Source organism: Cyanistes caeruleus, chromosome 2, assembly GCF_971803275.1.
Source record: "Cyanistes caeruleus chromosome 2, bCyaCae1.hap1.1, whole genome shotgun sequence".
Lineage (NCBI taxonomy): Eukaryota > Metazoa > Chordata > Aves > Passeriformes > Paridae > Cyanistes > Cyanistes caeruleus.
In genome coordinates, this window is record NC_141702.1 from 19,698,683 (window position 1) to 19,770,771 (window position 72,089).

Consider the following 72,089-nt stretch of genomic DNA (forward strand, 5'->3'; position numbering starts at 1 on the left):
TTTGATGTAATGATTTAGTGTGACTTTGGAGTCATGAAAATGCTTAGATGTGTCTTAGATCCATTGATAAAATCTATAGTTGTTGAGACTGATTTTTAGCACAAGCACTGCATCCATGGAGAGATCATGGACGAGACTGTAGGACCTAACCTGTCACATTGCACAGATGAGGTCAGAATCCCACTTTGGAGCTAGGTCTCCTTTCACACAGTCTGCAGAAGAAAACAGGAAAATCCTGACATCTGCTCAGCCTTAGTCACTTCTTCCTCCCTCTAGCTGTGGATAATATTTTCTCTAAATCATTTCTATTTTATGCCTATCACCACCATGTAGCATTGCAGATCTAAGCATTCATCTTTCCTTACTTTGCTAGCCAACATTGCACTGATTAGCAGAGAAATAGAGATGCTTACAGAAGAACAGAATTCAGTTGTTTAATTTTTAATTTATTTCTAGAGTATAGAGCTGAACATTGTTTTAGCACAGCAAAAAAACCTACACACTTCTAACACTATTCCAGAACTGATTAAACCACTGGGCATCAGTGACAGCAGGATGTGGTGCCAGGAGGAAGTTTTCACTAGACCATTTCAGTAATACCTTGTTAGTCATCTCCTTTCCATCTCTCACTTAAGAGAGTCTTCTCAGGTCATTTAATACTCTAATCTGCTAACTACTGTCATTACTGTTTTTCTGACTTTCATCCTTCCTTTTTTCCCAATGTTAATCTAATTCTAGCAATACAGATATAGGAGTCCAAAGGAAAGGTTTCATTTAATATTTCAGTAAAAAATTAAACTTGTTAAATAGCTTGTATTTAAGTTAGGAGTGGAAGAAATACAGTGGTATTTATTAAACGACTGGCAGCAAACAAAGTGTGCTAAGGAATTTTCTCATCCTGCTATGGGAATAAAGAACCTCTTTTGGCACCCAGGAATATGCAAGCTTCAGTCTCTGAGTGCTAGTTCCTCCCTTTCCCACATGAACATGGAATGTAAAGGAGTGTCTATCACAAATATCCTGAGCATAAAAATGGTCATTTTGCATGATTCACATTATTAACATAATTAAAAAAGAGGTCTCTCTTCTGGATTAGAGTGTAGGACATGATAAATATAATCAAATAGCAGCTGGGCTGGAAAATCCAAACCCTAGTCAAGGTCAAGCAGAACAGGTGATGTAGAATTTCCAGCCTCCCCAACTTTTCAAGGCCTCATATGAATCACAGTGCAATGGAAAACACAGTTTAGGGAACTAGAAAATGTGAACCACAACAGAAGGCTTAATCAAAACAGAGGAAAATATAGGGGAGATAATTGCCTCTTTCACAAAGAGTAAATAAATGGAACTATCTCCAGTTACTTCCTTTTGTTACTAAAGAAACATTATTTGCATGTAGAAATTCCATGTACTTGTACTCCTGAAAGTTCTCAATTCTCCACCCATTTCCTTGGAATGCATCTTCAAAATAAGGCATTGGTCAATAATGTCTGTTACTTCTTATAAGATGTTTTGCTAGGAAGGAATGGAAATAACCAAGGTAAAAAAACAAGCTGCTGGTTTGGTTAAAAGTAAAGAGGGCATTACATTACTATCTTTGAAAATTTGCAACAAGAAAAGCACAGCATCAATTAGGAAAAGGCAAACTAGAATTTTGTACAACCTCACTTCAAAAAATCAATTTTGGTGAAGACAGGGACTTAAATCATAGCAGAACTTTGATTCTACCTTTCCATAAAGTGCATTCCCTGTAGTCCCTAAGTGACTATTTTCTTCTTAAATTTTATATCAATTAGCTCATATTCTGCTTATAGCATCAAAGTACTTTCGTGATTTGGTAAATCACAGCTGTCAGTGGTCACTGCTCCTTGAATGAACCACATAGATGTAAAAAAGGCAATTTTACAGTGGTTTAGAAATTAGGAAAAAAATTACCTCACAAGAGCTACTGAAAAAGAAGACAATATACACATGAATCATGTTTTCTTAGGGTATATCCCATTTGTCTTTTCTGTGGTTCCATCAATAGCCCAGGTCCATTCTCCATCTCTCTCAGAGCTCCCTACAGTTGCCAACTACAAATGATATTTTGGGGTTCATTCATTTTAGGGCTTCTCTTTGTCCTTAAATACAAAAAAAAATCAATTATAGAAGAACAAAACAAAATCACAAAATCATAATATCATGGAATTGTTTAGGTTGGAAAAGACCTTTAAGTTCATTGAGTACAACCATGTTCCTAAGTGCCATCTACTCCTCTTTAAAATACCTCCGGAGATGGTGACTGCACCATTTTCCTGGGCAGCCTGTTACAGTGCTTGACAACCCTTCGGGTGAAGAACTTTTCCTTAATATCCAATCTATTCCTCCCCTTGTGCAACTTGAAATGGTTTCTTCTTATTCTCCTGCTTGTAACTTGTTTCAGGTAGATATAGGGAGCAATAAAGTTTTCCATGAGCCCCTTTTTCTCCAGACTAAACAACCCCACCTCCATCATATGCTCCTCAAACAACTTGTGCTCCAGAGCCTTCATCAGTTCCATTGCCCTTCTCCAGACATTCTGCACCCCCTCCATGTCTTTCTCACAGTGATGAGCCCAGAACTGGACACAGCACTCCAGGTGTGGCCTCAGCAGTGCCCCGTACAGGGGACAATCCCTGCCCTGCTCCTGCTGGCCACACTACTGCTGACACAGGCCAGGATGTTGTGGCTGCCTTGGCCATCTGGGCACACACTGACTCATGTTCAGCTGCTTTCAACCAGCACCCCCAGGACCTTTTCCACAGGGCAGCTTTACAGCCACTCTGTCCTCAGCCTGCAGCACTGCAGGGGTTCACTGTGATCCAAGGGCAGAACCTGGCACTTGGTATTGTTGAAACTCAAACAACTGGCCTTGGCTCACTGATCCAGCCTGTCCAGATCCCTTTGCAGAGTCTTCCTATCCTGCAGGTGATCAACACTCCCACCCAACTCGATGTCATCTGCAAACTGACTGAGGCTGCACCCAGTCCTCTCATCCAGATGATTGATAAAGATGTGAAACATCTTTATCTTTGGCCCTGGCCCAAATCCTGAGTGCAGAACACTACTTGTGACTGGCTCCCAGCTGGATGTAACTCCATTCACCATCCAGCCAGCTTTCACCCAGTGATCCTTCACTTGTCCAAGCCATGAGCAGCCAGTTTCTTCAGGAGAATGCTGTGGGAAACAGTGCCAAAGGCTTTACTAAGGTTCAAGCAGACATCCACAGCCTTTCTCTCATCCACTAAGTGGGTAACCTCATCATAGAAGGTATTCAGGTTGATCAAGCAAGGTGTTTTGTGAACCCCTGCTAGCTGGGCCTGATGCCTTGGTTGTCCCAGATGTGCTGCATGATGCCCCTCAAGATGATCTGCTCCATGAAGAGTTCAGACTGACAGGCCTGTAGGTCCCTGGATCCCTATTCTAGCCTGTACCACAGAAGGTTAGTAAGGCTATTATTGCTGTATGTCAGCAGAATTAATGCTTCTGCAATATATGTTTTCTCTGAATAGGTGAGGAAGGGAAGTTTGGCAGGTAGATACAAATGGCAGATTAAATGTCTAGCTGCCCAGCATCCTTTTTGTGAATGATGGATGCTTGTGTAGTCTTTGTCTCATCAAAAGACTTTGCAAGCCAAAGGCAATCAATACTTCCTTCAGCATTTGTAAATTTTTTATAATAGGCTTCTAACATCCAGACACACTGCTTCCACTTTTTTTCTCTGGGCCCTGTTAGAGATCACATTAACATTTTAGCTAACCTGCTAATCTCTTAGCACAAACACAACGGGCCACATTAAGCAAACAACAGATGGAAATGTGGGAGATAATGCCTAAATATGTGAATTAGCCTGAAATCAGCAATGAATTGCATTGATTTTTAGTAAAATTACTTCCAGAGTCATTCAAGTTTCCTCACAGTGACACATTAAGTTCTCAAGAATGAATTTAAATCCAACTCAGTGTTTTCCACAGTGAGAATTGTGGGGGTTTGATATACAACACTGTACATTTTACTTTCAGTAAAGTTCATCCTACTGTAGACTAACTGATGAAATAATTCCCTTTATTTCAGTCTTTGTCTACTGGCTTAGGACAATATTCATATTAGGTTCTCCTCCTTCAAAAAATCCACCTTTCTTTTAATTTTGTGCCATACCAATGAAGCTAAGAAGCCATCAAGCAAAACTTACTTTTGTAATTATTTGAATAATTGGGTGTTCTGGGAGAAACTGCTACTAGCAAAGAGGAACAGATGTCTTTCCCTATCATGGACAGTTTGGTTTGTTTGTTTTTTTTTGTATCTGCCTACCTGAGCATTGTGAATTGTATGGTAACTGTAAATACCTATTATATCTGGGGAGAATTTGAATCAGTGGTTTGCACTGTCCCTGGCACAGCAACAAGGGAGACCAACTGTGTTATGACTATGAGATGTCTTGCTGCAACCCGGTGTTGAAATGTTCTCTTCTTATCTACCCTGTCCTAAGACCACAGCCAGTCACCCACTGGTTACCAACACATCCTGTGAGAATGTTTGTGCAAAGCAAAATAAAGAAGAGGACGGCAGAGATTCAGCTTGCAGGCAAGGAAACAGTCAGGTGGAGACAAGAGAAAAAGTCATCTTCTGTTTGCATATTCTTGAAAACTCCTCAGTAGGCAATTATCTGACAAATGGAGCCATCAACTGCCCTGGCTCAACTGGGTAAAGTAGTATCCGAAATGCAGGTATTACACTAGGATTATTCTTCATGCAGACAAGGTGCACAAAATCAGCCATGGTTCTGTAGACTCCTACAGCAAACACATCAAAGTTGGTTGTTAATTGTCAGTTCAGTTTGCCACTGTCCATTTGCCACAGATCCATCGTTAAAGCACACACCAGTGCAAAAATTACATTAGTAATTCATCAGGCTAGGCTTCATTTCAAAATCTTTCTCTAAAGAAAGAGAAGGTGTCAAAAGGCTAACAGAAGCTTATAACTTGTAAACACTAAATTAGCATTCAGCTAAATTCCAGGTGCTGGCCTATGTGCAGAGGAATCCTCTGGAAACTGTCCCATGTATAGAAGAATAGCAGACTTGTAAAAACTCCTAAGATTCTGAGATTCTTCTAGATGTATTCAAGGAAAAAAATATATATAAAACTGATGATTAAGCATCAATAGCAAAAGCCTCCACGTAAAAATAAAGTTATCTTCAAATTGAAAAATGTATCCGAGGGAACATTGCACAAGCACTGCCTAGGCTTTGCTGGGATGGCAACAGTCATTGGCATATCCCCCAGTTATTTTGGACATGTCAGGACATTAAAACTGGGATCTAAGTACTACTGAAATTAGTACCATGGGCACTGAAACAGATCTGCAGAATTTTCTGTCATGCCATGATGAGCCATGAAAATCACAAGCTTAATCATATGTCCACACAAATACAGTTAGTTCAAGATTTAGTGCCAGAAATCTCAGATTCAATTCCCTCTTGCTGTGACTGTGTCCCTTCCTATGACAGCTCATTACACAGATTCTTGCGACATTTTTATTGATTCAGAGACAAAGGACTAGTGACAGACTTCTACAATTTCTTCTGTCCCTGACATGCAATTATTCCTGAAACAAACTAATAGCTTTCATTTATCTAGAATAAAACTTTGAAGAAAAAGAACTCAATCACTTAAAATGTGCCTGTTACTCCATTTTCTTTTTTTCTGTTATAATTAAGAGATAATGTCAGTGGAAGAGACTTGTGGGACAAACTACAAGATATATAGGATAGTATTGATCACAAATTTCAAAACAAAGTAGTTATTTTCAACATGAGTGGACAATTTTTGACAATAGTTGGCTATTAAATCTTTAACTGTCTTCCTGCCTTTATTTCTTGTTCTTCTTATTCTTCTACAACAGACTCAAAGCTAAAATAGCTTAATAATGTGATACAATTAACTTAAGAACTAGAAAATAAATCTCAAAATAAATCAGACTCCTTTCTTCCCCTAGTAAAGGCTCCCCTCTCTTTTATAAGTTCAGGGGTTTTTCACATTGAAACTTAAGTGAGGAGATTACTCATAACACATATTTTTTAGTAGAGTTTTACTGGAGTAGTAAACTAATTTAGAATGCTTAATGAAACTAATTACACAAAACTAGATGCTTAAGTGAATATTATTTCATAAACACTCATTTTAGTTTCCCACAGAATGTATGTATCTAATATAACTTTCAGACAGAAAAGGCTACCTTTAATCTAGTACATAGAAAATAATACAAGTACACAGCAGCATTCTTCTCAGAACAAGTGATCAAAGGGAATAAATAATATGGGTAGAATAGGCTATTCAATTATCCAGATTTTAGATGAAGTGGCTCTATTTGCAAAAAATAAAAACAGGGTAAAAAGATTTTTTTTTTCCATCTTCATATTATTTTTCTCTAACACTCTGCATTTTTCAACCTGTTGTATGTTTTGATACTTGAATCTGCTTCTGATAGAATCCTGTGAAGGAACTTTCCATGTTATAATAGCACTTTATGCACTCAACTAAACAAACCAGCATAGTAGAAGAATACCAAGACATAAGCTAAATAATAGCAGAACACAGGAGAGGAAAGCTTTGTAACTTCTCCAGATGTAAGTGCAGTGTTTGTTATCCAGGCTGATAGAAAAAAACTCTAAAAAAATCTTCTCATATGTGACATTCATAGACATTGACCCTAAATATAAGGGCCAAAAAAGTGATGGTGTCTATTTCTAAACATACTTGCTGAATGTAGAATACTTTGTACTGCAACGTATTTTTTACTATAACTGTAAAAGGCACAAAAAAATAAAATTTGTTCAAAGAAGCAGAGAAGGTATCTGCAATGTGCAGTGATAGAACAAAATAAAATTGCCTCTATGGTAAAAGAATCATCAGACTGGACAAATTCAAAGTAATGTAGTAGCGTACAGGCATACCATGTAGTGAGTTAATTTTCTGTTGCTTCCCTCATAATATGTACAGAAATACAGAAAACTGGATGGTAAGCTGATACCTGGAGAAAAATCAATGTACATCTCCCATACACACAAAATGTAAAAATGGGAATTTTTCTTGGTTGATATATTTCTGCCAAATCTTGCTAAAACTCATTCTTGAAGGATTAAAAAAAAAAAAAGGAAGAAAAAAAGAAAGACATTAAAAGACATTTAAAAGGCTCCAACTTAAAGGAAAAAGAAAAGCACAGCACAAAAACAAACTTTGATAGAAAATATAAACCAAAACACTCCTACACACTTCTACATTATCATGGAAAAGGTGACTTTTCAAATACATTTTTTACATGTCTATGAGTTTGATTCATATGAAGAGCTAAGCCGTATTAGGAAAATACTGTGCAAAAGATACATGTATTTTTGAAATGTGCATCTTAAAAACATTAAAATAATTTAATGTAGAGACAGTTTTAAAATACCTTTTTCTGTACCAAAGGATGTTTCTCTAGTTCAGCTGTTTGACCTATATACCGGCTTCAAAATAGGAGAAATGCAATCTGAAAAAAAAAAAACCCAAAAAACCAAACCCAAACAAACCATTAAGAAGCATCTTTCTATGTTTAGATTAGAAGAAACTTGATGAAACTGATTACAATCTTGAATTTAATTTGGGTTTTGCTGAATAATGAATTCTACTTTTGCTTCTCTAGTTGTCATTCTCTACACTAGAGCTTGTTACAGACTATATTTGCCTTCCCAAAAGCATAGCAGGTTTTGAATAAGTAATCACACATACCTGATGTTAATTCTTTTTGGAGTTTCAGTAGGGCTGGAGATGTAGAAAATGTTTTGGGCTTGTGGAGGTTTTATCCTTCACTAGTAACATAATCAGAAATTTTCCAAACTAAGATGAGACGACTTATTCCAAGACAAGCTTGTATTTCTTACCTTATGAAAACTTAGTTGAATTTAGCAGATTCTTCTTCCATAAACAGTAATATAACCCCAGCCTAGTATCAAACCTGACTTACTTGATAGCAACAAGGCATATAGTTTAGTCTACATTTTAGTTGTGGAAATATCTTTTTGTATTAGAATATCAACAAGTATAATAATGTTCCTTACCACGTAGGCACTTAAATATTTTTCCTTAAACAAGGCAAGTTTCTGATTTTTTGTAGCCTCAAAGGATACAGGTATGAGCTATTCCTAACAGCTGAATGCAGTCACAGTCCTTGAAAGGTCCATGACATTTTAATTGTGGTAACTGTGCACTGGAATACAGTGACCATGAAATGCCACAGGGAGTATATACCTTGCACCAAGTTTCCCTGAGACCAAATTAGTGCACCACATGGCATCTTCTGGAACAAGAGATAGCCCATGTCATTGCATTGCCACACTCATCTCTTAGCATGATAAGCAAAGAGCACAGGAAGATTATGAAAGGTGACACCCTTCCCACTATCACCAAGGATCTGCAACTTTCTTTTCAGCAACAAGCTCCTGCCATTCAACACTCAGTAGATGATAGAAGTAATACTGAAACAATTGACATTATAATTTGCTATCTCAGATAATGCCAACAGGAGGCAAAAACAGCAGCACCAACAAAACAACAAATGCTCTGGATTTATTCATGGCAAATGTTAACTTTCTTTGCCATGTAACAAACACAAAGCATCTTCCGATCTGTATCAGACATCAGTTTGATACCATACTGTGATTTTCAGGAAGCTGTGATGCATAAAGGACGCTCCAGATACAACAGAAAGGCACTCTCACTCCTTGTCAGCTGTGTCTCAGATTGTGCTTTGAGGGATGCTGAGGAACATATTTGTAACACTGTATTAGAGGACATTTAATTCTTGCTTGAATATTCAGCCTGACAACTAGAGCTGACAATGAAAGAATTGGATTTGAGTGCACAATTTACCAGAAGACATAGTAAATATTTATTCTGATTTCTTCACCCACACAAGAGCAAACTTTATCTTTGATAGTCAGGGCAGATGCAAAAGAGTGAATTGCCTTAAACATACCTTTTTATAGCCATCAGCCAATTATGTAGGCTTGGACTATTATAACTTCCTACAAGTATTAACATATGCAGGTCTTGCTTCAGATTCAGATCATCTATACCTTACCAAAGTAAGGTAAAGTTAATTCTTTTCAAAGGCCCCTTTACATTCTGCATCCCTAACATTCACTCATCAAACTTTCTAATGCATGCTAAGTCAGAGAAAAAAAGCCAACACCCAAATGTAATACATTGTTCTGGAAGTCAGTGCTGGCTGAGAACTCCTTATTGAAATGGCTTATTTTTACCAGATGAGTCTTTGTCTTACTGTCTCTTCTCAACTGTGCATGATAAGCAAGTGGGTGGGCACACAGCATCCTATCATCTCATTTAAATTAAAAATAGCAACCCATATGAAAAGAAAGGTCGTCATAAAACACAGCTTGGCCAGAAAAGCATTAGAGAACCATTTCTGAATTCCTAAGTGTGACAAGGAGCATGATTTCAATACAAGGGCTCATACCACTGCATCTATCATGCCATGCTGACTGACCACCATTAATTAGCTTAATGAGCAGCAGCAAGCAGTTCAGAAAGAATGTTAAAAAAATACTGTCTTTAGCATAGTAAAAGGCAACTGCTGGCACAATACGAACTTTTTTTCTGAGTGGCAACTTCACAGTTATTTTGCTACTTAAGACCGGTATACATGTACAATATTTAACAGCCTTCTGCTGGTGTGCTGCCCTTTCTGTGTCACGGTAGCAGTGGCTAGGAAAGAGGTAGGAACAGCAGAGCTAGACAAAAAACCTCCAGTCCTGTAACCACTCAGCAGCAGGAGTCTGAACAGCTTTTTAACAATGAAGCCTCTTTTGAGATCTTGGCAATGAAAAATTCTACATGAATCTTTGTATGTTACAGACACAAAAAGGTATATGTATTGATTGTATATGATTTTATTTTTTTAACTGCCATCAATATGATGCTTTTCCATTCCTGGGGACTCTGTGCATCTATACTGAAGTCTCTAAGAACTCCCTAATATCAATGTCATTGTCTGGACGATTACAACCCATTGCCCATGGCTTGTACTGCTGTTTATTAATAGAGACAGCATTCCTTCATCTAAGATTATACATCTTTTTCTTATCACCTCCTGGCTGGCCTACTTTTTTTGTCCTCCAGAAGGCCTCTGGAGCTCCAGGTGCTGCCCAAGTTGCTTGAATTGTTCTTAATGTGCATACATTTACTTCAGGAGCGCTAAATCAGCCTACTGGGATCAGGTTTCTACTACTCCATTAATTAAGATTGTGTAAAATTAAATCCTTTACAAAAATATAGCAAGAGTATGATTTCTTTCATATCTAAGCTTATTAGTTCCAAACAGTTTCTCAACTTGACACCATGTTTAGCAGTAACTTCATTAAGTACTTTTAACATCATGCATCACTTAGGACCTCATTTACTTCTGATCAATACAAGGGCCAAAGTCCTGGGTCCTCTACTTCAACCTTTAAAAAGATATTGGCATTCCACTTTTCTTTTACATCTCTTGGATTTCCAAACAGGTCCCACATTTAACGAAAGAACCATTCAATCTCCTGTTTTAAAACTCCTGTATATAAAATACCTTGGCCAGATGATTGTAAAATATTTAATTTTAGCATAGGTTCTTTCACATATTTCTGAGTTATTATTGGAGTAGGATGTGTTATCATTATAATCTAAATAAATCAGGCCACTCTTTTTTCAACTATGAACTAGAAATATCGTTAGGCATTTCCACTTTCTTATTCATAAAACAGGCAATTTGTCCACCTCCATCTAGTAACAACTAACTGGAATTAGATAATAGATATCAATACTATTAAAATAGATTATAAATAACAGAAAATATATGACACTAGATGAGGCTTCATTTCTTGCTTTAATGTTTATCTCACATTTAAACTAAGCAGCAATGTTTATATTGCTTGACTGCTAACTTTAAAACACTTACTCTTCTTACCCATAACTCCAGAGTCATCATTTCAGATATAACCATTACAGAAAAAGCAAGGAAGAAAAATTCCATTGGTAAATTCTCAAAATTCTACAGTAAAAATTGCTATACACACATATGCATACACACTTCTATCTCTGCTGCTACACTAACCAATTACTGCTCCAATCCTCCTCATGAAGAAGAGAAGGAGAACCAGCAGAGGAGAATATTGATATTTATGGTGGGGATTCTTTTGTCCTCACTTCAGAGTGTGTAGAGTGTTTGTTATTTTTTTATGTTAATTTGTGTTACACTTTGCTATTTTTTCATAGTCCATAATTCAAGATCTTTCTAAAATATACTATACATACTGTGTTTTATATGTGTTGAGTACTTGGGTTTTATTCTGTTGTCCTTAATGGTTTTACCGAGCTCCCAAGATTGCATTACTTTAATGAGCTATAACTGACCATTGGTGATTTGTTTATAGCCTCTGGTATTTTCCTGTTCTTGTACCATCAAGGCCTCTGCTACCATCCTTTACTTGTATTCCAATTTACTACATTGTTATTCTAAGGTCACAGACAGTTCACTGTACACAGAAAAACTGCTTGGTATTCTACCTGTAATTCGCAGGACATCAAAATTACTACACAACTACCCAAGTGCATAATGCCAGCTAATGTTAAACAAGTTACATAACACTTACCTGCTTGTTAAACTACTGCTGGTTTAGCCAAAAAAGCTAAAAGAAAACTCTATGTAGGGCAGAAGAGTCCAGACAAACTAAACTTGGCAAGCCAGTTTAGTTTATTCTTTAGTCCAGAAGCTTTCCAAAGTATGTAAAAAGCCTGCAGTCTGTCACTAGTAATGGCAGCAGTGTATTTAATGGGCTCTTCAACTGCACCCCATCTCCATTTACTGAATCACATGTTGTGAATGAGTGCTTTAGATGGCTCAATCACCAGCAAATACATTGGCAAAAGCAGGTTTTTTTATTTAAGTGAAGGCATGAAAAGGTTCCTTGGAAAGGTTTGCTCTACTACTTACAAGATGGTTAAAGCACACAGAAAGATTCAACTAAAATCAATCAATCTAAACCTAAAATCAACCAAAAAAATATCTATGTGGAGAATGGGGATGGAAAAGGGTAAGGACAGAAAAAGGTAAGGATAAAAAAGATAAGGGAGACCATCTCACCATGTGACAAGGTTCAGAATGAAGCCCCTTGCCAAACCAAGCCCTAGATTTCCCATTTAGGCCTAAAGGTTTTAACACTTAAACTTAATAGCCTAATTTAAACAGTTTAAAAAAAGATTAAATAGAATTTACAATAGGCACAACAGTAAGTCACCTATAGGGAAAATCTACCTATGAATCTAAAGTACTTCAGAATCTAGAAGAGAAACATTCATAGGACATTTACTATAGGATATTCACACTTGTATGCACACAGACCTAAATGAGGTACAAGGTATACCTATGAAAAATTGCCCTTTCATTCAATGAAGTCCTCACACCAGATGCCTTTGCATCCTCCCCATCAAGGAATGGGGCTATCAGCCCAGGCTCTCTGCTAGTGGTCTTTGGAGGTAGTCCTCCAAGTATAGCAAATTTGAAATTTCACTGGCTCTGAGAGGCCCCACTCAGAGGGAGTTTTCTGGTCACAGCTCACTGCAGACTAGGAGAGCTCAAAGAGTCTCACTTAGGATTGCTGTTTATAGGGTGACAAGAGACATGACTTTGGTCTTAGTAATTTTCCATCCTGGCTGCAATTCAGGTTGGTAACTTTCAAAGAAAGCTCAATAACAAAAGTACTGTTTCACTTGGGTTGTTATTCAGGCAAGAAAAATTAGTTTCCAAGGCTGTTTGTTAAAAAAAACCCAGGAGGTCGTTAGCACAAGTTCAGGGGAGCAGACAGTGTTTCTGATCAGCTCAAGAGGAGCTGAGTCCAGGTCCTGTTCATCAATGCTGAGACCTAACAAGCATTTCTAACCAGCCTGAGTAAGTGGTGGGGAGGGGATGCACCACCACATCACAGAATCACAGGATTGGAAGGGACCACATCTGGTTCAGCCTAGAGCATTCCAGAGCACATAGCACAGGATTGTGTCCAGATGGTTCTTGACTACCTCCAGTGAGGAAGACTCCACAATCTCTCCGGGCAATCTATTCCAGTGCTGGGACACACAGTAAAGTTCTTCCTTCAAGTGGAGCTTCCTGATCACCACTTTTTGCCTATTGCCCCTTATCCCATTACTTGGCACCACCAAGAAGAGGCAGGCTCCATCCTCTTGGCACATGCCCTTCACATACTTGTAGACATTGATGAGGTCCCTTCCCTGTTGTTTTTTCTCAAGGCTGAACAGGCCCAGCTCGCTCAGCCTTTCCTTGTAAAAGGGATGTTCCAGTTCCCTCATCATCTTCATTACCCTCTGCTGGAGTCTCTTCTCCTACATTACCCTGCAGTCTCTATTTCTTTTGCATCTTCTCAGTGCTATCTCAGTTTTTAGCATCCTCATGCACCTAATTAGAAATATTCCACAGACCAGTTACAGGTGATTTTTACAAAACAAAGCCTAGGAAAAACCAACCCATTTGACTTTTAAAGGTCATACTCTAGTATGCTGCCAGGCAAGTAGAGGCATCTCAACTGCATTATCAAGATGCCAAGTGACCTCTGCCACCCACACAGTGGAAACTGTACTGCTCCTCAGTTCTGGTGAGAGAGCACATCACTGGAATGCACAATCAGTGATGAAATAACAGTGGTTGCTGTAGGTGGTAAGGAAAAAAAGATGTAAAAGGCAATTCAGTAAGGCTGAGCCTGTTGTGTATCTGGCCAATTCAGAGAATACAATTATGTCCTATATTGTGAGTTGATTGCTCCAGCCCTCTGCCACAAAGGTCAAACTACATCAGAGTGCAGAAGAAACAGCTCTCCACTGTACAGAACTGCAGATGGAATACACACAACAAAGAGGAGTGGCAGGGAAGGTTACTGATAGCAATCAGTGAGCAGTGCAGGCAGTGAGCACACTGAAAGACCCTTCACAACATTCATCCAGCATCCCCTATCTCTGCACTGCACAGACACAGGCCAGTAGCAGGGCTTAAGAAGAAAATACACTCTGAAAAGACTCTATCTGCCACCAAGAATAGCAAGAACACCTTTAAAAACTACCCAATTACAAGTCAACTTGAGGCCTATTGACTCATTTATCTGCAAGCCAACTCTGAAAACACAGAATTTTAATCACAGCCAGATACGTCTTGCTACCTCAGGGGAAGATGCCTGGCAGTGACACCTACTGCCTTTATTACTATATTGAAGAAGTTTAGTTGTTTCCCAGATGCACACAGGTGCAAGAGCATTAGGGAGAGATTTCTATACTGAAAACTGCATTTACAGAGCAAACAATGCCCATCACTTTCCTTGCTCCCCTCAGACTCCCACAAGCACACGAGTGCACACCCAGCAAGGACTCTGCAATTGGCCATGAAGCAACATAGCCCACCCTGCCAGAAATGCTCGGAAAGCATATTCTGGGCCAACTTACCTTCACAGACAAGATGGAGAGATAAACCTCTGCCAACATTCAGCCACTCCAAAGATTCACATATGGTCACTCCATTGCCAAGAGGCTTTCAGTAGCAATCCAAAACTGAGGGCAAAGGAATCACAGCCAACTCCCATAGTCTCTCTTCTAGCCAGCCTTCCCAAGGGGGAAATACAGCATGGAAAGTAAAGGTGACTGTTGGACAGGCCTTTTAACACCTTAACATGCTTTTAGAGCCTGTACAAACATGGCATGATTTAGCCATTCTCTGTTCAAGTCTCAGTATCAAGAGTCACAGATGTTAGAGAGGGATACATTGGCATAGCAACCTTACAAAGATGAGCTACCCAACTAAAAGAGTTAACACTATTTCTAGGGGCATTGTAAATGAAGAAGGAAGAGGTGCTTCAAACTATTTTTTTCATTTTCTGCACCATGTTCAGACAGACAACTCAAGATATTTAACCTAGAGGGTGACCAGGCATTATTTTCAGTATCTCAGCAATATTATTTACTTACTTTGTGCACATTGCAGCAGAAATTACAGAAAGGAAAGGATGTTCAGGTAAAGAGTAGGCTGAGGCCACTGCAATAAAAACTGTAAAAAAAGACATTATATTTGGACAATTGAAGATGTTGCTGTGAGTATGCAGACTCAGACAACACAGGATTCTTGGTTTTCTCTGCTTAAGGATTTCTTTTCAGATATTCCACAATGGGACACAGAAGCAGTTACAAGTGTCCCAATGGAAAGGAGAGCTTGATATACTCATTCCTTGCCAAATATCAGAATAGATTTCTGTCTGATGGGAAAATGATGGTTCTCTTGGCAGCCAGGAGAACGAATCAAATCTTAAAGCACATCAGTCCCAGCACTGTCAGCCAGGTAAGGCAGGGGTTTGTTCTGCTCTGATCTGCACTGGGGCAGCCTCACCTTGAATATTGTGCGTAGTTTTAGGCACTGCAATATAAGAAAGACCCTAAGATATGAGAATGTCAACAGGAGGCCATGAGGACAGTGAAGGGCCTTGAGGGGAAGCTGAATGTGGAGGAGATGAGATCACTTGGTCTGTTTAGCTTGGAGGAGATTGAGGGGAGAATTCACTGCAGTTAAAATTTCCTCACAAGTGCAAGCAGGACAGACACTAATCTCTTCACTCTCACAACCAGTGACAGGACCCAAAAGTCCAATGGCCTCAGTTGTGTCAGGGGAGGTTTAGGTTGGATATTGAAAAAAGAAATTCTTCATCCAAAGGGTGGTTGGGCACTGGAACAGGCTCCCCAGGGGAGTTGTCAAAGCACCAGGCCTGACAGAGCTCAAGAAGCACTTGGACAACACTCTCAGGCACATGGTGTGGTCCTTGAGGTATCCTGCACAGAGCCAAGAGTTGAACTCAGTGATCTTTATGGGTCCTTTCTAATGCAGCATATTCTATGATTCTATGACCTCTCAAGAGCCTGGTGGGAAAGTATGGCCACATCATGTACTATGCAATACATATGCTAAATACAAAGCATAAGAATGATGCTTACTGAAGCAGCAGCACACATGTATCTACAACCAAATTATGTAAGTATAGATTGTCAGAGACAGTAAAATACTAGTTGATATAAATAGAAAATTAAAATATTAGTTCTAAATTAAAAGTAAAATTTGTTTATTAATAAAAGTGATAACAAAGAAAAGCAATGTGAAGGAAGGAAAAAGATAGCATAGAAAAATCATTATTTGTAAAAACATACTCATTGCAATCCCTGAAAAGATACAGAACTCAAGCCCTTCTGTCCCTGGAACGGTCTAGTGTGTTTCTAAATGTCTTGATGGAATTGAAATGAAAGCATAAATTTCCAATAAAAGCACTGGATATCAGTGAACAGAGACTTTGACTTACAGCAGAGCAGTCACCACGTTACTAGGTTTTCGTGAGATTTCACTATAACAGCAGCTACTCCTTTACACTGCAGACTAATAGCTGGTATTCTGATGATTCACAATGCTGCTGAGGTGATAATGAAGCATTTGCCAGCTAGAAAGTTACAAAAGCATGAACAATTAATACTAATAAGAGTTATTACATATGCATAGTTTGTTAGAGGGGGAAAAAAGGAAGAAGGAATAAAATTCTAGGATACTGCTGGACAAAGTGGTATAACTTCTGGAATGGGGGAAACTTATTCCAAGCCACATTGTTTTTTCACCACACCATCCTGTTTGTCAGCATCTGCCTTTAAGCATGACAGCTTAAAGAAACCACATTACCAGAAATGTGACTACCCTCCTTCTAATTTGATCATTGATACTGATAATTATCTTTTCTAGAGCAAGATAGTTATCTTTTCATGGTTCAAGTATCAGATCATTCACAACTCCCTAATAAATTGGAATGTGTAATTTTTTTTTTCCCTGTGATTTTCATCTTGACTGAAGTTAAAAATCCCCTTTTTATTACTTAAAAAAAAAAGTCTTCCAACATGCAGCACTGAACCACCAAATCTGTTGGAAATAAAGCTTCTTAAGATTCAGTTAGATCTGATGAGTAAGGCAATAGCCTCAGGTGTGTTTCAAACCACAAAGTGAAAAATAGAAGTTGAGAATGAAGAAATTCCACCTGGCAGATCTATACCTGTTACTAAACAAGTTATATTTCTTTAGGAAGAAGTCTACGCAGCACTGGGTGAAGATGGAAAATTCTTTTAACTTTAGCACCATAGTGTATGATCCCTGTATTCATGGTCAATGCTTAGTTTTGTACCATAAAGTGATTAGTACGAATACCAGAGATTAATGTGGTCTTGTGTTAACTCTCTGAATCTCTGACTAATAAGACTAATAAGTCTTATGCCAGCTAATGCCTCCTTATCTATTTATATTAGTGATTAATATGTATTAGCAGATATCTTAATTTTGAGAACAAGGATTGTATGTCAGAACAAAGAATAATAAGAGAAGTACATTATGCCCCGATCACATATTTGACATACTCTCAAGGAGGTAAGATTCATCAGAAGATCCAGAACCATATCCAATAAGTCCACCAAAATAATTAGCATATATACATATACTCAGGAAATGTGATGAATATGTATTGTTTTGAGAAATATAAACTGGTCTATTAGGTTAGTAGGCATGCATGCTTTGAGGAGAATTCCCCATACATCCAGCACTGGTAATAAAGATTGATTTTCCAACCTAGAAAATTGTTTGAAGAGTTTATTTTCTGTTTTCCAACGACATGCATAGATACTGGCTCAAATGGAAACTTGGCCAAAGATTGAAACTTTTTTTTTTTTTTTGCCTTTATATTTCCTTCATTTATGAAGATTTGTATAACCATTGGCATGCCTGTGCCTTACATTCATATTAATTCCCCTGCTACTCCTTGTGTAGTACCTTCTTGTCACCAGCAAGGAGCTTCCATTCTTAAGAATTTTTCAGTCTGCTGTGGAAAGAAGAATGTTATACCAGGTTACAGCTTTTCTTTATACCCTCCATTTACCCAAACTACTTTGGTACACCTGAAGGGGCATCACACCTGAGAGAAACTGACAATACTGCTACCAGACTGACTTTAGCAGGGATTGTCTGCTTCTTTGAGTTGAGAAAGGGCTTAGGAAGCCTGAGTCCAGCTCCCAAACTGTCAGGTGTTATAGCAGATTGAAATAGCCAACAGGTGAATCCTGAACACTGTTAACTCAAAATTAATCTAAGATACTACCCTGCCACATCAATATTCTTTCTTCCTGTCTTTCTAAGGGATTTCTTCCCCTCTATAGAAATTATTCTTAGAAAGAGACAAACATACCATTCCTGCCTCTGTAAATGGACACTCTGAAAGAGCAATTTCCTGTGGGAAAAAAAAAAAATTAAAAAAAGAGAATGGGGGAGAACCCTTAAAAGCATTAGACAAATCAAACTTCTTTTATAAGCCACATAGTTCAGTGACCAAATCACCCAATAGTTTGTGCCACTAATTGGAGTTCCTTCTATCTTGTCATATCATTCTCCATTTCCTTACTCTATTTCCTGATAATTAAAGCAACTCCCAAAGGCTCTGAACCTGGAAAAAACAGCAGTAATCCACACAGAAGGTGAGAGATCATGCATATTCTTCCCGGTAGTAAGACTACAACTGAGTCTTCTCCAGTACTCTGAGTTATGTAGGTTCACAATCTGAAAGTATGTAAACATCTTCCATCTAAGTAAAATCCAGGATGTTCATTCTTAAATCTTAAAATCCAGGATGTTCTTTCATAACCTTCTCATATGTGGTCTCAAGGAGTAGCCTATAATTCACACCTGATCCAGACTGCAAAACTGCTAACACTCTCCTGTGCAGGAAGTAGCAAGTGCTTATGTAAATATGAACATAATCCTCAGGAAGCCTCAAGAATATTCATCCTTCTAAGTGATAAGTCTCCTGGATCCAGCCTGATAAGATCAATTTCTTGCTCCTGTTCTTACAAGCTTGCAAAGTGACAGATTTCTCTATAGGTGGTCCAAACCCTCAGGGTAATAGAAAGTTACAAATGTCTGGCTGCCTTTGTACTTATATACAGAAGATCTTGCCCTTGAAAAGCTGGGGTATTTTTTTACCAATTACAGTTTTCAGATTATTGAATCTATCTAAATTTGTTATCTGCAATGTGAATTCATCCCTGGCAAGATTATCTACACTTAACTCCATGCCAGGATCACATTAAGCACACATACCTACATTAAAGCAAATGGATATCCTAAAAAAAAAAGTGTTTCCCTATTACTGGAGGCCTAGCACTCGTCATTAATTCATCTGACATATGTCACCAGAAAAAGAGGAAGGAGCACGACTTGAAAGTAGGAGCACAACTTGAAAGTAGGAGCAGACACAACTGTCATGCCTGGGAGGCTGATCTTTCTTATTTCTTACTGCTCAGATGCTCTCCTACTGTCTATGATAGAAAATTGAACCCTGCAGAGAAGACAAAAACATCCCTTTGGAAGCAGTTATTACAAGTTGATTATACCAGGTCTCCAGCATTATTAATACTTGCTGCCTGTGCTTGCCATTAGCTCCCATCAAGTTTTAATAATACTTTCTGAAACACAACTGAAAACATTTCTCACATCCAAATTAACACCCTATTATTTTCATTCTGGTGAGGGTGGAATGAATACATAAAGCTTTTTTTTTTCTCTTTGCACTTTCAATTTTAGAACAAATAAATGTGGTTTTATAAGTCATGACTGAGGTTGTTATTTTTCAAGTTTTTGATATTTCCTAAAAATGCGCACATCTTTATTTTACAAGTGTTTTTCAGGAGTAATGACAAGTTGCTTACCTTAAATTCCTTTCAACCTAATCCTAAATCTAACCAGCGTTTGTCAGTGAATTAACTTCTTAACTTGCAATTAGGGAAGCTATTATGCAGTGGATTTAGGGAGAGTCCACAGCTGCTCCAAACCAACCTGGTTCAGGCCTCCAACATGGAATATTAAAAGTGTTTTTGTGCCAAACACCTGCCATTGATCATCACCAAAAATTTTTATAAAGTATCTTTCCATTTTATCCTCAGGTAGATTTATAAAAGCAAGTGAGATAAGTATCTTTTGGAGAGGAAGAGTTCTATTTACATTAAGAGTACATAAAAAAATGAAGGTTACTCACTAAGCTCAGACTACAGACTTTTAGACTTCTGCTGTTCAAATAAATGAAGGCAGTCCAGAAGAGCACTGCTGCTATACAATGTATTTGTTATCTAGCTCATCAACCTGAAGTGTCCATGTGAAGATAAAATCCCAGAAGGCCAAATAAAACAGTTGTAAATAAAGTTGTTTTATTCCCATTAGGAACACAAGAAATAGGATTATTCATTGCAGTTGCATGGGTTATATTAGGTTATCTGAAATTATTTCTTGATTAAAAAAAAAAAACCAAAAAGCATTGCATGCTGTCTCACTGCTTCTTTGAAAAGTTATTAATTTAGAATCAGAGCACATCTGCATCTCAAAAACTACCAGGATTGCAATCAAAAGCAAGTTGGCAGAAACAGTTTTTTAAACAATCTGGTTCTTTCACAGTCCTATATGGTACACTTGCTTGTTCTTTTTTATGGTAGGAATCCTTCACTTGGCCCACTGTTCTAGCAGTGCTTATAAAACCTCTCGCCTTCAGTTGGTCTGAACAAACACATGAACACATTCTTCCAGATGGAAAACTGACAAGAATTATATAAGCTCCAGTTTCAGTTCCTAGAAGTCAGTTGCACATACTAGGATTCATCAAAGTCTTGCCTGGGTAGCAGTAGAATGAAAGAAGTGAAGTACTTGAAGGGCAGAGAGAAAATAAGGAAAGTATTTACAAGTATTGGAAAAGCAACCCAAACTACTCTCCCATTAATGAACAGTTTACCTGGTTGCACCCATATTCCAACTCTGTTATCCACTGTTTCTCACTAACTGCTGCCTTAAGCACTGGCAAGGAATTAAAGGCTTATACTCACACTTTAATAGCAAGGCTCGCTCCCGACATCCAGCCTCTGCCCAGTATGGTCAGCCCAGCCAGACTGGTGACACCCTGGCCTGACCAGTATCAGAGACACTGAGATGGCCAACACCCTGCCCTGGCTGACATGGGCAACACAGGCAGAATACCACGCACATTATTCTTCTAAGGTAGGAGTCTTTCACATCACAGTGCCACTAGAGAAGCCAAGGGGCAACAGGATTCCTACTCACCTCAGAAGTCATTTGCACGACTGGCAGCTGTGGCCAGATGACTCCAACACCAAGTGTCCCTGGAAGTCCAAAGCCATGGCATTACTAAGGATGCTGTGTTTGCTCTTGGGGATTGGGTGAGTTTCCATATAGCTACACCACTGCTCATCTTTCCCACTGCCTCAATAAAACTCCAGTTTGTCAAGCTCCATTATTGTTCAATTCAAAAATGTACACAAAACCTAGTTCCTGAAAAGATGTATAAAAGCTCACAGAGATCACTGTATATGTAAAAGAGAAGATCATATTTTCCAGAAAAAAACACAAAAAAACCCTCAAAAAACCCACCTTGTTTATAAACCATTTGAATTCATCAGCCACATTGATATTATAGCACTGACATCTCAATGCTAATATCATCAGCTTGGATCACTGAAAGTAAAAGATTTCAAAATTTTTACTTTTTTTACTTAATACATATATGCTGCAGATCTTTGAAGAACAAGTCTTTGAAAACTTGTGGACCATTGAGGCCCATGTCAGTTGTCCACCTCACCAGAAGCAATGGTTGCATCCTATTCAGTTTTTGGAATAGTGCACGGGAGCTGATGCACTATAAAAGGCACTTTGTAAAACAAAATACTCAGAGATTCTGTACTTTCAAGTTATCACCAATAACTGCAGTTCAGCAGCTGTGATATATATTGCTTAGTTGCAGGTTCTTTTACTCCAGTGAAAGATGGAAAGAGTATCACATTTTTAGTTTGCAATACCATGAGTCACATTAACAGTGCGGCACACAACTAGTGCACATCTAGCTTTTTCTGCTGGGGCAGATTACGCACAAAATGGCCATGAAAGAAACAGGAAAACATTTATGTATGGCTTTATAAAATCGCAGCAACAGGGAAAAGCTAGACTTTCTTCTTGCAGGGATTAAAAAGAACTCAAGGAACAAAGAACAGTTTGTAACACTTCAGAAACAACTTGTTTTATCACCACTTATCCATCCATGTTGTGCTGTTGTACTTATTGTCATTATAGAGTAGTGCCCTCGTGGACAGATCACATGGCCAAAATGTCTTTCAGTATTCTTCCAAATTATATATGTTCTTCAGAATTATATATGTGCTTCTGATAGCTCGTTCTCCCTCTTGGAATAGTATGCTCAGCCTTCTTCTGGTCAGTTGAGGCAGGCAGCACAAAAACAGTCAGCCACCTTTTTCAAGCTGCGACTGAAGATAAGTCCTCGAGCCTAGATTTCAAACTTTTGTCTGCCTAAATAGTCAAGTACAGTATTCTATGACTCTTTCCATAGCCATTCCCTGCAGGTTTGGAAATACCAGACAATCCCCTGATCCTTCTTCACCTCACCTCCTTCCTCCACTCTTCTGAGAAAAAAGAGTGCCTGTGGCTTATAATGCTAAAAAAGCCCAAGACATTCATTCTGCATGCCAGGACAACACCCAAAGACACAGTAACGGGAAAATCTCTTGGGAACCAGAATAAATTGCATTGGGCATGACTTTGCAGTTGAAAAAAGGAGTTAAGTGCCATCTGAAGCACTCCAACAGTGTCCACATCAGCAGCACTTTTAAATCTATGAGATGCTAAGTTACCCAAAAATGTTCCATGTAAAGAGAATGAAAAGAGGCAGAAAGACAGAAAAGGGACAGAAAAACACACATACAATAACCACCAAATCCTAGGTTCCCACGTGGATCCAGCAAGCAAGCAGGATGTAGACAAACGCCCACGTCACGGTCAGCCCCTTTTAAAGACTTGTGCTCCATGATCCTCCCCTCAGGTGGGACTTCTGGCTGCTCGGCCAATCAGAGGCTGGACTGGCACAACCAGTGTGTGAGTGATGGAAATCTCTGCCAATCAGAGTCTGGGTTTGCACTGTTGCAGCGTGTGATTGGTTGGCAGCTCCACCCAGCTGGGGTCTGGGGGGCGGGACAGGGCATTGCCTCACCCACAGAAAGCCCGGCCTGCCCTCCCTACCAGACACAGGCATGGCACTCTGAGGTATGTTGAGGCACTGATCTAATCCAATGTCTGACAGTCGGTTCACGTAAGAAAATTTGCTCTTCCTGTTGGAAGAAAGCTGCACACTGAAGCCTGCGTGCAGTGCCCCTTCTGTAGTGTGGACAAAGGACGCTGCACTTCAGGGGTAGGGGACCAGCTTGCATCCTCCTAGCAATGACTCAGAAATACAACATTGGAAATACCTAGAGATCATATACCTCCCTCTCATAATGTATAAAAACCTTAAAAAGGTGATGAAAGGCGCTTTTTCCTAAGCTTTTCATGGAGACATCTTAGCAGATTTGGGGTTACATAACAAACATCCAAGACACTGATCTGTAGGCTTTTCCATCAATCTCACAGCTCAATTCTAAATTGATTTTTTTATCTGACCACCAGCAATTTTAAATAACCCACAGGCCAAGCAGATTACCTTGCATTGGACTGCTGTAGACTGCTTGCAGCATAAGGTGATCGGATTCACCTGGTTTAACCTGGATAACAAATATTCTCATTTTTCTGAAACACACCAGGGCAGAACCTGACAAGTTAGATAAACCACAATTGGTAGCAACCTCTACCTGGTTGGTCTCAGTGATGGAGGAAATTCAAGAGCTGGTCTGAGGCTAAAAGATTAGCAAAGCCATTAGAAAGCAATAAATAATGATGGCACTATCTGCTTGAAAGGAAATCATAATATGCAAATGCCTAACATCTATAGAAGCAAAAGTTCAAGGACAGGAACCACCATGTGAAGGAGCTGAGATGTCCTCTGTGGCTGCAGCACAGAACCAGTCAGAGCAAGTACCTTGCTCTCTCACTGGTACTTAGCTGGTCTATACCAGGCTGGTGGGGCTGAAGCTCTGACTCCCATGTATGTGTATTGGTGGGAAGAAGGTGGTCTGCTACACACCTGCTACACCTGTCGTATCAAGAAATTAAATTTATATATCACTAAATTATATCGTTCTCTTTAGCAGCCATTACCCTGTATATCCAAATGAGCTTATAAAGGTGTTTGGACCATCTGTACTGAAAAAGCATCTCATATTTAATCTTCAGCAGTAGACTCCAGTTTACTTCAAGTCATGTGCTAATGCCAAGAGTTCATATTGTTTAGAACACGAGCACTGTACTAGGATGTTCCTGTTCAAGAGAAGGAAATTGCCCTCCATCACCCTCCCTGCTAGGACAGGAGAGTTATTTACATAGTGAATTGCTGCTGCAGCTAGACAATTCCTATATTTATACTTTATCTTTGGCCAGCAAAGGAAAAAGAATATTCTGGTCCAGATAGCTTTCTCCTCTAAGAATAGATAAATGCACACATCATTGATATGAAGAGCCAAGTGCAGGTGAGAATACTCAAAAGTGCTGTCACAGGCATTTTTCCTGAAATAAAGAGGCTGAGAAAATCGCCTTTAGGAGACATTTGGTTATTCAAGCAGCTGAGAATTATGTTTTGCTCCTGTTTCATTAAAATTATTTCCCTTTTTCCCTGCTGCTAAAATTTGGACTGCTGGAAGAAAAAAGCTAAAAAGGAAAAGGCAGATATAAACACTTTATCTCAGCAGCTACATGTAAGATCTCCTCCTGAAAACAGCTTCCAGCTTTCTAAAAGCAGAGCAGTAGTTCACCTTCACCTCACCACTCACTGTCCAAGCTTTCTGAAAAGTCAGTCACCACTCAAAGAAATCCTCTCACCTCCCTTGCTCTCTTCCCTCACATATTTTACAATACTGCCTATCTTAACTGGAAGCAGCTTCTTTCAGCAGCACCTACTCTTCTTCATTAAGATTTTTTATGTTTACAATGATGATTTTGGGGTGTTCGGGTGGTGCCAATATGTGTTTTCATGAAAGCTCGTTTAACTGTAATTTTCTAATTATGCAGCTCGTTTTTGGCTGGCAATCATCTAAAGTGCTGCATGGCTTTTCCTCCTTCTCTAGAGCAAGATGGAGAAAATTCCAGCATTGCACTAGCTGCCAACTGCTGTGTTATATTTGCCCAGTTTTTTCACCCTTTCTATTTTTTCAGCTGTGTACCAGAATGTTCTCTCTGATGATCTGTTCCACACTCCTCTTTCTGCTCCTGTTTCTGTTCCTATTTTAACCTTGAAATGCAAACTTTGTCTGCCAATGTCACTTCTGCTTTTAAAAGGAGACCTGTCTTCCCCTAATACCCATGGTGGGTATGTTATCCTCTCTGCCACCCTCACCACTCCTCTGGAGCTCCTGTTCAAATGGCACATGTATTTCTTCCTGTATCCACACCATGTAACTTGTTTTGGACAAGTTCTCCATTCTTATCCACAGCTGCTACTGATGGACATATGGGTTCTCTAGTTTTATGTGTCTGTCCTTACAATCTGCCAAGACACACTGATGAAAAAGCATGTCGTAAGTTCACATGCACACCTAAGGCGTGGGTCTCTGTGTCAGACTGTCACTCCAGTACCTGGATGCTGATGGCATCTAAGTTGCTGTTCTCTTCTACTAACTCCAAGATCTCTCCCCACAAGCACAAATTTTCAAGCTTTTGGGTTTTTATTTGGTTTTTTGTTTGGTTGGTGGTTTTTTTTACTTTCCAAGCTTTTTTAGTTTTCAAATTGATTTCTTTTCTCAAAAGTATCTTGATAATTTCTTTGTTATAATTGAACCATAATAAAGGTCATCCAAAGAAAATTCAATCATTGTTACTTTCTTTTTAGCAGTACCATATTTTTGGGTAAACACCCCTTAGAAGAGTTTGGGGTATTCCATTCACTCAGTCCTATTCCTCTTGTATCAGCGGTTGTTACTCAGGCCATAATATCAAGAAGATGCCATACAGATTTCCACATACACTGTTTGCACTAGAAATCCTTTCCTCTCACTGTCCTACAGAGGTATATATATTATTCCCAGCAAAGGTTATGCAGTTTCAGGTGTCATATGTGTAGTTTTTTAATGAGATTACATCCATAAATTATTCTTCAGAAGAGATGACAGCAATTATGAAAAAGGTATCTATATCTTCCTAAAATAGGGAATTTCTTATTCCAGACTTACAACAGTGCCAGTTCTTGCATGGCTTCTGACTCATCAAAGGCCAGAAGAGAAGACAAAGCAATTGAATTAGAAAGCAAACATCACAATAGTGCCTGTGAAAACCAGCATGGATTTACAAGACAAGTAAATTTTTTTCCTAAAATGGCACTTCACTAACAATCATTTAATAGATTTTTTTTTTTTAAATCATGGTGAGAGTTATTACCACTGTTACCAAAATGCTGGAAATAGCATTTCAAATTCTGAGCTCCTCCTGTGCATTACATGTGCTACAAGTAGTTCTTGTAGGGTGGGAGGGCAATTGTTGCAGAAACTGTAGCCACAGTAACATCTTTCTCTAGCATCTTCACATTGGTAATGAAGAGCAAATCAGGCTCCAGTTATTCACAAATTGCTCAAAACATTGGCACTTACAAATGTCACAGCCTTCTCTGCCTGCAGAAAGACTATGAAAGGAATGCTCCATCATGCTGTGGCACAAGAAAAGTGCACGCCTGAATTGGAAATGCGATCTTTCACTGTCTGGGTATTACACAGGTTGCATTACCCAGTGAGAGAAGGGATTCGCCCTATCAGCCACATGCAGATAAGTACTACGACTCCATCAATTTTGTCCCCATTTGGAAAAAAAAAATACTGCTGTATTTTTCAGATCTAGACCATAGGGAAGACTACAGACACTGATTTTTTTCAAACAGGCATGGTCCAACATGTAATGACAACATATATACCCTCTCTGTCTTCTACATTTTTTGAAGAAAGTGGCTAGAGGTGTCATGATGTCACTGAGTTTATGTGGCAAGGTGCTGGACAGTGGGGGATGCAGAAGAATCACTGTGAGCAGAGGACAGGGCTATCCTGTGTGGGACACATCAAGTTCCAGATGGTTCCAACCAGTGCACCATAGGGTACAGCTGAGCCTCACAGCCACAAAGGCAGCACATCTGGAAGAATAAATTTAAGGAAGGGCAAAAACCACTGTGCAGTAGAATGGTAGGGAAAACATCTGAGAAACAGCCCTGCAGACACCAAGGTGAGAGAAGCAGGAAGGAATGATGCTCTGTGCACTGGAGCAGAGATCCCTCTGAAGTCCATGGAGAAGACCTTGGGGAAGCAGGTTGCCACCCTGCAGCATACAGGTGATCACGTCAGAGCAGATATCCACACTGCAGCCATGGCAGACACCGTGCCAGAGCAGATGGGTGGGCTCTGAATGAACTGCAGACTGTAGAGCCCATGCAGGAGTGGGTTTATCCCGAAGGACTACAGCCCATGAAAAAAATCCATGCTGAAGCAAGGGAGACATGGAGGAATGGGGTGCAGAGATGAAGTGCTATTAACTGACTACAGTCCTTATTCCCCACCCTTCTGTACTGTTCAGTGTGTGAAAAGAAGAACATGGAGAAGCCAGGAAAGGAGTGCGATTGAGCCTGGGAAGAAGGAGATAAGAGGGAAGTGTTTTAATTTTTGTCTTTATCTCCATCCAACTCTAATGGACAATAAATTAATTTTCCTGAAGGTGAGTCTGTTTTGCCCTAGATGGTAATTGCTAAGTAATCCATCCCCCTGTCTGTATCTTGACTCTTGAGGTTTTCTATCTTATTTTCCCCCCTTGTCCTGTTGAGGACTGGGAATGACAGTGGCTGGGTGGATGCCTGGCAGCCGGCCATAGTCAACAGTGCTTGACCATGGAAAAGTGAACGATGATGCAAAATGAAAGTTTCCAAAAGTGTCAGTTTCACACTGACAAAGGAAAAATCTTGCAACACGACACTATCTGGGTCATCGTGATTGAAGCCATAGTTCTCCCTACCCAGTTTCTTTCTGTTTAAAGCATTTCTTCTCTTTGGTACTTGGCAGCGCTGGAGGGCTGCATATATTTGAAAATATCCCATGGGATAGCTAGTTTTAATCCACTGATGCTTCAGTCTTTTTTTTATTTTGGTTTTGTTTTTGTTTCTAGCCCTTTGTCCTACTCCTTTAAGAAAGCTTTCTCTTTGCTTCCTTCTCTTCACCTCCTGTGTGCCACACTCTGGCTTTCGCTGCCACCTCTTCATCCTGCCCCAAATGTGTTAGTGCCTCTTATGTTTCTGAACTCCTTTAGCAATGAAACATTTCTATCTATTTCCAAAATGTGTAAAAACTTCAACAGCTAACATTAATCCATGTCCCCTCTGCAAGAATGAAGAGCTAGTAACACTATACTACATTTAATTTGGTAAGCTGTTACTTTAAATCACAACAGCACCCCATCCTCAGTACCCTATTAAAATTATCATAGAAAAAAATCAAATCACTTTTTAATGCTTTGCAATTTTATCTCACTCACAATGATGCAACCACTGAAATTGGGGTGCTGTGAACATCAGACACAGTAGACAATTGGGTAGTTGCCAGCTCTTTATATTGTGCTAATCTCTTCCTGTGTGTTTTTTCATAGCTTTCTGTTTTAAATTTTACAGCACTGAGCTAGCTTTAGGCAAGCTAACAGAAATAGATAACTTTTGGTGCATGCCTTCTCCCCACCAAGAAAATTCAGAACTACCCTCTCATTACAAGGAAAGAAGAGAATGTGTAGATTTATTTAGGATGAAATATTAGTAATTACAATCTGTCATTGTCTCAGTGTATGTTTGGGTTGTTGTAGCCTTTGGGTGATACAGGGTAACACTACTTTTCCTGAACTGACAGTGATACCGACTTCACCTTGAGCACAAAAAATTGCCAGAACAGCTTTTATAGAGTTAGCTTTTGAATTGTTTCTTCTGCTTTAACATTGCAACGTTTTATATAAATTATTTTCAATTCACATAACAGCCTTTAAAATGTAATTCTTAAGTGTAATCCTAAACAGCATTTGCTATTATTTTTATGAGTGGCAACATTTGACTTCAGTAAAAGTGGTGCTTAAGAGCTGCCAGAGTAATTTCCTAGTTAATGTGTTATCTATTATAAAAGCCTCCCAGTTTCTGAAATTATGCCAAGAATTCTCATCTTAGGCCCTGAAGGACTGGGAATGTCTTGACCTGGGTCTAGGCTCTATTCAAACTCCGAGTCTACCAGTGTTTTGAGGGAGTGATACACACTGGAATGTGACTGCCAACACCTCACATGTCTGATCAACTGCTGAGGTGAGCCAGTGGGTATAACTATCATGACACATTTCAACAGGATTATTGCATTCAACAGGTTTATTGCATTTTCTCAAAGCTGAGCACACACACCTGTTTAAAGGTTCTTTGGTGAACCTGATGAAGCTGTCTCATGGCTGTCACCATGCCAGCTCCTCCTCCTCTAGTATCTGATCCTGTAAAAGCTTCAAACTGCATGGTGTTCTCACCAAAGACTTTGTTCACACCTCTTCTCAGACACTAATTCCTAAATGGCATCTTTGGAAACAGCCCCTTGGTATGAAATTTTTGGTACTGCCAAATGTATCACAAAAAAAAACCAAACAAAACTGAACCCTCTCCCTGCATAAGAAAAGTGTCCTCTAATATATATCTATTAAAAAGTGGAAAATAATTAGGATATGCATGGAAAACAAATGAAATATTTCATGACTAACAAAGGCAGATTCATGGGTATTGACTTGGCTGTAAAAGTCTTTAAGAAAAATCTTATTCCAGAAACACTATTTGCAACCAAGGTAAAGGAAAATATATAACTCTGCAGGAAGGACTCTCCTCATTCAAAAAAAAATCAAGAAGAAAAATTCTTAAAGTATTTGTTCATGGAAAAAATATGCCTTATTCCAAGAGTTTATGTCAGATTACAACTGAGTTATCTTGTCCTTTATAAAAGAGGTATTTTAATAGTTGAAACTGAATCTTCACAATCATAAAAAAATTTACGAACAAAGGGACTGTGGAGGCCATCCAATCAAACCTCCTACTCAGCAGGGCTAACTTCAGGGTTAGGTCATGTTGCTCAGAGCCTTGTCCACTCAAGTTTTGAAAACATCTAGAGATGGCGATGTCACATTGATAGCTTTCAACTGAAATAAAAAAAAGTCATATGAGAGAACAGTTCCATTTTTAAAATCCTTAATTATACTCATAATTTCTCTAGACAAGTGATTTTCCAGTATTTAGAAATACATGTTGAAGATAGGTGACTAAACAAGGTACAACCAATTTTTTACTTTCAAATACATAGAAAACTATGTAAAACTGAAAACCCCCAGCTTCCTGACTGGGTAGGAGCATCAGTTGGACATGCTGCTTACACATCTGGAAAAGGTGCATTAAGTGTTTACTTAGCAAATGCTCTACACTGGAATCCCCCTCCTTAGGTTTATCCCCAAACAGATCTTAGAGAAAGCTGTTGGAGAGGAAAAGTAAAATCAGAGAGCTGAATAGGTCTTGCACACAGTTCCCATAAAGTGAATTTCCTGCAAAGCTTTCGGTAGTCCTGCCCCCTTCAGCTACAATAGTCAAACCTCTTATTAGTACAGCCTGAATTAGTAGTTCTTCTTTCCAGCAAACATTTGTGAAAAAAAACAGCTTTCTGTAATTAACACTTTTCTCTCAAACTTTCTTGTTAGCAGAGAACCAACCCCAAGTGCACCAACTTTCATGTACACACACATTTTTAAAAGAATCAATACAGTAAGTCAATAGTTCTTATTTTCTGACACTGCAATTCAAGTTCCCATGCCTAAAATTTTTCTTTGATATAGAGTTTTCCTTTAATATTACCGATCAGATATTATTTCATTTTCATTGTCATACAGGTAGCAAATAACTCTATCTGGTTTTAAAAATTTTAATTACTAAAATTGTTTCAGCCTTGCATCTCCCATTAATCATTACGCTGCAAATCCACTAATTACAAGACACAAGTCATCACTAAGATTGCTTACAGTTGATGTCAATACAATGGAACTGCAGTCTATCTTACTATTTTTCCAATATACTACGAGTTTTCTTTGTACACTGCCAAACTATTCACAGTTTCCCAAGAAAATGTGAAGACTTGAAAACCCCATTGTTTTTTTGTTACCTGGTTATTCAATCAGTAACATTCAGGTATGTTCCACAAAATGTTTTTTTATTTATCTATTTTTTCCACAGAAGCATTCATTAAAAGTCCTGAAGAAATCCATTTTTTAATGTCTATAACCAGGTACTTTCTTCATACCTTTGGTGCTTGCGACTAACACAGATTTTCACTGTTCATAACAGAAGGCTCTTCAAACCAAGAGTCATTAACAGCAGTCTCTTTTCCAGGAGAACAACACTAGGAAATCAAAAACACTTCTACAATTTACAAAACATTTAGCTATCACATCAAAAATAACCCAAAAATAACTTTATATAATAGAAGTTTCAGGTCATATTTTTCAGGTGTACTCAAGTTCTAGAATTTTTATTTTTCCATGACTGCATATTACCTGCATTCGGGCGCATACTCAGACTGAACTTTTCTTCCTACCAGAACATTCACCGAACAGGGAAATGGGCATACAGGAAGGTCAGGCTGCACTTCAGCACTAATCCCACTAACAACATATACAAGAATTCAACAAGACTGGTTTCATACAGGATTTTCCATAATCTTCAAATGCATCTCAATAAACCAGAGAGACACATGTCCGCCACAGAGTAAATCCTAACTCTTATTCCACTGTGCACAGCATGCTAACCCATTCTCTAAACTCTCCTTCTCCAAAAGACATGAATTACTCTGTTCATTTTTAGGGCAGTTTCTCCCTACACCATCATAATGAGTGTTTAGAGAATACAAGGAACTTGGTTTCTTGTGAATGCAGGCCAACAACACATCTCTGAAATAATCTGCTTTCAGCTAACAGATGGTGATGGCCAAAACCTGGTTTAGCCAAAGACTTGGGCATTATATATTCAAAATCAGGAAACTAAAGGAGGATTAACTGCTTACCTAAAAATACAACCATTCTTCTTGGGTCTTCCCTCCTTTGTGAAACTAAATTTTATGCCAGGATTCTACTGTCCATCACACCATCACATGAAGATTCTCTGTGCAGCTAGTTGAGGTTCCAGAGCCAGCCTCAACAAAGAAACCAAAAGCCACTGGGGTCTACATTTGAAGTTGCACCAGGGAGCATGGCAGAATCCACAAGCAATTAGAACTTTGATCAGAACTTCTGTGTCCCCATAAATCTCAAATTATTCCTAGGTTAATAAATGTGCTTAGAAGGCAGCAGTGATCAAATACACTACAAATTCTGAAATTCTGCTTAGTAAAAGCATGTCATGGGACACTAATAGATAAGCACAATGAGTGATTAGCTTTTTACATATGGCATGGCTAGAAAGCTCAGAGTCACTTGGCTACTGCCCTCCTATTCACCAGCCCTCCCATGTTCCAAATACAGACTTCCTTTTCCTACTGGTAGCAGGAACAGCTGTAGGACACAGCACAAATGAACCAAAGCAGATGCTGTTTATCTGCACAGCAGATTGTGCATAGAGCAGACACACTTGCAGTAGGTATTGGCTCATAGCAGACTCTCAGAAAAACAGAACAGTTTTCAGTGTTTCCACAGAGATGCCCAACACAGTTTTTAAGTCTTAGTGGTGAAATTTTTTTTGCTTTCCTAACTTTAAAGGTAAAAGACCCTCCCTGTGTTTTTCCCTAACAGGTAAGGTCCTACAGAAGTATGCAGCACGTTTGTACCCACAAAAAATATTTAGCAGTCGGGGCTAAAAGAGAAATTACGAATGCCTGCAGGAAGCATAGGCACTGTTCCATACACTTAAGAGGTGTGCTCGGCTTTCCATTATGATGACGATCTGTAGAACAAAACTTCCTTCATCTGGATGTTTTGTGAATACTCTCCAGTGCTCCTGAAACAGCGATGTCCTGAGGAAAAGCAAAGTCAGAGCGCCACCTGCCGCTGCTATTTAACAGGAAAACAGCACTGGATGCCAGTTTCTCCTTCTCATCTTCCACTGCACACTGAAGTACCCTTGGACTAACAGCCAGCTGAGCGATATCGGGTTTACTGCACGTCTATTTGGACACCAACGCTCTTTAAACCCATTTCCAGTGTTCACTGGGAATTGGTTAATGTTTTTCACTGAGCTTTTAGCAACTACAGTTCAAATCTTAATCACAGCGAATTTCTTCCAGCTCTCAATATTCCAAAGCAAAGAGCTGCAAGATGCAGAGAGTTTATTCGGCAAGTATGGCTATCTGATTGTCCTTTTCATTTATGCTTCCCTAGAAATCTGCTACTGGAAACTGAAAAACACAAATGTCGTGTCAGTTAGTCCATAAAAGTCTACTTACTATCCATAAAAGGAAGGTTTTCCTGTAACAACCTTAGCCTTGTAACAGTACTAGAAGTAAGCCTTTAAAAATGATCTTGTATCTGAAAAAAACCCCAAACAAACCAGCAGATTAGTAGTTAACAGATACAAAAACTACTACTTGTATTTTTCATTTATATGTTGAACAGATCAAATAAAATAAACTATCAAACACACAGACAAGTATTTCATTCCCTCAATTTAAACAGAAACACATTAAATGAAATAGCTCTCTGAATGTTTCCATGATAAGAAAGTCTCACAGACACTTTCAACCTTCTGCCTTAGGCCTTCTTCCTCAGACCACCTCTAAAAGTCTTTTTTTCCTCCAGTGAGGATGAACTTCTGAGTTAATTAACTAAAGATAACATACTCAATTTGAACAGTTAAGGTGAATCTACATTAACAGTTTACTGAGCAGCATCAGTTCCTAGGTACGAATGTGCTGAGTATCTGTGCCTTGAGTTACAAGGAGCACACTCTGGGCACACAGCCTGTGCACACACTATGGTTTCTCTCCTGAACTAAGCAGAAAGCTTCACACTGAGGTGCAATCCAGAGTACCAGGGTTACTGGGGACACAAAGTACAGCCTTTAAAGCAAGAATTCAGCAACTCTGAAGTCCTCCTGCTATTTGCAAGCAAGAGATCTGAAAATATTTGTATGCTTTGTCCTTCCTCTATAGTTGAAGGAAATCCAAAATGATCAAGTAATCGGAGACCAGTCACAAGCTTATGGACCTTCAAAAAAAAAATAAATAAATAAAGTATACATGGCCCTTCTACTTCCACAGAGGACGACTCTAAGACAGTATTTAACCCATCAATGTAAGTGCTCTTATACCACCATTATATCTTTATATCTTCAGTTCAGGAGAATAGAAGCAGGGCAGCTACTGGAGGGTTACCACCCTGATTCTGACGAGTTCAGTCACTGAAAGGACAAAAAATTCCATTGTAAGGTTAAATTATCTGATAGAAATCTGTGAAGGTCACAAGGCCATCCCTGCAGAGTCCCACCCTACCAAATCAATGTTGCATGAAGTTAAAATTAAAATGAAGGCAACATTTGAAAAACAGAGGTAAAATCTAAGTCTGCTAAACCCAGGAAAATCCATCTCTGATACAGGAAACTGGAGAATTTTGTCTGGGACAAGAAAAAACAAACTACTCAACACGAAGTCTCTGAAGCTTGGAAGAGACCAGAGGACTCTTGCGAGATATTCAAAAGTGTTGGAAAAGGGAGATTAACCACTCTCCCCAGTGAGAACATTCCAATGCCCTGAAGTCTCCACATGGGCATTTTTGAAATTGAAGAGATTTGATAATGCTAAAACCCTGACTTTGACTCAATATTGTACTGGTGAGAGATAGTTAAATGCTGTGGTTCATGACATCTGAAAGATTGCCTATGTATTGCTAGTGGTGAAAGCCTAGACTTAATCTTCAAGGAAAAGATCTCTGCCTGCATCTTTCTCCTAGCAACAGCTAATGACACAGTGAAACCATGCAGCAGTTTGACTCTGTCGGGGATAAGAGATAAAGAGCAAGGAAGGCAGAGCAGCTACTTCCATATGATTATACATTGATTTACTTTCATTTGGACAACAGAGAAACAGTTTCTCTCCCTGTCCCTCTGTAAATACATCTTACCTGTACTCCTGTAAATGCTTCATCTGACAACATATTAGGAGAGCCAGTTTTGAAACCATAGACACTGTTGTTAAGCAAGGTAAATTTTATTGCATTCAGACAAAACAGCAGTAACAGGGAAAGGATGCTACAATGTACACTGCAACAGGGTGAATGTTGCCAGTCCTCATACTGCTCTGTGTGGGGTCAAGCACACAGAGAAGCAAAGCAAGGTCCTTTAATTGAAAATGCAGGCTCTAGAATAGATTTTTAGTGGTGCCCCACGTGTTAGCGCATTTTGTCATTCTCTTTGCTGTGTTTTTTCTTTCTCCTTTTGTATTTTCCAGTATGCCACCAAAAGGTACTGCAGAGGATAATTTTTTTTTTTTTTTTTTTTTAAATAAGTGGCTACTACCTTTCTGGCAGTACTGCTTATGGTTCAAGCAGGGCATGGAAAGACTGGGCACAGAACATAAAAATGGGAGGATGGAACTGGAGGAGGGGACTGCCAGTTGTAGTTCCTTCCTTTTCCAGGAAGGAAATACAGGATGTAGTTACTGGACAGATACATATTTCTTGCTGAATTCCATTACTTCAACAGAATATGGGCTTTTCTAATATAAATCCGACAACTCTCAATTTGAATCTGGTTACCTTTTGCAGTGTACAGGTCTTCAACATGCCCTATGTACAACCCTCCCATGACAGAGTTTCTCAGCCAATGGCAATTTTGAAAACAGATACAGTTTTTTATGTGTTTCACTGTCCAGATAATACACAATCCTGGAACTATAAACATTAGGCCTGCAACTAAAAATTCAGAAGTTAGGTCTGTAATTCTTCTGTCTGCATCTCTAAAAATTAGTCTTCGCCCAAAATATTCTATGCGGTCTTCTTTTTGCATTCATCATTGACCTGGAATTTGTGCAACTTGACTTTTCTAACAGGCTTTTCAGATATGCTGTCTGTTAGCTTCCTAAATGTTTTTGCTGATTTATCTCTCATACATTTCCTTTTTCAGTGCCTCAAAGCTTCCATCCACAGGTTAATTCCTTGTACAAGGATGACATCACAGCTCTTAGGGGAGCTGCAAATCTCTGTCCCTACCACAGAAACCTACAAAACACAGAAATACTCATAACTCAAAATGTCTGATGATTCAGAAATTCTGAATCTCTGACACAGAGGTGTCATATAAAATCCATATACAGAATGGTATCTAAAACCTCTCTGTCATAATCTCCCAACAGTGGACTTGTCAGCACTGGTGTGCTGTTATGGGAGACAATCTTGAATTAAAATACATGTATCACACATTGAAGAGTGGTCTGTGAACAATTCAAAAGATCATTATCACAGCAACACCCCCATCCAGTCAGGAATACAGCTAGACATTTCCCACCAATTATGAGGGAATGACACTGTGGAACAAACCAATGAATCTGTAAAACCTCAAACTGCAAAAAAGCTGGGGGAGGATTAACTGACTGCTTCTCAACTCTTCTGATGCAAGATTTTGCAGTGGAGCTCCCACACCTGTGCCAGAAAATTTCCACATGCGAATATTCTCAGGTCATATGCTTTAAGCTTACAGATATTAAAGAGCTGGAAGGAGCTGTAACAATATTTTCACATGTTAAATGTACAAATGTTTACACCTTTGCAATTATTGTTTTATTTTAAAGTATATAATTATTATAATATACAATTCCTATATCCAAAAAATTAAACTTTAACTGAAGTGCTCAGATGGTCTGAGCCATTTGGACAAATTATACCAAGAGAATTATGGACTGCTGAAGAGATGGAATACACAAAACACCAAAAAGCCACGGATAGCTCCAGGATCAATAGATGGAAGTGCTGGGGCTCTTGGCTGTCTCTTGCCAAATTACTGCCATTTTTCCATTCTTCATTCTTCATTCATTAGAGAATGATGATAAGCAAGAAGCAGCAGGAGTCTCAAAGTACAAGATTTGTATCAAGTGTTCAGTCTCAGAGACAAAAAGGCTGAGATCTCTCAGAACAATGGCATGTTAAAAGAAATGTCTCTTCTGCTGATCCTGCTCCTGCTGCTCCCTGCTCCATTCAGCTTGTACTTCCCCTACATGTTAAGAATGACAGGCAGGAGAGGCTGGGACGTGCCTTAAGAGCATGCCCTGAAGAAGAAAATGCAGTGCTGTCATTAAGTTCTGCAATCAGATCTGACACAATAATGAAAATCATGAAAGTTGCCCTGCACATCCCAGATACTTCTATTTCTTCTCACCCTTTTATTATAATACCTGTATTGCAACTTAAATGCACTGCATTGTGTTGGGTGCAATGCAGTCACACATCAAAGAAATGCAGAGGTGCTTAATTTCCATACCATCCCATGGACTGACAAGAGGTGGTGTTTCTGAAATGAAAAGCAATCGATGCAGCAGTTCTGTGAGAGGAACACTTCAGAAGGAGTCAAAGAGACAAAAAAGTATGTAATTAAGAACAGGATTTGAGACTGTCACGACTGATTTTTGCTTGCAATTACACTTGGCCTCTTCTATTCTGACTGGACAAAGATTCCAACAGAAATAAAATCTGGTTGCTGTGCCAGAATACAGAAAGGCTTTGAAAGGATTCTGAGATCTTTGTTAGGATTAGTGGAATAATTTAACAGGAGGTCATGTTAGTAGGTAGAGAACAAAAAGACATTTGCATTTCAGACTGTGTGCACTGTCTGAGAATAGCAGAGGAAGAAAAATAAGGATGAAGATGCCTGAAGCTACTTTGCAATGAGAAAATAAAAGCCCTGACAGAAAGTGGATGAAAGAGAGGAAGTTAAGGTAATAAGATTCTGAAAAAATACACACAAAAACATTTCTTTCGCTTCCAGGCTAAAGTAGTATTGTTGAGTGAACACTACTAAGAAGTTGGTTTTTCTCATTTTAGGTTATGGAATCTTTGAATCAGAATAATTCAGGTTACAAGAGACCTTAAAAAGTCATTTCAACTTCCTGCTCAAAGCTAGATTCACTATGAGGCCAGACCAAGTTGCTCAAGGTTTTATCCAAGGAGGTCCTGAAAATCTCCAAAAAAGAAGCATCCCACCTCTTTGGATACCTTGTCCACTGCTTGACAGCCCTCATGAGGAAAAATCTTTTCTTTTTATCCAGCCCAAACTTCTGGCTTCACTTTAGGTGCATTGCCCCTCATTCTCACACCACACTACCAGGAAATCCTGGCTCCATTTTTCTTACAAGCTCCTCATAATCATTGTCAGGCTGCTACTAGATTTCCCCTGGAGACACCTCTTGCCAGGCCAAACAAGCCAAGCTCCCTCAGCTCCTGCCCCAAGACAAATTCCTCAGCTCCCTGAGTATTTTGACAGCTCACTGCTGAATTTTCACCATTTAGCTCTATTGTCCTTATATTTGAAGTATGCAAAGGTAGATGCAGATGTGTTCTGATGAATGCTGAGTCCCTTAATCTCCTGGGTGGGCTGTTAATACAGTCCAGGAAACTGCTGACAGTATTTGCTGCGAGGTCACACTGCTGGTTTATGTTCAGCTTTTTGCACCCTGCAGGCTTCCCAGGCTGTGCTCAGCAGTGCTGCTTCCCAGCCAGCTGGTACCAGTCCATATCCCTGGGAAATCAAAAGTATAGAGCAATGTAGGTCAGACCTCTGGAGGTCATCCAGTCAAACTCATTCTCAAAAGCAGAGGTAACCTTAAGCTTAGATGAAGTGGCATCCATTATCTAAACCTGAAACTCACAAATTACATACATAAAACAATCCAGACAGCTTTAAATTCTATTTCTAATGAAGTCCTTATAACACTATCATTACTATTCTTATTTTCCAAGCATGCCATGACCAATAAGAGCTGGTACTATAAAAAGATAAGGAGACAACAGCTGCAAAAAATAATCAAAGTACTCAAAAATAATTATTTAATAATTGCAAGGACAGGGAAAGTGAAGGATTTTAGTGAAACATGTATTAGAATGAGTACCAGACTCAGGCTCACTTCTGTTGCATTGGGAAGTAAATGCAAATTTAAGACTGCTTTTGAACACAATCATAAATATAATCTTCAGAGCATAAAAATGATGGCCTGGAAGTGACCACAGCAACAATAATCATCCAGACTCCTCTCCCAGGCTCAGCCTGTTTTATAGTGAAGCCACTCATGCCTCCCAAAGCTCTGGGAAGTCTACCCAAGTCAGTATTAACACATGACTCCACAGGAGCAGGCTGCAAGAGAGGCAGGAAATGCAGAGATGAGCAGTCCTTGTCCCCAAAGCAGAACTCCACAGTGGAATGTTGCAAAGCACAGAAATTGGGTTCTTGGTACCTTGTCACTAACCCCCACATGTGGCCACCTTCTATCTTTGCCTTGACTGAGGAGGTGAAGGGCTGCCCCATTCACTCACTCACACACCTTCTTACACCTTGTCTTGTAGAATCAGAGTTGCATTTCCCTCAGCAGGAAATATAACAGGCACTTTCAATTGGTTTCTACTACTATAAAATATGATCTGCTAGCAAACATGTGTGTAAGGGCTATGACTAGGAACATAATTTAGCATTTGAATTTGAGATTCCCTATCATACATAGGCTTTTACCAGCCAGATTGTTTTTTCAGCCATATAAACTTAAGATAAACGTCTGATTTTAGATACTTTCCTGTGTAAAGTAAAAAAAAAGTTTTTTTGTTCTTAAAAGAAAAAAAAAATCATTTTACAAATCAGGGTTTTCTTATCTTTCACTGAAACTGCCTGGCTAATACTATAGTGCAGAAGGAAATTACACAAGAATCTGAATCTTGCAACAGAAAACTAAGAGTGAGTTTTAGAAATTATGTTTCTAATAATATTTATTTACTTAAAATTTAAGTTACTTATAATAATAACAGAAATATTTCCATATTATTATTATTGGTGTTGTACACTTATGCTTAGTAGAGTATTATAAAAACTAGGATCTAATTGTAGCATACTGGCTCTGTAAAGGAGCTATATACAACAAATACACAAGTTTTTCCCTGTAAAAGAGTAAGGTATCTGTTCACTGCCTTTTAAGTGTCTTCTGTTCACATTTTGTTCTCCACTAAAAATAAACTAAAGAGAACATATACCACACAAAAGATCTGGCAATACTTATGTATCTGCTACCATCTGCTGACAAATAGCATTATTAACTTTATCTTAGTCAATCTTAAAGAAACAACTCATATTTCCCTATAGGAAGGTTTCCACTGATGCTACAGTGGCTGACAGTAAAAGCTACATGAATTTTTGGTTCAGCATGTTGCAGTAAGCCAATAATTTCTTATCCACCCATCTTGTATGCATAACAGATTTACCACTCACCAGCATATTCCACTCATATAGCAGTGACTGCATACTGCATTCATTGAAGCCCTTCAGCTATTGCATAGTTCCTGAAGTCAATTACTGAGCAATTGTCGCAGCCCATGTTTATTTTAATAGTTTTATTGTTAATAGCTCATTCCTATATTCCCCCCCCACAGTTGATTTGCCCTTAAGTTGTATTCTCCCCTATGCTGCCCATCACTGTAACCCAACCCCTTGTTCCAGTGCCTTCCCTGTCCATCATTGGAACCCTGCCCCTCGTTCTGGACCCTTCCCTGTCAATCCCCTGTTAGCCCAGCCCCTGCAATACCTCCTCTTTGGAAATCCCCTATTCCTCGAGGCCCCCATTGGCCCTAGTGACCTTTCCGGTCCTCCCCCTTATCCTCACTGGTTCCCATATTGTAAACCCCGCCTCATGCTCCTCCCCTATATGTTATTGATTGGTTAAAATTTGTACCCACTCCCTGAAACTCCCCTGTATTTAACCCTGTGCACAGCAGTATTCAGGGCTCTTTTCACTCTGCCCCCTTCAGCCTCAAAAACTCTTCCCTTTGGGAAGCTCCTACGAAGAGCCTCCTCCTTAATCCTTCACTCAATCCCTGACATCAGTTAGTGATCCCGCACTGTAGAGCAAGAGGCTCTAGAGGTTCTGCCTGTGGTATATCCCACACCAAGGCAGTTCCCACACCTGGCATAGTGCCAGTGTGTCCTTTGAGCTAGCTTGCGCTCTGGTGAGCTGCATCAAGCAATTACATGAAACTCATTCCTCATTTACAAAATAAAAAATATTTAATTTATTGCTAGCTGTAAAACTTTGTAAACAAGTCACAGAATGGGTCAGGTTGGAACAGACCACAGTAGGTTACTTGGTCCAACCACCCCACTCAAGGTGTGTCATCCTACAGTACACAGCACACTGCACAGGATTGTGTCCAGCTGGTTCTTGAATATTCCCCAGGCATGGGGACTCCACAGCCTCTCTGGGCAATCTGTTCTGGTGCTTGGCTACCCACGCAGTAAAGTTCTTCTGCATGTTAAGGTGGAACTTACGTGCATCAGTTTCTACCCATTGCCTCTTCTACTGCTGGGCACCACTGAGCAGATCCTGGCATCTGCCTTCAGATACCAACAGACATTGATGAGGTCCCCTCTCAGTCACCTCTTCTGGAGACTGAACAGGCCCAGCTCCCTCAGCCTTTCCACATAAGAGAGATATTCCAGTCCCTCAATCATTTTTGTAGCACTCCTTCGGATCAGCTCCAGGTGTTCCATATCTCTCCTGTCCTAAGGTTCCAGTCTTGTTTTCCAATCTACAGTGTGGGATAAAAATACCTTTTCTCCCCTAATCTGAATTTTAAGACAATAATGGTAGTAGAAATTTTCTCCTTTCTATCACCTTAATTTTATAAGACTTCAAATGAAAGCCTTGACTAGCCTCCAGATACTATTTTTGTTAAGAAAAAGACTAACAAAAACTTAAAGAAAAAAACCCCTAAAAGTAATAATTTAAAAAATCCTGTTTCAGGTATCTCATATTAAATTGCAAAAGTGTGACAGTGGAGAGAGACCAGGACACGCTGATGACCTATATCTGCCTATATAGTAAACTTAAATTAAAAGAGTATCTGTAATATTTACTTATACATGCACTTCAAAACATTTGGGGAAAAAAAGACCAAAGATTCACATCTGATAGGCTAAAATGTCAGGAAATAAATAAATACATTAATTAAAGCAGGAAGTAGTGGTATATACTAAAATATTGTTTGTTCAACAAATCTAATACTTTAGATTAGATTTGGCTTTGTTGTTGAGAAACTAAGTTTGAAATGCTCGTTAAGTAGTGAGTCTTAAAATTAGTCAGTTCTTTCAGACTTAGACGCATTTAGCAAATAGTTATAAACAAGGGGTTTAACCTGGATCTTGTTCCCTCTCCATTGTAATATTTTAATTATTTTTCATCTTCCAAACTTAAAAAATGTGTCCTTGAGCTCTGCTGTAGTGGCAAGGAACAGGAGGTGGCCCTGCTGCCTGCCCCTTAAGGTGGATGAGGGTCACGGTGGGCATTACTTGGAAATATAAGTTTTTCATTTCACTCAAGTTCCTGCCTAGAAAGTTCAACTCTGTTTGTTTTCAAAGAACTTCCAGCTGGGCTTGAAGTTTTTTGTCCTGCACTTCATCGCTAAAGCCAACCCTGGGTGTTGCTGAGAGGAGACCAAAAGCCAACACCAGTGCTGGGCCACCGACCCACAGCCGAGTCCAGCGGGACCGCACAGAGCAGATCGTGACACTGGCGGCCTCCCGACGTCAAACGCTGGAAACGCGACCAGAGCTCCTTCCTCGCTCCGGAGAGCCAGAGCTGCTTCTGTCGGCCACCCTCAGGAGAAGGAGTCCCCTCAGCCCGCCCTCGAAACCGCGGTCCCTTCGCCGTGGGGAATGCGGTCCCGGCTCGGGCCCCGCCGCCCCTTTCCCGCCAGGGCCCCGCAGGGGAAGCGGCGGCCACCCGAGTCTCGCGAGAACCGGCGCTGCCGCCGCCGCCGCCATGGAGCCGCCGGTGCGCGGCCCGCCGGGGCTGTCGGCCGTGCTGGCGGTGAGGGGGAGCGGGGCCGCCCGGGGGAGCGGGGCTGTCCGGCGGGGAGGGGGAGGCTCTTGCTCGGGGTGCGCTCCTTGCCGAGCTTGATGCGGGGGCGCGGTCCGTGACAGGGAGCGGCCGCGTTCGGTCGCTGTGGCCGCCTGACGACGCCCCTTCTCCCGCCGCTGCCTGACCCGCTTTCCCTCTGCCCGCAGAGCACGGACTGGTCCGAGCCCTGGCTGCTGGGGCTGGCGGCCTTCCACCTGCTCTGCTTCCTCCTGACGTGCGCGTCCCTGCAGCACCGCCGGGTGCAGGTCGGGCACTTCCTCTGCATGGGTGAGTGCGCGGGCGCGCCGTGTGGTGCCGGGCGCCAGAGCAGTGCCTGCAACTTCGTACTTCTCCGCTAGCACTGCATGTTTGTCCATGGTAGTCCGCGACAGAATCTACTATGACCTATAAACATGTGCTTATTTTATTTCCAAGAAAATGTATGAAGAAGTGATTTAAAACTCTGGCCTTAGTAAGGAAGTGGGATGAGTAAAGTTACTACATGGTCATTGCCGTGTATGTCACGGATTCCCGATGAAGTATTGCTGTGCTGGGGAAGCAGAAGAGAAATCGACTGCGAGCCAGCAGTTGCTTTGTAGTCTGCCTTGTTCTAATAGTGCAGGGCAGTCAATACAGTCAGCTTCTGTTTCTGAAGCAAGTTCACCATATGCCCTGCTGACAAACGTGATAATGGCATGAGGAAGAGCAAGACTGGCTTGTACGTTGCAGTAACAACTTGAGTTATCTCGGGGTTTATTCAGCCTGAGAGTCCCCAGTGACCTTTGCCTAGCCAAAGTACTCATGGCTGACAGGCAGAACAGAAATTAGCTTCGGTTTAAGATCATATGGATTTGGATTAGATGATGTATTACGAGCAGTTTATTTTTAAAGAAATACGGACTCTAATAATTTTTCTTTTGTTGTATAGTGGCCTTAGTGTATTGTGCTGAATATATCAATGAATTAGCAGCCATGAATTGGAGGTAAATGTTTTCACTTTCATTTCTAAAATAAAATAACCATACAATGTAGTTATAATATACTTATAAGAAATAATAATAATAGCATGCATTTATTGTACTGCTTAAAATCTGATTATATGGATGCTTGTAAACTAACTCATCAAAGAACTGAGAAGAGCAGAGTGCTGTGTTAAGGGGAAAATGTGTGAAGTTTGGTTTTGTTTTGGTTTTTGGTGAGGGTTTTTTATTTGTTTTGGGGTTTTTTTGTTTGGTTGTTTTTTTGTTTTCTTTGGTATTCATGTTTAATAGCTGAAGTTAAGAACCACTTCTCAGAAATACCTCTGCTGCTTTATATACTTATTTATTTGTGTAACAAGCATTAACATTTGCCTGTTTTACTACACGCGTATACCAGAATTAAACTGGTATAAATGGTTTATTATGATATTTTGAGCATTGAATTAATCTTTCCCTGATATGACTGAAAGTTACGTGTTTAACCCCTATTCATGTTGGCATCTGTCGTCATTACGTTTCACTTCAGGCATATATGACCTAATTGCAGCTTTGCTACATTTATTATTTTTTTTAATCTTTTCTAATATAAGTAAGGAAAAGACCTATAGTAATTTCAGATGCTTCAGAAAAAGCATGATTTGTATAATAATCATAATTGAAGAGGTATCAACTGCCTCTTTTTTCTGATTTAATACAGTAGAATGCTGGTCTATGCTTGGTGATCCCAAGATGCGGGATGTGTACAGTGTCCATGTAGAATAGTTGCTGGGAAAGTTGAATGTGTGAACTACAGTAAATAAAACTTTGTCTCTCCTTTCCTTCTTATTTCTTTCAGGCTCTTTTCTAAATACCAATACTTTGATTCAAGAGGAATGTTTATTTCACTTGTATTTTCAGCACCACTGCTGGTGAATACTACTATAATTGTGGTATGTATGTGTTCATTCATGTAGATGCTTTCATTGAATGAATAAGTGAAGGTATATGGACTAGTTGAATTTAATAATTTACTTACTTTTCAGGTCAGCTGGGTTTACCGAACTTTGAATGTAATGACTGAACTAAAGATGCTACAGCAGAGAAGGAAAGCAGAAAAAGAGAAAAAGAAGTGAAAACGCCAAATCCTACTTTTGTTTCTTCAGTTGTAATAACGCCTGTCTGGGTAATCAGTCCTTCTGTATGGGTATGCAGGAACAGAAGTATTTTTGTTTACGATGTCAAGAGGACTTTGTAATTGTGGCTGTGGACATTGAGGTGGAAGCAGGTATCTACAGTACATTTGAATTGGCTGTGAAATTATGAAACCCAGTCTTAACAAGTTTTTGTGCCCTTCAGTATAAGATAGTTTTCCTCCATGAACCAAGGCTGTTAGTATTGAAGAGATGCAATCTTCCAGTTTCCATTTGCCTGTGTATTTTTTTACTATGTCTTTATTCTGTGCTTATCAAGAATCAGTTATTCTGCTACTTAAACCAATTGGAGCTGTGTTGTGAATTACAGTAAATGAGAGATTTTTTTCAGAATAACTCAGGAATCCATGCTTCTGTGAAGCACTTCACTTCTTTATAAATCAAGTTTCATACTTCCTATGTGTACTGTGTGCCAGTGGCATTTTATAAATAAAACTATGCACTCACTGTATCTTAAATTGAGTTAATATGTATTCATTTTTAATCAGACTTTTTCCTTCTTTTTTTTTTCCTCATAAAAATTCCCAGTTTGGCAAATTTCCCAGTTTAATTTGTGTAAATAATTCAAAATTATCTCTGCATTTCTTTCAATTTGTACTTCATGTTCTTAAGGCTTCTAGATAAATACATTTTTTTTAAACTGGATGAATATTTAGTAGTTTTATGTTTCTTTGTAGAACAGAAAGGAAGAGAAGAAACTTAGTATTATTATATGAAATTTTGTCCCCTTTATAATGTTGGGTTTTTTTAATAACTGAAAATTAAAACTAGGTAAAAATGAAGAAGGCCTTAGTTTTGCTTCAAATGGCCTGTTTATATTGAATTAAAGTAGTTTGAGAGGGGGTGTGGATATAGTGGAGACTGTCTATATTTAGTAGAAGTTGTACCATTGTGTGGAGATGTACAGTTCTGTCTAAAATAGATGTCATTTAAGACATAGGAAAGATGATCTACAAAACTGATCTTATAATGTGAAAAACACTGGGGTACAACGTTGCAGAACACTAGTAAGTTTATAACCTAAGGAAATACTTGTGAAACTAATTTTAATTACTTAATAGTCTTCACAGAGTGGAGATAGACTTGAGGAAGAGAGCAGATGTCATACACAGCTTGCAAGTCTCCTGAACAGGGGGAAAGTGAAACTCTGTGGGAAGGACAGTGAAGCGCTAGCATTGGATCCATTTCTTTACCTTTCCTGTAACTCCTTGGCATTCCTTCACCCACTCATTGCTCCACCCAGAACTACTGGCAGCTAGACTATTTTATGTTAGCAAACTAAATAGATGCAGGTTTGTGTGTTGTCCCATTCTGGAGCATTCTGTTGTGACTCTTGGTGCAGTGTTGGGTCATGTCAACTATACGGAGAAATCTCAAGTGGTCTGGTTGATAACGTGTGCTTTTTGGGAAGGAGTGAAGAGAATCTGTCCAAATGACTGCCAGGTGGCAGCTGTCACCAGAACCAAAGAACAGACCTTTCTGATTTCATATACATAAGATGTTGTCCTTCCAGGCTAGTTTATAAAAGTTCAGGCTTGCTTCTGCAGTTTGATGGGGAGCGTTGCAATCTTCACACATGGCCCTAAGCAAATGTGCTCCTGACTTTCCTGTTGATAACTTCTTCAACAAATCAGTGCACAATTGTTTTAGTGTCACAACTCTTGAAGCTATAGTACTTCATGTTGAGATACCACCTTTATCAAGTAACCTTTGGTTTCACAGTGTGAAGTGTATGAATTTGATTCACAGTAAGTGAGGAGGTTCAGAGCAGCTGAGCAACAAGTCTCTTGCAGTGGAAAACAGCATGCCTTATTTAGTACATCCAAGGCAAACTCTCCAAATAGTTTGGTATTTTGCCTATCTTGTGTGTGAGGTTGGAAAAAAGATGGGTAATACTTGATTTAGAAAGCAAGATGGCATTTTTTTTTTGTCTTCTAAAAGTATTGCTGTGTGAAAGTGTAAACAGCTCCAAATTCAAAAACAGTATTTTTTTGAAGGATGAACCTCTCAAGATCATGAGTTCAAAACCTTCCCTGACTCCTGGAACTACAGTAAGTAAATCTTAACAGTTACATGAGATAAATTTATACAAACACAAAAACGTGGTTTCCATATATTGTAAAATCTTGTGGGTTGAAAGAGACCTTGAAGATCATCTAGTTTGGACCCAGCAGCCATGGTCAAGGATTCCACCCACTAGACTGGGTGGCTCAAGACCCAGTCCTGTCTGGCCTTGAACACTTACAGGGTGTGGCATCCACAGCTCTGGGCAGCCAGCACCCCACCATTTTGTGAGTGAAGACTTTCCTCCTAACAACTGATCTAAACCTGCCCTCTTGTAGTTGAAAGTTGATCCCCTTTGTCCTATCACTACATGTCTTTACAGAAAATTGCTCTCCCTCTTTCTGTAAGCACTCTTAAATACTGAAAAGTTGCAAGCATGTCTCCTTGGAGCCTTCTCTAAACATCTCTGGAGGACACCCCTTCCTTCTTTGTGTCACCTGCACCATTCAGCTCCTTGAACCTTCTCCAGGCTGAACATCTCTGGATGACACCCCTTCCTTCTTTGTGTCACCTGCACCATTCAGCTTTATGTCATCTGAAAACTTGCTGAGGGTGCACTGCATCTCATGGTGTTACTGATAAAGGCATTAAAGGGCCCCAGTGCCAAGACTGGGGCTCTGAGCAACACCAGTTGTCACTGGCCTCCACCTGGATGTAAACAATTGACTACAATCCTCCTTGGCCATGCAGCCAATTCCTTATTAATGAAATAGTCCACACTTCATGTCTCTCCAGTTCAGTGATCAGGATGTGTGGGAGTCTGTCACAGGCTCTTGTCAGAAGTCTGTGTAGATGACATCTGTCAGCCTTGCTCTGTTGATCGTTGCAGTCACTCCATGATAAAAGGCTACCAGATGGGTCAGACAGGATTTGCCCTTAGTGAAGTCTTTCTGGCTGTCTTGGATGACTTGTCATGGGCATGTGTGTTTGGCAGAAAAATATTCCCATTTTCTACATTTCAGAAAGACTCAAACTTACCTGTGATTTCCTCTAGCTAAACTTGCCTAAGAAACACTAAGTTTAAGAGTGAAGTTGTTTGTTGGTTTGCTTTTTTTTTTTTTAAGTAGGTATCATAAAGGATAAGAGAAACCCTCAGAAAGTGAAACATAACTTCTTTTCATCATGAGTCTGGATTTGTGATGTGATAATGCAATAACATTAAGTATGGACTTACTTGCTGACAAACCAAAATAATTGGATCATGAATTTAGAGGCTGTTCTGCCTGCTTAGAATTTGTGTGTATAAGTGAAGGAGAGCCAAATGTTTAATGGTGGAATACCTTTGCTTTTAATTGGGAAGCCTGAATTTAGGTTGCTTGCAAAAGAGTCAGTTTATTTTATTTTCAACATGCATACAGAAAACTGGTAGCTGCTCAGCTGGATCCTTTGGAGAGTAAGATGAGATTTGTTAGTGTTACTGGTCTGTGTACCTTGAAGACTGTGAGTAACTCAAATCTTCAACCTACCTTAATGTATCTTTACATGTCAGTGCACGGTGTCAGCTGCATGGAAAAACATTACAACAGAGAAAGTAATACTAGCCTGATAACTTTATCATAGTAGAAGGTAGTTTTGTTGCACTGTGAAATAGTGATAATCTGTGAAAAGACACATTATCAGAAATTAATTGGCAAACTTGCTGGAATTTGAGGTTTGCCTTGTTTAGTATGAAAAAGTAGTAACTGAGATGAGTTTCTAAAAATTAGAACCTACAATGCTCTCTTTTTCCGTATCTACTGAAGTACCATATTCTTAATGTGGGATGATATTTATTCGTTTTTGTCCCACAAATTTCATGATTCTAGATAAAAAAAGGAACAGACGCAATTAGGGATTTTAAATGTCTCTTACTCAGCTGTATTTCCTAGCTTAGTAGATACTTTGATTTCCATCTCCAATAAAAAAACCTACCTAACTCCAAAAGTCACTGAAGGACAATGAATTGATGTCTTCTACATCCTTGAGGGTATTCTGAAAGAACATCTTTGAGTGTAAAAACAAAGAACTTTGAAGGTCATTCTTAGGACTTTTCAACAGCTGGGTCTTGAAAGGAGTGATCTACTCTAGAAAATCTGTGTTTGAGTTAGATCTGCTGTGGCTGTGAATCCTAAATGGAGTAAGAGTTTACAAAGAATTGCTTTGTGGGTGTTGAGAATGATAAGCTCAGATCTTGAGCTCCATTTTTATAGGAACTGAGATTTTCAAGAAAGGAGTAGTGATTCTTTGAACAAGATAGAATACAGTGTAGTGTAGCTTACAATAAAATGCTTTTATTGTAAGCTTGATTAAATGTTCTGGATGCAATCCTGTAGAATGTGCTCTAGGGTGACCCTGCTTGAGCAAGGATGTTGGTGGACAAGGTGACTCGCTGTGGTCCCTTCCAATGTGACCTATTCTGTGATTCTGTAATTTTTCACTTCAGGTAAATACACCATTTTTATTATCAGTGTATCAAAATATGGGGTTTCTTTTTTGTTCAGGAAACACAAACACTGTGTAAATTTCTCTATTTAAATATTTTTTAATATTTCAAAATACGTTTGAAATATTTTAATGTATTTCAACTAAATATAAGTATTGACTTTTTCGTCCATCGGGGAAGAGATCACTGCAGGTAACCAAACTCTCCACTGGATGTCACTCTCACACGCAAAAACTGACTCAAAGCTTTCCTTGCGAGAGGGCTCTGTAGAGGTTTTCACCATAGGTTTATAAATTCTGCAGCATTTTGGAGTGACCTTTGGAAGCCTTGGACTGTAGCCTCTGACAACATAAACTATTTCATGCGCTCCAAGATACATCCTGATCCACTTTCAGGTGTTTCTTGAAACTCTTACTTTTTACATTAAAAAGGAGCAGTGATGAGGTACGTATATATTTCCAGAGTCAGGAAGTATATATGTATTTTAAAATTCTTAATGTATCAATCAAGGGAATAAATACCTTGTTTGTTCATACCTACATTCCATGAGGAGGATACTGTCTTCAATTAAAAAGTAATTTAACAACAAAATATAATTACATTATTGTGTGATCAATATGCAGGAAAGTTTACTGAAGCAGTCTAGTTCACAGACTGATGGAGCTTATGCGTGTCCTCTATTTCTTTGTGATTTACCATTGCATAATGCAATATTACCACATCTGTCCTTGTTATGTGACAGCTTACAGTCATGACTGAGGTTCTCAGAAGTCACTTCAGACATTCTCCATCACCTGGAGTGCTTTGGAGTGTTCAGAGGTTTTATGGCTTCATTTGAGAAGGTCTGTGTGCAGTGTTCTCCACTTGCTATCCTCATTTGTGTACCAGGTTTTGAGCCTGGTGCTTTTTATCTTTGCAATTCATCAGAGTTCTACTTTACACACACCACCTGTTGAGGAATATAGACTTACAGTTTGAATGGACTTTCTACAGCTTCCTCACAGCATTCACATTCACATAACAACAAAAGATTAGGCAATAATGCACCATGCTTGAGAAATGACAGCCTCATAAATCAAATCTGATGTGTTTTATGGACCTCTCTTTTATAATCTACCTTCTTGTAACTAGTTCCTCCAAATTGTAGCCATACTTACACCACTGTTTGCTGTAATACCAGAGCAGTGTTGTAGTGAATAGAAAATACTTCAGGGGACTCCAGAGGAAGGCCTCTATATTTCTTATATTTGTGTTTTTTTGGTTTTTTTTCATATAAATATGAACTGTAGGAATCTTTCTTATATAGTTTCAGAGGTGTAATGAAGCCAGGAAAGGAGCTGTAACTGGTAATATGTTACATTGCTACAAGCACTGATTTTAAGTGGTCCCACTGAAATCATGGTCCTGTTTTCTTTGGCACTGTCTAAAGTTAGAACCAGTTGAAACTAACAGGACAGGATCAAATATATTGCCTCTTTCATCTGAAAACATTGTCATAATTAAGAAGGCATTCAGCAGAACTGATTGAAACAAGGCACATGCCTTAAAATGGACATGTTCCAAGTGTCATTTGCAATAGGCTTGTTAATCCAGCCCTGAGTCAAAGAAATACAATCTTGTGTACCTTTCTTCCCTCCTGTTCCATCAAGAAGAGTTTGCATAGTGACCCATGGGGAGGCAGAATGAAATTCAGCTGGACAAAGAGGCATCATGGGTAGGACCCGTCACTGAAATCACACTCATCTGTCAGTATTAGAACTGTGTAATAAACACACCTGAGTAGTTTCAATCAGTGGAGGAGGACGTGAGGTTTTTCATATAATCAGAACCAATACACCTTAATCTTAACACCAAGCATGGGAGGGTTTTAATATGGTAGGATCTACAAGGCATGAACCATTTAGGTCTGCAACTGTAAGAGTAATGTCTCTGGTAAAATACTTGTCACCTAAATTTAAGGATTAGTGAGAGTAATCGGCTTCCTATAGCCATCCTGGAGAGAATGTGATTTGTAATGTCTGTCCTCAAGCAAAACCAGCACAAAAATCAGGAAGCCAATGTTCTAAAAAAATAACACAGAAGGTTTTGGCTCCTTATTGCAAAGTATTTTCTAGCAGAGTCCAGGGAACTATAAGATTCTGGTTGTTTAAATACACTCGATCCACAGCAGTGTTGAAAAATGGGCTTAGAAACAGGTTTAATAGTTTTACTTAAAGGTGTTGGATTTGTACATTAATCGATAGTGAGAGTTTTTGTAAGTAATCACAGGCTGTTTTTTTTTAAGTCACAGAATCAACACAAGGAAAACAGTTCAGTTTTATCTTTTTTGCTGTTTCAATGTCCTTAAGTCCTAAATTCGACAATTTATTCTACAGTAATTACCAAAAAGTGAGACACAATATCCATCTGATTAAAAAGAGCAAATTTACAAAAAGGCTTATGAGACTTATTTCTTTCTAGAAAATTGCTTTATTGATTTTTGCCATCAAAAAATTCAAATAGACTAGTAAATAGTGTATGTTATACAAGTTTTCTGCTTCCTCCTTTCTGTTGTAGGAAGACCAAATCTACAATGCAAAATTAGCTGACTGGTTTTATATGTGAGCAAAGAATGACAATTATAATGGTGTCTGACTCCATGTTATTCTCTTTGAAGCAGAAGTAAAAAGATTCCAAAATATTATTGAATAGAGGTCCTTTGGAAACCGATTTGTCAGTAAAACTTTGATACTTACAAAAAATAACTTTAAAATGTGCAGAAAACATAGTTTATACATGAGCTGTGGTTCCCTAAACCATAAACTTGCATGACGTTTAGAAAAAGCTTGGCAAGTTTTAATTTTAATGAAATATAAGGAAGATAATAATTTATACATTTATTTAAAAAGAAAAATTACGTTCTTCTGCAAGCTCTGAAGAAACTCACAGAATGACAGATTATTCTGAGTTGGAAGAGACCTACAAGGATCATCCAGTCCATTGGAATTTTGTTTTGGATTGTGTTTGGATTTTTGGATTAAAAGTCTTTGAAGGTAACCCAATTCCAACCCCGCTGCCATGGGCAGGGATGCCCACTCACTAGACCGGGCTACTCAGAGCATCATCCAACTGGCCCTGGAAACTTCCAGGGGTGGGACATCCACAGCTTCTCTGGAAAACCTGTTCCAGTGTCTTACCATCCTCAAAGTGGAGAATTTCTTCCTAATGTCTAACATAAACCTCCTCTCAGTTTGAAGTCATTCTGCCTTGTCCTGACACTGCAGGCCCTTGTCAAAAGTCTCTCTCCAGGTCTCTTGAACATCTCCTTTAGGTACTGAAAGGAGCTCCAAGATCTCACCAGAATCTTCACCAGGCAGAACAACCACAAGTCTCTCAGCCTGTTTCCAATTTATGACTTCAAGACTTCAGAATTAATAGAAATCATCCAAAAAGACACAAAGTCTTAAGTGGAGTGAAATACATTGGAGTCTTTCAGATTTTTTTTTTTTTGTAGTATGAATTTCAGATCATATCAATGTATAATGTGAAATTAAGCAAAATTAACATACTTAAAGACAACTTGTCATGGTTCTGTCATGACAAGAAATATCAGGAAATATAAATGCCAAGTAAGATGAAATTACAAGGAAAAAAAAGAACATTATTATCACATTTTTTGACTGACTGCTTCTTTAATTCTTGTGTATGTTAATACATATCAATATTGACAAATTCCATTCTGCTATACCTAGAAATGTCACCAAAAATCCTTTCAATTGAAAAACTGAGACCTTGTCCTCTCAAATAAAAGAAACCTTCTTTTAGAAGTTGAATCTTTATACAAAATGCTGAATGAAAATGCTGAAATTATATAATTGTATTAAATTTAATATTCTATAATTAATACTAATATTTGTTTTGCTTAGAAAATGATAGGTTAAAATATCAGAATATCATACTCGATACTGAAGCCTTCTGAATTTCTTGTATATATGCTCATTAGATAGAGACATATTAATTCCAATTTACAACAATCATTGTCATTCAATACCATCAACTTTAACCATTGCTGTAGAAGATACCCTTTTAGAGTGGTCATATCATTTAAATTTAACCCCGTAATGTGATGTACTGTAGTTTTATTAAATAATTTTTAAAAAATAATCAAATGGAGAATATACATAATTGTTTCAATTAAATACATAACTGGGCATATTGTATCTTGGCTAGAAAGTGATCAGTTTGCTTTATAACCCTTAGAGGGCTCCATTGCTATGTAGGACTGGAGAATAGGCTTATTTTGTCATCTTAACATATTCTGACATCTACTGTAATTTAATTTAGGCTTTAAATTAACTCTGTTTACATGGGTTTAACTGTGTACAGGACCTTCCAAGCTGGCTAAAAGGTCTGATGACGCAGATTTAGGATTGTGAGATGAAAGAGAACACCTACAATGCTGTTATATGTAGTTTTACTGGAATTAGTATAAAAAATGTGAGGAGATTCTCAGTTCCCAAATTGCAAAAACATGTGGACTCATCTAAAGGCAAACAACTAAAGCATGACTTAATAATTTCTCATGATTTTCTGAATGCTTCACTGTCCAGTCAGAATGTCTGTATGTCTGCCTGCTTATGTAAGCATAAGAGTATTTCCTTTTTTCCTTCCAGGGGCTTCAGCTGTGACTCAGCTCCTTTCTAGAGGCACAAAACCAACGGAGACTAATGACAGCTCTAGCAAAGGTCTAGCACCACAAATAAGAAGTGTTTGATATGAAAGAGAAGAAAGCATGGATGTGTTAACAGTAAACTTTTATCCATGTTTCTGCTGTCTAGAAGATGCTATTTTAAAGGCCAATGTGGAAGCTTCCAGAATAACTGGGAATAAGAGACCTTGAAGGACAATTGCAACTTCATAGACTGCTCCTATAGGACATGCTCCTATAGGACATATATGCTCCTATAGGACAGCATGCGCTCAGAAAATAGGAAGAGGTTTGAAATGGAACTCCTGTACAGAAACAAATCTGGAATATGTAGAAACAGATCTGGGGGAAATTTAAGTTAAATATGTTTTTGTTTGTTAAAGTAATTTTTTTTTAAAATCTAATATTTAGAAGGAATTGTTAGGGAAAACCAATAAGCAGAGGGGAAAAAAAATTATGGAAGAAAAAAATACGATAAGGTGAAAATTTTTGTGGTAGTGGTGGATATAGGAGAGCAGCTATCTGGGACAAGGAAAGGAGAAAATAGCTATGTAAAAGAAAATAGAAATGGACAGTGAAGTAAAAAGAAGTGTTTCTTACAGCCTGCAAGCTTTCTCAGGGAAAAGATTCCTTGCACAAAAATCCTCCACAAGAGCTCTTGTGAGAGGGACCCAAATTATGTTGTTCATGTAATCTGGAAACTCTTTTAAACACATCAAATCATGACTATGAAAATTCTTTCAGAAATAGCAAGAAAAACTTAATAAATAGGTCAGTACTGAGAGTTAAAAGCCACTAAACCTCATGTCCTGCCTCCAGCACTCTGCTGAAGAGTATTATCTACAAGATATTACTCCTTGTTCCTTTATTCTTTGGATTAGGGTGTGTGTTACCAATTAAAATGCTTCCCTCATCTCAGTTCATCTAGATCATGAAGACATTAGCCATGACCATTTTAGCACACGTCTTTGCCAGGATCAATATGTTGCTGTGCCTTTTCATATTCAAATGATTTGAGCTCATCAAAGCAAAGCATCTGCCAACACAGTCTCTTCCTCAACTGCCTTTCCCTTACCATAGGAATGGTAAGACCTGTCTTGCTCCACCCAGAAGGCCCTAATTGGTTTATTTCAACAAGCCATGCTCTAATCGCTACAGGATTCAGTATCAGGAGACTAATTCAGAAGGCCTCTGGTTGACCCTGCATCCTGGAGAATGCTAAATGATCTCCCAATAGAAAAAGGGGGAACTGCCTACTTTGTTAATATTCTCTCATAGTCTTAGTGAAAATGGATTCTATAAACAAAAGAATATTTTTATGAATATTAATTTTGATTCTTGAAGGTCTTCATTTTCCAAGAGAAGAGAAAAAGAAAAAGGGTATCTTGGCAAGAATGGAATGTTAAGGGTACAAAACCAAAATTGCATGCCATCTTATTTGAAAGTATTTGTCTAATACTCATATAACTCCTATCTAAAATAATAAAAAAAAAACCAGCAAACTTTTAAAAAGTTAAATGAATGAATGACTGTTGTGCTAGTAGGGATAGAATAGTTTAAGGTAAAAAATATGTATGGGATGTATTAAAGTTCCAGCAAATTTAAAAGAAATAGGCAGGAAGGAAGGAAAGAAAATTATTGCATGAATCATACTCCCTTGGGTAACAGTGTCAGCAGACTTGAAATCATCATGTTGCATAGGACAAACAGATGAGCAAATTGATGAGTAACTGACAAAAACTTTTTTTTTTTTTTCCTAAACACTGAACTGGCAAACAGCTCTTTTTATATAATAAAGATGTGAGGTAATCACTAGCATCTCTCTGAAAGTAAGAGCTATAAAGAAGGATATAAAGGAGCAGATGCTGTGTTATGTTAATGCCCTACAAATGGCTGCAGTAGCAGCCATGCTACTGCAAAATGCTTCCTCACAGACCTGTTTAATCAGAGGGGATAGACTTTGCTCTTACTGCTTTAAAACAGGTATTAATGGCATGGTTTATCCCATCAGGGGTTAAATTGTTCCAGTTCTATATTGTTTCAGTTCTATATACCTGTGGCTCAAATTTCTTAACCAGAAGGGCTTGAATTTAAGCTGACCTCTTGGTGTGCCCATACTTGTTCCTCTGCTGGGTGGTTGGAGAGCCAGCACATAAGCAGTTTGGATAACTGAGGAGTACAGGCAGGCCTTAGGCTGATAGTGTAGACCAGTATTTTTTAAAACACTCTGAAACTTCCTTTTTTTGCTATCTGTCTCATGTTAAGTTTTTTTTAGTTCTTTCTTGGTAAGGCAGGGAGGTAATGGATCTGATGTATTTCACTCTGCAAGTTCATATTGATTGCCCCTACATTAAAGTGATGCCAGAAATTCCCTTCCTCAAGCAGCACTTCAGTTAACCCTGGAAAGTCTCTGCGCAGAACTAGCAGTAATTTATTAGAACAAAATTGTAATACTAATATGAAAAAAATAACAACACACAGCAATAATTTGCCAAAGCATTAGCAGGAAGATATCTACAGGAACAGGATGGACACTGAGGAGAAACAGAAGATTATAGACACCAGAGGGGAGCCAGTGCGAATACTTCCTTTTTTCCTCTTACTTTTCTGAAAACTTAGTATTTTCCTCTCAAATGAGACTTACAGCTTGAAAATACTGATAAGTGCTGCACTAGAGCAAGATTTCATGACATCTCATGTTTGGTAAATACTGCACATTATGCAATGTATGAACTTCAGTTATGATGTCCCAAACTGTAGTTTAGAAACAAAAGATAAAAGGTTCCCAAAAAGTGTGTGAGAGCAGTTGTAGCCTCTTGTTGTGATAGGATGCTTTTAGTGTTCAGGATTGAAATACAAATTGTAAGATATAGGAAGACAGAAAACAAATCTAATCTATGTGGCTAATATTCAAAATGAAAAAAAAAAAGGAAAAGACAAAATGATAATTGGTAACAAAATTAGACCTCTTAGCTACAAAAGAAGGCCACAAAATTGATCAGAGGGTTGGGGCACCTCTGTAATGCCCCTGCCCGTTCAGTGGTTTTAGGGGAAGGTCATTTGATACACTCTGGGCTGTGCAAAGGAGAAACAAGAAAAATTCTCAGGAGTGCCAATAACAAATCAGTGTGGGTTAATATCTTTTTATATAATATATATGTCTTTTATATATAATACCTTTTAGAAACCCTAAAATTTCCTCTGGACAGTGTGCAGGAGAAACAAAAATTCTCTGAACGTTCAGTAGCAGTGGGGAGTTTGATTGGGAATAATTTGGATGATAAAAAACTCATCTTTGTCTATACAGATTTATGCAGTTCTTAAGGTGTGTATTAAGTGGCTCTCTTTTTGGGAACAGGACCAAGACATCGCCCTCTGTTTCTTGCTGTTCTTACTTTCAGACAGTGATTGTGATTTGGGCTTTCTGTAGATATTCCCAGAGCAGGGAACTCCTCCATCTTCCAGCGCTGACAGTTCTGGTTCTGCATGCAGCCTCCAAGCAAACTGAAGATGCAGGAGAGGACATTCTCATTGAAGCAAAGAAATAAATCAAGTAAGCTCACATACTGTTTTACCCTCTTGATTTTGAGTTCATCTCAGGATTTTATGCGCTGCCACCCTACTTTTCAGGCAGAAGTTATGATTTCTTTCCTATAGTAGAGTTCAGGGTTATCTACTTCATTTATAAATAAATTAGAAACCTGTTACACACTGTGGACAGCACCTTGTCTATACAATACTGTCATTATTCAACACTAGAACTCTGCTTGTCTTTTCATTGTGTAGGTAAAGTTTATTTTTCAGAAAGATAAAAATAATTGATTCATAAATATATATTATTATATTTTTGTACTCAAAGCTAATAGGAAGGAATAATTAATAAAATAAAGGCTCTATTGGTCCAGACTAAATCCATTACAGTGCTGTGTCTCTATGGCAAATAGCAGTTATTTTGTGAAGCTTGTAAGAACAGAAAAATCATATGTCCTGGCATCCCACCACACATCACCTGGTGAGTTTTGTTTTTGCAGGACATCCTGATAAGAACACAGCTGTTAAATAGCCTTTGATGTACTTTCCCCATTCAAATGCCCTAATTTTAATGAATGCTTCATAGAAAATTCAATGGTGTGTTCTTCCTGGGGCTAATTTTCAAGGATACTCACTCACCTCTGTGAGATGCAGAAAAGCTATAGTCAGCATTTTCTTTGGAAGGTGAACTGAACCCAATGGGTGTTTATTGCCTAAGCCAACCTGCTGAAAAGCATGGGATCAAGTCCAAAGTTAATGAGTTGGTTTTTTTAACTTATTAAAGATTTTAGTAGCAATAATGCTAATTTGCTTGAAATTCTTCAGCATTTTCCAAGCTTTTAATGATTCCAGGTCAACTCTGAATGCAAAGTACATAAATAATGAGGTTTTGATATCATGTTCCAAATAACTGGACTATCTGGTCCCTGTTTAAAGTGATAGGTGGATGCCAATCTGATTTTGAACCTTTAAATTTGAAAAATTCCATGGGAATGAATAATGTGTCTTTCTTGTCCTCCTAAGTGTGGGGAAATGGGATTTTTTTTTTTTTTTTTTTTTTTTTTTTTTTTTTTTTTTTTGTGAGGATGTATATGTTGATAATTTTGGAACTGATATTTTTGGGGTTTTTTAGTTTGGGTCGAGTTTGTTTGGTTTTTAGGAATAAGCTCTTGTGCATAACATTTTTGTTAGTAAAGGTTTCTCAAGTCTAAGCTGAAACTGCTGACCCTGATAATCAGACAGAAGGAGATGGAGGGAGCCTCCTGATAAATCACAGCTTAAGAAATTGGACTCTCATTTAGAAAGTGATATAGCTAGACTCAGTCACAGTTCTGGCCTGGGTAAGACATGATTTTGAGGCTCTCCACAGAGGAATGTACTTACCAGCAGCCTCTTGCACCTTCTTGGGCAGCCTGTTCCTTCTATCTCCTGTCAAGGGCCCAAGAGAGAGAGCTCAATTATTAGGGAAAAAGCCTTGTTCAAAGTCCAACCTGCTGGGACAAGGTGAACCTGCAGTCACGCCTCTTGGATCCCTCCAACCTTGGTGAACAGTCTAGACATCAAAATACTCTGGAATGAAGCTCTCTATTGTATTTTGTCTTGACTGTAAATGTTAATGCTCTTTAAATGTTAATAAAGGTTATATATTTCGGAAATACTTTAAGGAACACTTGACTAAATCTTTACTCATTCTTTGAGTACCACACTGGGAATAGATGTACAGTTTTTTGTTCGGATTACTAAAGAAACAGAAAGAGAAATCACTGAGAATTGTGCTTAAAAATTAGTAACATTAGTTTATATGCCCATAATATTTGGGCTAAAACCAAGAAATCTTTGAAACAAGGTGTCAAAAGATACAATAACAATAATTCAGAGTTAAAGCTGTATTATTGCTCGAAAGATTGTTGTACAATTTTAAGGAAAAAAACACTGTGCTGCAAAATGCTCGGGTATTTGCATAATTTTTTAAAATAATCTTTCTTTCCTGATTGTAATCATTCATGTACATGGGCAACTGTAAGGTAATGAATGTTAATATGTACAGTGAAAATAACTACATGCATATGGCAAGGAATGACTATTGCTGATCTTTTTGTAACAGCTTAAATGATCATTATCCTTGCATTTGCTGATAGGTTTTTCCTGCTTAACTGTTGAAAACATTTTAGTAGTGTATGGTGGCTTTTCTCCAGGTTTACATAATATTGTTTTCTTGTTGCAAGATGGAAAATTTACATTAGACTTCATATACAGTAATTGGCATTTATAGTGCATGTGGGATTGATTACTTTAACACATGAGAAAGCTGTAGCCTTAAAATATACAGAATATCATCATTTTCCAACACCGTATTTACTCTGTGCTATTAAATGCTCCACTGTTGGTCTATTTTAATATTTTTAATACTTGAACTTTTTGCTATGAGAATAGCAAAAGCTTTATATATAAAGTCTCAATGCACAGGTGTTTCTGAATGTCCATCAATGTAGTATGTATTGCTGTTTTTGTTTCACTTGTGGCACTCCTACTGTGAAATTTTGCCTGAAGCTCTGGCAAAGACATTGGCTGTAAAAGTGTTATGAAAAATGAATGAATTTTTAAGGTTCATAATTTTTGTCTGAATAGGTATATTTCAGTTGTTACAAATTCTGAGCTGCTTTTCCCAACCAAAACAATGTTTGAAATTAGCCAGATCATTTTTCTGGGGGAGAAAAAAAGGAAAGTTGGATTGAGATTTTGAATATTTTGACTGTTAGAACTGCACAAACTTTGATGTTGTTTCCAAAAACCTGAAAGGAAAACTCTATAGTATACATCAAAAATTGTAAAATTAAGATGAGAATGTATTTTTTTTTTTTCCCAATGTGAGAGCTTCTCCTTTAACTATAAAATGTAGAGCAGTTCAGCTCATAACTTTTTGGTCAAAGGTATGCCTAAAATTGTCTTAAAGTTTGAGGGCAAAACCTGAGAGAGACTTTAGCTGTGTTCCTCAGGAGGGGCATTGCTTAAGCACTGAAAGGAACACCAGCCTCAGTAAAGCATAAGATTTCCCCCATCTGTTCCCTGACTATATCTGTATTTTGTGTGTGTGTGTGTGTGCACGTGTGTGTCCCAGTCTCATTCCATCCCCAAAATTCTGATTATAAAATTCAAGTAGCTTTATCTTAACAACAACCTCTGGCAATAACCACTTTTACGTGGTTTCTTTGAAAATTGAAAGGAATCAGAGAACAAAATTATAGACAAGTAGTTAACTGAAGTTTCACATTGTCATGTTAGAAACACAAATGTTTGAAATGTGATGGCAGAAAAGGTCACAGCCACACTATTAAATGCAGCACCATCGAAGGCAGGGTGAGAAAGACACTTTCTCAGTGTCCTCTAAGTGGGTGAAGCATAGGAGGAGTTGTCTTCATGTCCTATCAGACACTGCTCTTGCTCTTCCTGCTAGCTGGGAGAGAAGTTGCACACCCACAGTGTATGAATTCCTGGTGGGCAGCAAGTGCTGGAAGACTGCAAGTAGAAAAGGGGCACTGGATCTCACCACAGCCAATATGCTGTTCATCCTTGCATATGGGAGATGTGAGAATGACTGGTGGGCTGCCTGAATAATACTTCTGTACAATTGATTGTGCTTTATTTGCAACAAATTTTATTAGGTCCTAACGCTTTGCTCTTGTACGTGACTTTGCTTTCACTGACCTTAAAAACATTTCAGAAAGATTAGTAATTTTATGCAGAAAGACAACACATGCAAAGTTTAGGGATGTCTCTGAGGGGGAGAGAGAGAGGTGAGAAGATGCTTTTCTCAGTCAGCAGATGTCTGCTGCTCACCACCTGAGGTGACCATTAGCAAAGGGTCACTTACTCTTTTCCTGAAAGTATGAATTAACAATAATCTATCTTGGAGCAAGAAAACACACCACACTATGTACTTAAATGAATTCAGAATCACTGAAAAAATATATTATAAAGATTTTAGACATGGCTGCAAAAAAGCTTCATCTGCATTATTTTTCTGGTTAGTCAGTGGTGGTAGGTTGTTTACAACTTTAAATTAAACATCCTAGTTTAATGAAATATATATCTCTTATATTTGACATTTTTATATTTAGTATGTAAATGTTAAAGTTTAATAAATAATTAAAATATGCATTTTAATTCTTGACTTCTAACTGTTTATTCTTTAAGAACTGAAAATATTAACAATGTTTAATGGTTTTTCATTTAATTTAATTTATTTGCACAGTTATTGGAGAACTACTTTGCCATACTAAGCTTAATTTAATGGAGAAATCTTCATTAAAATGGTGTCATAAACACCTCATTTATATTCAGCATTTACAATTTTGCCTTTCTGCCAAAATCAGCTTTAACTGTAAAATAAAATCAGGCCCTTTGTACAAGACAGTCGCTCCAAAGTTACCACTGTTAGATAGTCTAAACACTGTTTCCCCTCTAATACTATGAAAGCCTTTACAAAGTATTTTTTTCTTGTCATGCAGCCTCTTGGCTCTAAGGTCTCAAAATTTTCTAGGAAATTTTAAAATTAATCACCTGACAACTAAAAACACTTCAGCTATCACAATTATCTGGGAACAACTTTGATGCAGGAAAAAACAATCACAATTTTTGTATTTCTGGTCTCTCCTTTTGTTGTTGTTGGGGTTTTTTTATTAAAAAATAGCCATGATTCTTCTGGGACTCCGAAGTATGAGTAAAATATGAATGTTGGAAAGCAAAAGTGAAAATTTCCCTCACTTCTATTTTTTCTAATGAAGTCTCACTTTTTGCAATTTATTGGTAATGCCTCTTTCTAATTATAACATGTCCTTGTTTTCATTTACAGAGGCTAATTTCTTTTGTAATATTTCCTACCTGTGTAATCTCACCTTCTAGCTTCTGATAGAATGGGATAAGATGTTCTAATTTTCTCACTATTTCATGGTCAAACTCTCTTTTTTTTTATAGAAATCTTATACTCCTGACGTTTTGTACTCTACTATTATTGCACTGAGCACACTATTATTTCTTGTGCAGAGCAGTCTTACTGAAAGGAGTACAAAGATGCTAGAATCTGAAATTCATAATTATCCTGTAAGGAGGAAAAAATTCACTGCTAACCTCACTGAAGAGACTGAAGGAAAAAAAATCTTGCTCTGTCTCTGTTGCTTCTGCTTTCTTCTTAATTCATCTGTGTCTCTTCTTGATCAGTTCTATTTTATTTTTGAGGGTGAATTGCCATGTCATAGCTTGCTGATTTGAACATCCGGACTTCTGCTTACTGCATTTACCAGAGCTCCAAAATCTGCATCTGCAATGAGATTTCAGCAATTCTCACAATACAGTAGGAATCAGCTGAAGGTTTATAATTACACAGATTGTCTAAGTGAAAGCAAAACATGCCAAGTCGAAAGAATGTGAACTGTACAGGGGGCAAACTAGGCTAATGTGAGCTAATTTAATTCACAGCATTATCAGCAATACCACAGGGCAACCAGGACCTAATACAGGCAATCTCTCTCTTCATGTGGAGAATTAGAGCATGTAATACATGCAAGTTACAATCACATTCTGCTTGCACCTTGGACTGTCCTGAGAGAGAGGTGGTATGTTGGAGGAATGAGCATTTTTTTAAAAAGCGTTTTCAGACATGAACAGTGCAGTAAGGGAACGAACCATTAATACTGTTGCAATCTCTGCCTAACAAAGCCATTTCCTCTAGAAACTGGAGTCACTAGAGGGTGATGAAATCATTCTTGCAGGTGCTAAATCTGTGGAAGTGTCACCTCGGCTGAGGTCCAGGGGATAGCACACCTTAGTCACTTCTGGTTAACAAGCCTGGAAAAGCAGACAGGCTGCAATGCATGTGGAGAGACAGCCCCTATCAAGAGACGCTGCCACGCTTCCTTTCCAAAAAAATGTGAAAAGCTGGTGGACTGGAATTATTGAGTGTCTACATAGCTGTAAACTACAGCTTATAGTTTATGTGCTGATCTCATTTTTTCCTCACAAACTTTAACTGTGGCATTTTTTTGCTTCAGAAAATCTGTCTGATCATCTGTTAACCATGGCCCTGTCCCTGAGCAAAAGAAAAGCTGTTCAACTCAGTAAATTCAAGCTCAGATACACTGTGAAGTACATTTCTAAGAGATTTTGGAAGTTAGGAGCAGGTTGTTCCACACATACTCCTTCACAGAGTATTTGTTAAAAGTGATTTTTTTATGGTTTTTCCCATAGGTTGTTGCCCATCTCTCAAAATGGTTGGTTGCAGAAGGAAGATGGAAGATAAAAATTTTAAATTACTTTCTATTAGGAAATTTTATCAGAAAATTTTCAACTGCTTCTGGCAAACTCCAGGGACACTCCTTTGGGTGAGACAATCCATTGTGCAATTCAGTATGTAGTTCCAGGAACATGGTGCCAATGCCCTGCTGGACATAGCCAAGTGAGTGAAGTCATTAAAAAAAGGGGAGTCCTAGATTATAATAAAAAAAGGCAATTTCAACAGAATTGCGCCAATGAAGGCATTGGTGTAGATTTTCACACCCTGCTACACAGAGACTTAGTAGGATGAGCAGTTGAGGAATAAATCCTTAGTGAAGAATAAAGCCTTAGTGGCTACATCTCTCAAAGCATGTGAGCTGGGGATGGCAGTTCCAGAAGCCAATAAAAAACAATAGCATGCCAGGACACAGTGCTATGACAAGACAGACAAATTTCATTGTGAGTGTGCTGGCAATCAGAACACCTCTGACAGCCCACCAAGTGGCACCTGTAGCCCCTGACCTTGGGTAACCTGTGTCAGCTGATGTCACTCCCTTCCAGGAACCAAACTGTGTGTAGACGTTATTCGCATGTGCTGTCTCCAGTGCAAGGCTTAACAGAAAGATCCTCCTTGCTGTGTGCACAAGCAGGGCCTGGAGGAGAGCCTTGGTCCCAGACCCAGCAGGCCCAGCTGATTGAGGTGTTCATGGCTCAGAGCAGGCATTGCTGGCAGCTGCTGGCTCCATCCCCCTGGGCTCCATGCCCTGCACCCGCTGGCTGGGGTGGGTTTCACTGGCCAGCCTTGGCGAGCGAGGGCAGGGCTCTCACAGCCCAGCTGGGTGGTGCCTTCACATCACGATGCTGAAGCTTTGTGACCTGTTCTGATGGGTGTCATTTTTATTGTCATTTTTTATGCTACATGAGACCCAGGTGTGCAGGGTCTAGGGGAAGGCACAGCCAGCCCTGCTGCCACCCCCACGGCTTCCCCCTCCCTGCCCACACTCCAGGATTCCATCTCCAGCCCATGGACTTGCAATTACACGAGATGTTCAAGAACCGTGCCCATCCTGCCTTCAGCTAATAAACAGGTCTATTTGTGTGCTTTACAAGCACACCAGGCACAAAAATACTAGCTTATAAATTTTGGAAAAATGGATACTGACATTCATTAAGTAAGAAAATTATTTCTTTTTGCCATCCTAATGTGCATGTCCTTCCTTAAATTTCCATAGAATTACAGGAGAATATAGACTGGAAGGGAATTCTGTGTGTAGTATTGTTCAACCTGCTGCTCAAAGCTGGGTTAGACGAAAATTAGATTCATCTGTACTGGATTTTGTCTAGTTGAGTTTTGAAAGTCTCTAAGGTTAAAGATTTCACAACTTTCTTAGTGATCTTATTTCTGTGTTTAACCCTCTCATTGTAAGGTTCCTTTTAAAAGTATTGTAGTAACTATCAAGCAATGCAAATTTTAAAAAATAGGAAAAAATTATTAATTGAAACAAGTATTTAAATTATACATTTTCTCACTGTTTATTTTTGAATAGGAAAACCCAAGAATAATTAACAAACCAAATTCCCAAATAAACGTTCTGGATCAGCTAGCAAGTATATTTTTTGACTTCAAAAAAGGGTTTGGGTTTTTTTTTTGTTTGTTTTTTGTTTTTTTTACTATAAGAAGCAAATTTAGAAAAAATTAGAAATCTGTTATTAATTCAATCATTTAGGCTATTTTGATTTTACTTATGTATTACTCAAAGAAAAGCTATGTTGTTTTCTGTGTCCAGGAGTGTATTTTAGGTTGATTAATAAGTTAATATTTTTAGATTGACTTTTTTTAAATACTTCAACTTTGTATTCAGACTTAATGAGCTGCTTAGGGCTCAACAGAAGCAGGATCATTTTGTCATATTAATTTTACAGTTGTAAGAAACAGTATTAATAAATCAAAGAATTAGAAGAATTGCAAACAAGAGGCTAGAAAATTCCAGACAATGTTCAATAAGGAAAGGACCGCACATGTATTGAAAGACTAATAGAATTCAAAATTATCTTGACAAACTGAACAAAATAGTTTTAAAACACTGTGATACATAACAAAGTAAGTGAAAGATGAACTCAGGCAGTCCACTTCAGTAGTATAAAATAGAGAACTGAAAAGCTGTTGGTTTTGGAAATTAAATACTTTGTGATTATAATGGACAGTACAATGGATGTTAACAGAGTGGTATCACGCTCCAGAGCTACAGGTGGACAGCCTGTAACACATGCAGAGAGTTACAGCCTACATCACATATAATCTTCCCTCCTCTTCAAAATTCACTTCAAGTGCTGGACAAGTTTGAAGCTCTGCTCTTCACAAAGGATATGGAGGATTTGCTGAGTGGAAGGAAGAGAAGTCTGAGCCACGACATGGAACACTTCAGATTATGGAAGACTGCTGAAGAGACAAAGTGAGTGAGCTGCTTTCCCCCTTGGAGTTAGAAAAGGCTTTAATTACAATAAATGTTAGGTTAGGCTCAGCAAAAAAATATTGCCTAAATTTTACCTTCTTAGAAAGTGATGTTATTATGGCAATTTCAACCAGATGATTTATGAGGCCCTGTAATATCTCTTCGTCATTATAAATGACATTTCAGTACATTAATTTCTTAAATAAAATCTCTTTCCAGCTGTTTTCTGCTAATTTAGGTTGAGATGCCATTTCACTTCTAAAAGACTCTGAGTACTTTGATTATTCTATTTTTATTAGCAATATGCTATTTGAGATTGTGTAAGTTAACATGTACCATCTACTCAACACAAAGCAGTATAATTTTTAAACTTCAAGAAGAAGGATGAAAATATCCCTTTAAGGCTCCCAGTTTAAAAAGTTAATAATTTGCTTCATTTTTTTGAAGTCAGAAATGCATTGTAATATATTTATATTGTTTTACATACATGCATATGTGTGGGTTTAAGTTTCAGAGAAGTGTGTAATCCAGAAGTAATTTCTGAAACCCATAACTCTTTCTAATGATGGCCACAACTAAAAACTAGCTTAAACTTGTGTGCCTAAGAGTGGTATTGGCACATCTACCTATTGTAAATGCATTTCGGAAGATCTAGAAGGTATCAGCACAGTGAGAAACGAGGTACAGATGACAGAGGGAACTATAAGAATGGATCTTCTAGAGTTTTCTGAAGGTCTGTGATAAGAGGAGCCTCGTAACCCATCCTTGAAGGCTCCCTCTCTGCCCACTGGTGCTGTTGTGTGCCATATCCAATCAAGCAATGAGTCAGTGCCTGGAATACTCCACTTGGATATTATCCCTAAAATCATTCATCTTCTTTGTTGGGGCATGAGTCACCATAGTCATAGATTGTGACATCATACAAATTTCTCATTGCTTACTCTTCAAGTCCATTGATTGAATTTGTGATATAATTGTAATGTTTTGTTAGAGGACCATATTCACTAAAAGTACTCCAGAGGGGGCACCAAAAAAAGAAGAAAACATAATGTAACCTCCCTAAAAAATCAGTAAAAAGTTTCTCAAGTGCATCTGCTTCCAAAAACAAAAATTTAATACTCATTGCCAATATGACAAGAACAGTGTTGGATACACTTGCTTCCAAACAATAAAAAAGGGAAAAACAATTCTCCTTCACGACCCTGTCTCATAGAAGAAAAATCAACACTCTGTCACTGAGAGTATATAGGGTTTTAAGAAGTCTGCCAAAAAACTGCTCAGTCAAGAGTATAAGAACATTTCCCTCTCACTAGTGACATTTACAGCAAATCCATGAATTCAGACCAAAATGTGTGAAAATCATTTTCTGTAGCATCCCAAAAAACACCTAATCCATGGATGGCAGGAAGCTGAGTTGTAACTGGCAGACCTCTTAACTGCTAAGTGATCAATTTAATCTTCTCAGTCAAGGGAAAGCATTATTAAATTGTTGCAATAATAGTAATTGTTGCCTGTAATTAATTTGTAATTAATATGTGCCACATATTAATTGGCATGTCAAATTAATTAAATGAAACCCACCTTCAGCATGCAAAACTTACTTATCCTCTATAAAAACTTCTTGTTATGAAAGAAATTGCAGTTTCACCAGCAACATTTTGTTTTGACCTTACATACATTAGATAAACCATGAATAATTAACAATCATTGCTATAGATATAATAAAATAGATTAGAGCCTGATTGACATTCTCCTTAAAGAAGAGAGAAAACATACTAATTTAGAGAATGCAATGAAAATTACATCAAAAGTGCTATGAAATGTACAAAGCAAATAAACTGAAAATCGATGAGAGGTTTTTCTTTCTTTTTTATTTTTCCGTTACAGTCATTCAACAGATTTGTTTGGGGGTTTTGTTTTTGTTTTGGGTTTTTTTTGGGCAGTAGGAGATAATGTCACTGGTACTCAACTGTTCACCCACAAAAAAAAACATGTTTCTTTTGGTTAAAATATGACACGCTGCACCTGGAAGAACCCACTGACAAATGAGGCTGTCATGGCCTTCATTTCCCACCCTTTTTTCCATGGCATGAAACTGGATGCTTGCTGGATAGCACTCTGCAGTCCATCAGCTGAAGCTCTCCTTTACTTCCCCCCACTCTGGATGGGATTATTTACCCTCCAATGCCCTCCATGGCAATACAGGACTTGGTCTCACTAGTTACTGATATTTGTGAGATTCCTACAATGCTTAAATGTTTTGTTTACTGGAATTTGATATTGCAGCTCACAAAGAAAATCATTCTAGCTCTGGTTTGGTGGAAGGATTAGCATTTAACGTCAGTGATCTAAACTCACTTGAGAACAGTGAATCATTGCTTTTATTACAAGAATAGGCTTATTTTAATGAGATCACAACAATCTCCAGTTTAATAATTGCTCATTCAATTCAAAATGTAATGGTTATACACGATTTGTTGTAGGTAAAAAAGAAAAATCTGTGAAGAAATGCAATGACATAAAAATATATCTCAAGTCTAATTTCACTCTGAGTTACATCAGTGCGATCCACTGAAATTATTTCATCAGGGAGTTACTTTCAATAAAGAAATGCTTATAAACATTTTATACACGCATAAAAATTGTAAAGAACGTAAATATGAATATATACAGCAAGTCTTTTGAATCTTATATCTACCTGGAGACTACACAGTAACTTCAGGGATAAAAATGCTAACTGACAAAACATAAAACATCTTGAAAACCAGAGATTTTGGCTAAGATACTCCACAGGTGTATTCAAACTTTGCTTCTTTTCTTTAAGTGCCCAGTGAGGTGCCCAGCCTGACACAGAGATGCTGAACACTTGGTACAGCTAAGCATAAACAGCTCAAAGGGTAAACCAGACCTTCCAGGCAGGTATTGGTCTGCCAGCAGTGTCCTGGCTGCCTCCAGGGCCTCCAGCCCAGCAGTTGGGTCCTTGGGACTGCAAACCCCTACGGGTCTCCTCTGACTTCCTCGTTCATGGCTGTGCCACAGCCCTGTGTCTGGAAGACATAAAAATACCTGATTTACCTCAAAGGAATCCACAAAGGAAATCTGATCCTGGTGAAATTAAAGAGGTATTTTGCCTTTAACATTACTGAGCTCCTTATTTGATTTTTTTTCACTGAAGTTTATACCCATACTTAAAGCACAAGATCTTACTGAGCTTCTCAGATCACTGTTACTGTGAAACACTTTCCTCACAGGGCTCTGAGCACAATATCATTTGTATAACCTGCTCTTTCTGTGCCTCTTTACATAACCATAATGATGTTGTGTAGCATTTTCTGCTGTAGTCTGTCATTTTGGTCAAAACATTTTTTCCTTTCATTGTTATGGGGACTCAGTAGTGTCTGTTTTGTTTCTGTGGTAATAAGGACAGCACCCTTAGTGCATAGCGAAGAGAAAAAATACTTGTGACCAAAATTTTCTCTTCATTCTAAAGTTCATTTTATCTTTTCTCTTACCTATTCTGTTCTCATATTATCTTTCATTCAATCAAACTTTACCAACTTACTGCTGTGAGCAAGTGCTAAGTTTTATATTTGGCAAGTGCTAGGACTTTGGAAGAAGAGCACAGCTGGAGTGGGTATAATGAAACAGCATTCTTCTGTACCAAAGTTATCTTGATGCTGATGAAAAAACCAAAACATACACAACAATATGGTGTATATTTATACCAGTTTAATGAGGCTCTATTCAAAAATCCAGCTGTGAAAATGTGATTAAGCTATATATGTAGACTTCCAGTACTAGAAAGTAAATTCTTCATAGTAAAAACTGATTTCCCCACATTACAGATTGTATCTTGTCACTTAATCATTTCCTGGAGAACATTCACAAGCTTGTAAGCACACTTTGGAGTTTGAATGTGCTGCATGGAAAGCATAGCAGCTACTAATAAGCAGCACTTCATCAGTAGGGGGCTGAGCATCCATATATTTCTAATTCCCGGAATTCTTTGTTTATTTATTTATTTATTTACTGGGGGAGGGGAGTACTCCTCTTCAGTATTCTGTCTTCATTTAAATTTTTCTTCTTTCAACAGAAAATCTTTAATACTGAATTACTTCTGTAGGTGGTGCCAGAGATGTTTTGATGGTTTTGCTTGCTTAGATTTCCCTGTTTTTTAAATAGGTGAAACATTTGACTAGATGTCATATATTATAGTTTTGAATCTCTCCTTGCAATCTCTGAGTGTTTTTTATCAGAAAATAAAAACAATTGTTATGCAATCTGGAAAGCAGTGGATTGTCATTTATGTTCTCTGCTCTGTGGTGGCATAGTGTACTTAGAGAAGGAACCTTCTAAATTTTCAAGCAACAGCATGGAATCCTTTTTAAAAGCTTCTAATATTCTAGGTTATCCAAATTTTGGGTTTATGTCAAAGTTAAATGGAGACTTCATTATGAATATAACAATTTCACTCATTCCATAGCTCAGGTTTGGTTTGGGGTTTTTTGATTGTGGGGATTGGTTGGTTTGTTGGTTGGTTGGGGCTTTTTGTCAGAGGAAAATGCTTTTCCTTGAAATCACATAGTAAGAAACTGGAAGGTTGGGGGACAATGCCTTAAGGACAAGAGCAGATCGAGTCTGTAGATTCTATTATTATTTATTGGTAATCTAACAGAGTTGCTTGGGGCTCCAGACATTGGAAGATAGAAGAGTGACAAAGGATAAGATAGTACCATCACATTAGGGAACAGGAAGAGGAAGCTGAAAGGAGCCACAGGAAACACACAGGTAGAGAAACCAGTATCCCATGTATTAAAAATGCTGCAGGTAATGGATTTCTCTGATCTCATGAGAGGAATCTGCACTGAACTGAAAGACCTGAGCTCCTTAAGCTATGCTTAAGTGTAGAGGACTCAGTTGTGCTTTCCGTGATCCAGTGACATCATTTTCTAAATAGCTGCACAGCTTCCAGAGGAGGTTTGGATTATATCTCCCTTCTTCACTCAGATCCTTTGGAACCAACTATTGTTTGATGACTGAGGTCTTCTGTGGAAGAAGAGGTGTTAAAATCCTCTCATTGATTTATATATCCAACCCCTACCCCAGGCAGCTCTGTTATTTTGTAGGATTGGTGCTCAAGTTTTTCTACTTGGGAATTATAGTAATTTTTCACTTTACAGAGTCATTGTGAGACTAATATATTAAATATCAAGACATGAAAAAAATAAACTTATTTAGGGAAGTTCTTATAAGTCAC

The 72,089-nt window shown here is 38.5% G+C and overlaps 1 protein-coding gene and 2 long non-coding RNA genes across 4 annotated transcripts; 1 reads left to right on the forward strand and 2 right to left on the reverse strand.

Annotated features, from left to right (window-relative positions):
• Positions 1-3,316: 3,316 nt before the first annotated feature.
• Positions 3,317-23,045, reverse strand: LOC111925917 (uncharacterized). Its single transcript, XR_002862570.2, has 8 exons — positions 22,943-23,045; positions 21,274-21,332; positions 18,362-18,403; positions 17,950-17,998; positions 16,451-16,585; positions 15,078-15,156; positions 7,474-7,551; positions 3,317-4,814 (listed from the first exon to the last, which is right to left on the reverse strand). It is a non-coding gene; the product is annotated as an uncharacterized LOC111925917 (long non-coding RNA).
• A 138-nt stretch (positions 23,046-23,183) lies between these two features.
• TMEM18 (transmembrane protein 18) lies at positions 23,184-45,863 on the forward strand. 2 transcript variants are annotated; one of them, XM_086875959.1, is made up of 7 exons: positions 23,184-23,280; positions 26,325-27,849; positions 42,755-43,205; positions 43,403-43,523; positions 44,164-44,218; positions 45,051-45,144; positions 45,238-45,863. In XM_086875959.1, exons 3-7 carry the CDS (start codon positions 43,158-43,160, stop codon positions 45,325-45,327), a joined length of 408 nt encoding a protein of 135 aa, XP_086732085.1. In that variant the 5' UTR covers positions 23,184-23,280; positions 26,325-27,849; positions 42,755-43,157; the 3' UTR covers positions 45,328-45,863. The 2 variants fall into 2 exon arrangements, with proteins under 2 accessions (XP_086732085.1, XP_086732086.1); XM_086875960.1 differs by lacking the exons at positions 23,184-23,280; positions 26,325-27,849 and adding an exon at positions 34,453-38,081.
• LOC147654655 (uncharacterized) lies at positions 35,345-40,854 on the reverse strand. The gene is made up of 2 exons (XR_015282805.1): positions 40,613-40,854; positions 35,345-38,881 (listed from the first exon to the last, which is right to left on the reverse strand). It is a non-coding gene; the product is annotated as an uncharacterized LOC147654655 (long non-coding RNA).
• Positions 45,864-72,089: the final 26,226 nt, after the last annotated feature.

Excerpts from the sequence above, each read along its gene's own strand:
- TMEM18 (XM_086875959.1), top strand. The coding sequence starts at position 43,158 with ATGGAGCCGCCGGTGCGCGGCCCGCCGGGGCTGTCGGCCGTGCTGGCG. Across the intron at positions 43,206-43,402 it reads GGCTGTCGGCCGTGCTGGCG|AGCACGGACTGGTCCGAGCC; the intron begins GTGAGGGGGAGC and ends CTCTGCCCGCAG. Across the intron at positions 44,219-45,050 it reads TTAGCAGCCATGAATTGGAG|GCTCTTTTCTAAATACCAAT; the intron begins GTAAATGTTTTC and ends TATTTCTTTCAG.